The sequence below is a fragment of the Cyprinus carpio genome, chromosome A5 (assembly GCF_018340385.1).
Source record: "Cyprinus carpio isolate SPL01 chromosome A5, ASM1834038v1, whole genome shotgun sequence".
Taxonomy (NCBI): Eukaryota; Metazoa; Chordata; class Actinopteri; order Cypriniformes; family Cyprinidae; genus Cyprinus; species Cyprinus carpio.
In genome coordinates, this window is record NC_056576.1 from 39,912,132 (window position 1) to 39,981,485 (window position 69,354).

Here is a 69,354-nt window from a genome sequence, read left to right on the forward strand (position 1 = left end):
TGAACCGTTGCTCCTCCCCAAGCTCTACAGCCCCTCCCACTCTGTCTGAAACAGGAAATGTCACCCGAGGTGAACAGCTCAAGCCCCTCCCCCAACATCATCGCTAATGCAGCTTTCCTGGAGCTCACCTCGTCATCAGCACCCATCGCTAACAGCTGCAGCAACGCCTCTCATTTATCTCATGGCTTCAGCTCATTTTCCCATCATGCCCCATTGCACGGGCAGCTCGGCAGCCCACCGCTCATCGCAGGTAAAGCTTCACGCATCGCTCATGCATCCCTCATCGCAGTGGCCCGGCCGTCTGGTGTGTTTGGTGCTGTGAGACTAACGGATGGGTGGATTTGTTTCAGGCAGAGATGTGGCGAGCTCAATGCTGCCCGGTTATCCTCCACACATTCCCTCGGCCGCACAGACCGGCTTCACCTCCTCCACCATCACTGGGATGGTAGCAGGTGAGCCAGCTTTATGAATTCCCATGTGCTGTTTGTTAAGGCAAGGGTCACTATTTTTTCTAAACAACACAATTATTCAAGCAACAATTTCTGTTCTGATGCGGATGGGTTACGGCTCAGGCATCAGTCTCTGGTCTGAATGAGGCATAACACGAGGTCCTGTACTTGAAAACAATATTGGCATCTAATGATATAATCCTTACGTTAAATATCTAATTAGGGGAACGAGTTAATTAAAGTGACACTGGCTGTTCAGAGAAAATGTTGCACTTGTAATCTCTTTATTTTTCATATGGTGGATGTGTCTGAACCACCAAACTTGAACCATTTCATTCTTAGACTTCATAATTCACAGTGAATTGTGGTGAAATACAGCAGATGTGTTCAGTTCAGACAATATTCAAATTCAAATCAGCAACCAACCAGAACAGCCTAGCAACTGCATAACAAATCCACAGCCATAAAGGCACTGACTGCTAGTTATTAAAAGAATCATATGTCTTCCTCTCTGCAATGCATCGCTACTCAAGCTTAGACTTCAACTCGCCACTGTACGCTGTGAATCTGGCTCTGATGAAAAATGGCTTGTGATGTTCCTCATTTGGATAAAACATCCACTCAGTAAACTCAAGGTAAAAATCTAGTTTTGTGATTCAGCATTCACATCAGCAGAGTTTCTCTGAAAACAGTCAAATGTGAGGAGCGCACAGAGTGCATGAGAGCGCCAGGAGGCCGGTTAGAGATTAACAGAGGGACGGGTGGGTTAATCAGTAGCTGGTTAGCTGCGGTAGAGCAGGTCTGGGAGTTCTCTCACCCGACCGCTGGGGCCCCACAGAGGGATCATGACCATCGGCCCCACAGAGACGGAGAGAAAGACTAGCCCTGTGAGTGAATACACACTCTATATGGAAAGCATATACAGAGAGCATATCCATTAAGGAGCAAAGGGCAGGAGGAGATGCAGCAGAGCTCCATGGAGCAGCTCAGACCCCGATGTACTTTTCTTTTTTCATATGAAGTCTGCCCTGCCAAGCGCGAAATGAGAGGGTGTGATTTATTATTTTTCTGGTGTGCTCGCTGAGAGGAAGCATTCATACACAATTACTCACTGAAGGGGGATTCAATCTGGCTCCCATAATTACCAATTAGATATTGGAATGTTAAAAAAAGAATGTCAGAGGGAGGCGGCGAGAGCATGAAAGACTAAAGGAGGAAGTGAGGGATGGAGAGACGCTAAAGCAGTCTGACTGTATGCACCAGTGAGTCCACCTGCCCGGCCCGCCGGATTAATGCTTTACAAGCGCCTCTCACTGCGAGTGAACAACGAGCTCGAGCTCGAGCCGCCTCACGCAGGACGACAGTCTGAGTCTGCGGTGTGCTTGTGCTTGCTGCTGTCTTGTTTATGTGTTTGTAACGGATGCATGTTCCTCTGCAGGTCCAGAATACACGGGCCAGACCTACAGCCACGCGCCCTACACGTCCTACAGTGACGCCTGGAGATTCACCAACTCCAGCATATTAGGTAAGTCCAGCAGTGTCTCTCTGAGCACTTTCACTTCTCTCTGTTTGGCTAATGTGGGCATCTGCACGTGGTTATGGCTGTCTAGTAGAGGGTTTTCACTATGCATGTGAGGAAAAAACACCTGCATACACCCAAATAGGAACACCTTGCCCTTCAACTATTGCATAAAGTTTCAGTCACACGTCCTCTGAGGTGGGTTTACCTTCTGCTAGTAACTCTTTGTGTCTTCAGGCTATCGAACATTTCTGTGGAAAGAAATAGTGCCACAGTCACAAGACGGCCGTTAGCCCTCCAGCTCCTGATTTAATTAGAATTACAGTGCAGGCTAACTGAAGCTACAATACAAAATAATATATGATCCTGGAGCACAAAACAGTTTCATAAGGGTCAGTGATGTGAAGATTTGATTTATATAAAGCTGAATAAATAAGCTTTCCATTGATGTATGGTTTGTTAGGAGGACAATATTTGGCTAAGATACAACTATTTGAAAATCTGTAATCTGAGGGTGCAAAAAAATCTAAATATTGAGAAATCGCCTTTAAAGTTGTCCAAATTAAGTCCTTATCATTGCATATTACTAATCACAAATGACGTTTTGGTATATTTACGGTAGGAAATGTACTAAATATCTTCATGGAACATGATCGTTACTTAATATCCTAATGATTTTTTGCATAAAAGAAAAATTTATAATTTTGACCCATACAATGTATTGTTGTCTATTGCTACAAATATTCTCGTGCCTACTTAAGACTGCTTTTGTGCTCCACTGTAATCACTGATGGACTCATTGTCGCCCCTGCAGGTTCCCCGTATTACTACAGTTCCGCCGCCCGCGCGCCGCCGCCCTCCGCAGCCGCTTACGATCATCTCTAGTACCGGAGAACCGGAGAACTTTCTCTTTTTACTGTGGAGCGTCCAGTGAAAGACACAACTAGTGAAGAAAAACGAAAACATATTGACGGACGATACCTTTTATAGCCTGTAAAACTATTTATGTCCTTTGTTCAAGGCCATTTGCAGCCACACGTTTACATCTTTATATTGTCAGAGCATTTCTTGCCCGTGTTTTTATTTCTCTGTAGCCAAAGACATTCCTGGAGACTGTTTTCGTAAATCCATGACCAGAAACACTCGGACGTTGTTTTTAGCAGCTGGAACATCTGAAGTGTAGCTACACGATTCACAAATACAACCAAACTGACAACGATATCCACACAACTGAACAAATAAACTATAGAAATTAAAATGTTATAACGGATTCTATGAGAAACATCGCCCCTTCCTCTGTTTCACTGCTTGTGAAATGGTCATTTTGTTGACGTGGCATTTTATCGAGCTTGCATTCGAGCTGAATGAATTGATCTCGGATGAGTTTCATCGCTATTCATGCAGCAGATATTTAAAAGAAATAGAAATAACGTGTTATCTATAACAAGCGGACATTTCTGTCTTCAATGTGCCACATTTCACCATCGTCCGACAAATCAATAAGGACTATCAAAAACATCATATTCAGAAACAGCATATTCACCAACCATTACAGAAGTTTGATGTTTTGAGGAAATGTGTAAATAATGTAGAGAAGGAAAACCCCGATTAAAATGAAATTCATTTATATTCTACATAATTATTAGGGCTGAACCTTGTGGGGATTCATTCGTTTTAAAATGTTTATATTCTCGCTTCTATTTTTTCCAGCTTATTATCATGTTTATATTTCTTTGATTAAACGAGTTTTGAGTTTCAGAGATTACGTTTTATTGTATTGTTAATTATATTATTCAAATGTAAATTAATAATTTCTACAGAATTATTTTGAATTAAATAAAGCATGACAAACTACAATCATGTGTTTTCCTTTTTTTCCGGTCTTGTACAATAATAATAATAATAATAAGCGTAATCATACTATATCATTCCGTATTGTCAGAATACAAGAGCAAACAGCTCGAATGATTATTCTTAAATGGATCAAAGTTTTATATAGGCCTATTACACAGGGTATCTGGCGGTGATGATTATGGTGTTTCTACTATTTTCCTGTTGAAAACCATAATTTATAATGTCGCATATTTTTCGCCAGTCAGCGGTTTAACTGAACACATGAAAGGGACGAAAGCAATGATCCTGAAAACATGCGCATCTGTTTAATTTCCCTTTTTATTTTCTGCATCACGTACTTTTATTTGCAATTATTTCTCGCCTCTTTGTGGCCTCATTATAATGGCTCTTTAACGAGGCCACGGTTCGCCGGTGCCGCGGCCCACCTGGATCCCGTGATGAATGAGCGCAAACCGAGAATCCCGAGCGCCGCAGACCCGCGATGTTCACTTGCTTTCGAATGAGTTCTGAATGTACGGGCGAGCGGAGTGTTAATAACACCAGTTTAACATCAGGAAACTACAGCTGTAAAATCACACGAGCATCACAGTGCTCTGTCGCTTCTGGTTTATATTTTACTATCAGCCAAAGTTTTCATCTAAAGTTGGAACCACAAAGATAGACCAACACTTTACCACCAGTGGGAGAGTAACACACACATATATCTATATATATATATCTATCTTTATTTTTATATGTATTTTTTTTTATATTTATATATCAAAAACAATATATATATATATATATATATATATATATATATATATATATAATGACAAGTTTGAATTAAAACATTTCCTGTAAGCTATGTTTATCATTTTGCATTAAAGTGTGCTGGGGGTTAGGGGTTTAAATCACAATTACGGCCGTTGAAACAAAATGTTATTGCTTATACTCACAGGTCTCCCCGATGCATATTTTAAAAATTGTTGAGGTAGAGTCCTGTTTTGTTACCTTTTCCAAGCACACAAAATAAAAGAGGACTTTACGATCGCTGAAGTTTTATTAATAAATGATAAATAAGCTGTAACCTATTTTTCTAATTTTGTTTTCGGCCGAATTCACTCTACCTTGTTCATCACATAAATAAATGACCCATAACCCGACGATATGTAAACTAAACGCCGTACTTTAATAACTAAAGTATAAACCGATCGCCACAACTTTTGGCAAATCACTCTGATTCCGCTCTGCACCTTCACCGCTGCTCTGATTGTTCTGTGTATGCCTGTTTTCACGACAAAACCGGAGGTTTGAATTTCAAACGTCACGCAAACGCTTTATCAAGTTTATACAATGAGCTACTTTTTTAGTGTGTTGTATTGATGTGCATTTAAATGCACTCACTGAAAACATTTAAACTTCTGTGTTCAAGCATGCAGATAACAACCAGGAACAAAATTGTACAAGTGTGTGTGTGCGCCTTTCATGGATACAAAAATGACACAAAATCCCATTCTGTCTTCAACCTCAAAAAATGTCTGCCAGCGATGCCAACTGGGATCCTGCCCGCTGCGTAATCACCGCAACTATCAAACCTTGATGCGGCTGAAATCCAAAGAGAGTGAGAAAAACAAGAATGTGTGGCTATAAAGGCAATGATAATACTTCCTCCCTGTCTCTTTTAACAGCCTCTTTCTGTATTTGTGCCTCATTCACACCGTCAGCCCTCCCTTCCCCTCGCCCCGGGCAACTCCAGGCCTATTAGCATGGCGCTCGGCTGTGGGTTTGCCAGTAATGAGTCCGGCAGCACAAATACGGTCAGTGGGCTGGAACCACTGAGAGAGGACAAGGCCTCTGGAAATATCCTCACAGGAGCCGAAGCACAGGCAGGCAGGGGCCCTTCAGGAGCTCCGGCCAAAACGGCAGCTCGCTGTTGGTTTGCTAATACACTTCACGTGTGTTTCAAAGAGAGACTAAACGTTTATGCCTGTAAACCTTTAATCAACAACAAACTCCAAGTCCCCTCCAGAACGGCCAGCCTGCCAAAATGAATCAAGAGCCGTGTCCGCCGACATCATGAGGCCGTTCTTCCTCAAGCGGGTCATTGTAGCTTTGACAGAGCACTTAACCCAGATCGGGTGAATGAACTCACCAGCCTCATTAATTGATTTCAGCAGCAAACACTGTCAGTTTATGACATCAAAATTTGCAGCCTTTTCAATACCAATTAATTAGTGATAATTTCTGTTGAGCTTATTGTGTTGCATAGTGCGTTTGGTTCATGTGGAGCAGACAGCATTCCACAAAAGCACACATCCAACCCTAATAAATGCCATCAGGTTCACCAAGCAAACGTGTAAAAGCAACACAGAGATTTCCTCAGTTTCCACGTCATGCATCTTTCACTGGATTTGGCCACATTTTTTCACTTTCAGACAGAAATCACAGTTAACTAAACAAACATTTCTATAAGTTTAACTAAGGTTGGCCAAAATAGAAAAATCGCTGATCAATCATCTGTAAATTGAAACTTTAAGCAGCCAAAACATTTGCTCCTTTCTAAACTTTATAGAATTACAGGAATAATTTATTATGAAAAATAAATGAACCCCAGTGCTGTTTTCAGCACGCACAGTAACATTTACACACACTGATGGTGAGGCATCAAACTTAGCCTTCGCGGAACAAGACCATTCAAACCACCGCCAGGACACGATCTTATATTGATTCAGATGTCTGATTTGAAGAAAGCTAAGGAATTTCTCCTTTTACATTTTCAGAAAAATAATAAAAAGTAAAAAAATAAGTAAATAAAATAAGACCATGCTTTATTTTTACTCTAAATGCCTCAAAATAAGACAATCAGTCCAAATAATTTAGTATAATTATTATATACAGGCTAAGAGTTATTACAAGATTACAACAAAGTTGATAAAAAATATTGTAGATTTTGTAGTTGTAGTTATTTAAAAAAAATTTAAAAACTGTTTCAAATGTGTTTTTTTTTAAAATTAATATTTATAAAATAGCTGTAATTCAGTATTGCTATTGTTTTATTGTCAGGAGCAGACTGCACAGTTTTAATACCAAATATCCAGCACTGCTTGCAAGTTTAGATGAAAGTTTGAAGTGGGATGACCTGCGTCGCAGCAGCAGACAGTAGAGATCTTTACTGAATTTGCTGTGCAAGTAAACGTTCCTGTGTAATACAGTAAATGTAACTGCAATATGATATGATTTGTTTGATCTCTCAGCTTCACTTTACAGCAGTCAGAGCTGTTGTTGTGTTTTAAGATCTAAAATTAAGAATTATGTCACATTTATCTACTTTGTGTCAGAGGCAGTTATGCTGCATTTGGCACCAATGACAAAAGAAAAAAAAAAGAAAAAAAGAAAAAGAAAAAAAGAAATGGGATTTCCATTGTCCTGGACGCTGGGTCTGAATTCATATATTCTTTTTCAGTTATAATGTTTGGTGTTGAAAGGAGCTATACTACCTGATTTTAATGACCTATTTAATATTTTAAGCAGAGTCATCATTTTAAGAATCTGCCATTTAAAAAGTAATAATAATAAAAATAAACTTTTTATTGAGAAATATAGCAGGTACAGAGCTGGTCCTATGTGGGATGGTGGTTAAACTTTTTATTGAGAAATATAACAGGTACAGAGCTGAAAAAATAAGAAATTTTCAGCCACAAATGGCACCACTACCGGAGAATGACACAGAATTATTTTGATGCATACAGTGCTGAACAGAACAAAGTGTGCATCAGTAGATCAAGATGTACATCATCTGAACACACAGGTCGCGTCTCACAGACATTTAGTGGAGTCAAGTGACGTGTGGCCAAGTGTCCCAAACTCAGAATTTGCTCTGCATTTAACCCATCCAAGTGCGCACACACACACACACACACACACACACACACTGTGAACACACACACACACTGTGAACACACACACACACACAGAGTAAAGAACACACACACACTGTGAACACACACACACACACAGTAAAGAACACACACACACACACACACACACACACACACCCGGAGCAGTGGGCAGCCATTGGGGGTTCGGTTCTTGCTCGGGGGTCTCACCTCAGTCGTGGTACTGAGGCTGGAAGATTTAGCTCACTTAACTCCCCAGTATGAAGAACACAGCCCGTGTCTGTCTTCAGGCCGTTGTGAGCGCGGCCCAGCACTGAGGACAAACTCAGGACACCGGCTGAGACGCCCTGGGCCACTTTAGCAGAAACCAACACAAATAAAAGTCTGCTTGAGTGGGAGAGAATCATCGTTTGCTCAGAGTCTGTGAGTGTAAGAAATACTCACAGACATGCAAGAACTCAAACATGAATCCTCGTATAAACTGGGAACATCTGATCAGTATGGATCATTTCTTAACATGACACAAATGAAACAGCAAACCCACTGTAAAGTGTGAGGAGATGGACGGATGAATGATTCACAGAGGTAAAGTGGCAAAATTACAATGGTCTTTAAAACGGTCTTTGCTTTTACCGTCTCTCACATCTCTCCATCTGGGAAGAGAGCGGACCTCCAACAAACATCAGGAGATGAACACAGGGGAGCGATGAGGAGCGCCGGAGCAGATGGAGAATGAGCGAGAAGAGCAGCCACCAAACCAGAGTTAACTCTTCATCCACCGCGTCGGAGCACAAGCCATGGCACAAAGAGGAAACCAGAGGAATGATGTCAGGAATTTCTGGGACAGATCAAGTGAGAACTCGAGCAACGAGTGCTGCTTAGGACCCTAAATGAAGAAAAGCCTCCGCTTGCCTTTTTAATTACTCAACCAGGCCTGACAAGCAGCCACAAAACCCTTCAGCCAGACAAAAACTCAGAGGAACTTGAGGTCAGTCCAGGAGAAGCACAGACGTCACGCTCCGTGGCTCCGGCTCTGAGTTTGGTCATGACCTCACGCCACCGGCGGAGCAAACACAAGAGCTTCAGACGCAACGGAAAACAGCTCGACTGAGCATGCTTTAAAATAACACACGTTCTCAATTGCTGTAGTACTCTGTGAGGAATGTGTGTCCATGTAGGTTTCTTAAACATAATTCTTTCCTGCGGCCGCAGGATTTCAAACCACTTAAGTATAAAATCAATTGTCTTGCCATGTTAAGAGCACATTTGTACTTACATTGGAGCTCCATAATGTGGTGTGAGAGCAGAAGTCTGGCTATAAGTGGTGTTCAGTCATTTTCTGAATCACTGACAGTTTGATTGTTTTTCCTCACAATCTGTTTACGTGTCAACAGGCGGCATTATCTGATATTGGCTTTTCAGATCTTTATCAAGCAACATCCTGAGCCCGAGGGCACAATCCATCAAACACATCCTCAGCATCTGAGCTTAATGATGGGCTGTTGTTTAAATGAAAGAATATCAGATATTCACAAACACTTCCACAAGATAAGATACACAAGAGCTATTCAGCAGCGGTACTATCAGAGGAAAGTGTTTCTGAATGACAGCACTAATGTGACGCTTTTGCACAGAGAAACACACACATCGTTCCAGTCTTCACTCGGTTTACTAGGGTTCTGCTGACCACACATTCATCCAGAAGCTCTTTTGAGATGTGAGGATAGAACTAATGACTTGGGTCTTGTCCTTCATTTAAAAATCTTGAGCAACATCTCCCTCTTGTGGAGAGTATGAACAGGGTACATCAATAAGAGTATTGTGCAAAAATTCTGTATATAAACAGACTACAGTTGTTGCTGTTTTTATCTTGGACGGGCCTGACCTTAAAAATATATTAAATGATGTAAAACCTTAAAGGATTCAAGTGCTTCGAGCGTGTCTGACAGTTTGTGTAAGAGTCTGATTGTTCAAAGCTCTTTGTTCCGGCGGGGAATCACAATCTTTCGGTAGGTCCGTCTCTCGGAGATGTTACGTCGGACTTTGACGACAGGCTGAGGAGGCGTTTCTAACTCCAGAGATGGACTGGAGTGAGATCTCTTCATCCCGGCGTCAGCCTCGTCCTGCTGCTCGTCCATCGATCCGGTCCACAATCCCTCATCGAGCGCATTCAGTCTATCAGCGACCGATGGATCGGACTTCTCCAGCGCCTGCCAGGCCTCCAGAACCTTCAGATAGACTTCGTAACGAGACTTCTGTGAAAACCAGCAGAAAAAACCCTCTTTACTTACACCATTTACAGTGAAATGAAACCAAGTTACAGCATGAAAATGATACGACATATTAAAGGTTAAAAGCACTCATCTCTAGACATCATTCTGTTGGAAACTCTATGTACACCAGATATGCACATGCACCAGAATAATGGTGAATACAAAAGCTCTATTACCTTTCCAGAAATGATCAGGAAATGCTGTTTTATCATCTGCATATTATATCCAGACAGGTGTTACTTCTGCTTTCAACAGTACTAACAACTAGCAAATCAAGAGATAATACTGACTGTAAATATTAGATTATACTAGATAGTTCACCCAAATAAGAAAACTCGGTTATCATGGAACAACATGAGGGTGAGTAAATGATGACAGAATTCACATTTTTGGGTGAACCATCCCTTTTAACAGAGAGAAATCCACCAGATGCACAATGTTTTAGGATATGAAGACTTTTTTTAGAGTGTCATTGGCAATACTTTTAGCCTACTAGTCGTGTGTGTGTGTCATTTATACATCCGGCCCCTAGAGTCTGTAAGTGACTTGTGTTATGAGAAGGTTTTGACAAACACGCACCTCGTACTGTAAGTACTCCTCTCTCTGCCGGAGCTCCTCCTGCTCCCTGGCTTTGCTCCTCCTGCTCTCTGGCGCCTCCTGCTGGAGAGACGTCAGGTCCTGCTGGAAGCTGTGCAGCATGGCTGCATGCGACTGCAGCTGCTTCTCCTGATGGAAACAAATATCAGATGCAAATACACCCATCCACACCCTAACGAGACCTGGATGCTTGATGAAGCTACTGTCTCGCTACAAGCTGACAGTATTGTCCTTTGGTGTTGACGGACGCTAATATCGTTATATAGCTTTTGTGTATTAAGTGATACTGTCCACCACAAACAAGTTTAAATTGTCATAAATCATGTCCACCCACACCTGCTGACTGTGGACAGAGAAAGCTCTTACCAGCATGAGGCTGGACTGTGTGGCGGGCAGGATTGGCCGACAGAACTTCTTCTGAGATCCGACAGCTGCGGGGAACGGAGGCGAGGAGTACAGCGCAGACACCAGGTTAATCCGGCCGATCCAGGAGTTCATCTGCTCTGTGGAACTGAAGAAGACGTGACAATCACTCAGACACTAAAGGAGTCATGAACTGCTTTGTTTTTATTTTGTACTGTTCTCTGAGGTCCACTTATAATGTTAAGAAGATTTTTACATCAACAAGCATCATAATTTAGAAGTAATAGGCTATTTTCTGTCCTGTTTTAAACCCTCACATCATAACGCTCTGTTTGAATAGACGTGGAGGATTGTAGACCCGGAAGTAAACGCCCACTGCTGTGATTGGCTGTATATTTGACAGTCTACATCCTTCACAGATGGACGCTGCTGTGATTTAGGTTAAAAACGCATAAATATTCAGCACATATCAAACGATCTGTATAAAACAATAGTGATCATGTAATAAAAACAGCTCCTTACACTTATGTTTTGCAACATTACTGTCGGATCCAGTAAAGTCAAACAGCATCGTCTTTTAGTTTCAGTCTTTCTGAAAATCCTGCATTAAATTGTCAACAAATCCACAGTAAAATGGTGAACAAAAGAGAGTTCTTACTGACGTGGTCTGGATCTTCATTAATAATACAGTTCAGTTCATTAAATAAAGTTTATCATTTAGTTCCTGCATTTTCCGCTCTCATAATTTACTTATACGCGAAAATCGGTGGGGGTGGGGCTACACAAACAGACATTAGGTGAATTCGACTTGAAGCACGGCTACAGACGACGGTCAGCGAGAGCAGCCACTTGCAGTCAGGGGCGGAGTTGAAAACAGACACATAAAGTTTAACATAATCATATATTAAATACTAATAAAGTGGGGGTATATATGCTTTTATCAGTGTTGTATGATAAACAGGACTCAACATCATGACTACAGTAAAAAAGCTTTTACCCTTCTAAAAACACAGATTTGTGGCCATTATTGGAATTGAAAAGGTTAGAATAAATCCGAAACACACGTGTTGTCATGCAGTGAATCTGGCCAATCGTGAAGCAGCTGTGTCATCATCAATGCTCCTGCAGTCGCTCTGGAGAAACTGAGAAGGCTGAGTCAGCTGGCTGCTCTCGAAACACTCTTGCGGTACTTTGATGCCACACGTGCAGCCACGTGGCATTGGCACCGTCTCAAGTCAGACAAAATTTCTAACCAGCATGCACTGCTTCAATTCAGCTGCCGATCAGTCTGAAGTCGAACGCACCTAATGATGTAGAATCGGTGGGCGGGGCTAAAAGGCAGTAATGTAGAATTGGTGGGCGGGGCTAGACAGGCAGTAATGTAGATTTGTGGGCGGGGCTAAACAGGCAGTTATGTTGAATTGGTGGGCGGTGCTAGACAGGTGCTTATCCACACTATTACATCAGAGTGGTACATTCCAAATGCTGTTATTTTGGCAGACTGGCTTTAATATAAGCTGTTGTTAGACTAACGAGAAAGTTTTGAGTTCTGAACCTTACAGAATGTGTTTATAGCACAATGACCTCTTATATGTCAAAAGATCAAGGATGTTGATGTCACAGTCTATGACCTCTTTAAATGATTTGGGTTTAAGGAGACTCTGCACACAAACTCACGCAGCCTCGAAGAGGAAGACTCTCCAGTCGGCTGTCTGCAGGCGAAACACGTGCGGCCGTTTGGTGTAATTCAGAGCTCGCTCCGCCAGAGCGTGATGAACGCTAACCACCTCCTCTGAGCTCTGGCAGTCCTTCACGTAATCATCCTGGACAGACAGAGACACGGATCACCAACGACTATTTTTACTGATACTTCTATTGATGCTTTGGCAGGGTTCTCTAAAAAGCAGACATGCTAAAACACTGTAAAACTCTCCAGCTGTCCATATGCTTTTAGTTACATCTCACTAATATCCAGCATCAGTATCTGCCAACAAACCTTCTGCAGGTAAAGCACCATTCCCTTCAGCATGGCATAAAACGTCTTCCAGCTTCGTTTCCCCCATGGAGCTGCAAATCAGTTCAGTTGGTTATCAGTGTGTGTCAAATGTTGCCTGTCCAGCGCTTAAGGGATCAGGATGCTCAACTCATTTACTAGACATGTAAATGATTACTCAATAATGACAAGTTCATTTGGGAGCTCTGCTAGATTTTTGTAAAACAAGGAAAAGTACACTTTTAGATGAACAAGGCAATAACAGATGGCACTCGTGGAGGTGGAAAAACAAAGTTCTTTATGACCCCGCAGGATTGCTTGTAATGAAGATTTAAATGCAAAAGTCATGAGAGTCGACTGTTTCTGTCAGTGGTAAGTTATAATTTAAATGTTTGTGATTGCCTACTACCTTTTAACATAAGAAAAGGAGGCTGCTTCAATGTTTTGCCACTTACTTGAGCAAATATATAAATCTATATAGGAGTAAAATTAATAAGATACTGTTTCTATTTATTGTTTAACTGTGAATATGTCTAAGAAAGATTGAATTACAAAATGCAATGCTGAAGAGGCATTTTCAGTCTTACTGTTTGGATTTGAAATCAAAATAATGGATTAATATTTGTGTCTTATGTGAAAGCCTGTGCTGCTTCTTAGAGTGACTAGACTGTCAGCAGCACAGTGAACACTGTCTCTAAAAGCCTTACCCTCAACTAATATCGTACTTCAAATCGTCTGCTGCAAGCAGCAATGCCTTTAGTATGCAAACTCTCTGCTGTCTATATTTGTTGAGTATCGATCAGTTACGCTACTGAAGGGCCACACACAAAAACGCATCTAAACACTGTCTGGTGAAACTAGCCTCCTAAAGATTTACTGACTACTGAGCATCCCTAACTGTACAGCACACCTATCTTTATCCACACTCACTGCGTTTGCCATCAATGTCTGCATGCGCTTTGCGTTTTAAAAAGCCTTTCTGGAACACGGTGGCCTTGGTGTCGTGAGGGAGATCCTGGAATGGGTTACTCTTTGAGCGCAGATATCCATCCTGGTCCAAATACGACTCTGGCATCATGGATTTAGCCAGAACCCCCTCCTCTCTATGAACAAAGATAAACATGATGAAACACCAGATCACAGTCGGATCAGTGTCGCAGGTCAGTTTACTCACACGGCCCACTGCAGCGGATCGCTCTTGATGGAGATGTAGAGACTCTGAAAGAGGCAGAAGAAACAGAGTTACTACTTAGTTAATAACACGACCCCGTGAACAGCTTGGGACCCAGACGATTTGGCTCTCACACCTTCAGATAGTCCTTGCTGAAGTTCTCGCCTCCATTCATGCCTTCCATGTTTGACACAAATTCAGCCGAGGACATGGGCTTCCCGACATTCTGATGATACAAAAAGGTTACTCTCACAAAGACAGTAGATGATTCAAGACTTTGGGGTCTTAATGACATCTTTTTCTGTGGTTGTAAGAGACTCACTTGTCCATGCAGGTCAGAGTTAAGTAGCATCACGGCACACGTGAGCGTGAGCACGGATCCGGAGGAGGAGGAGACGTCAGGATTACACTGCTGGAAACGAGTGGAGAAGTGCTGCAGGACTCTCTCGCGCTCCTGAGTCTCTCCGATCAAAACCACCTCCTTCAGAAATGACCTAAGAATCAGGAAGAGCACCTGGTTTGAAAAGCAACTCTTGACGGATCTCCTCAGTGTGTGCTTAGAGTTTGGAAATGAGGAGCCTACCGAAGTGCTTGCTCCAGACTTTGGTTGGTGAAGTCAAAGAATTTGAGGTACTCTTCCCCAACAGCACGACTGAACTCGTTGCTGTCAAAAGAAACAGCAAATGGGAAGATTTGGTGGAAAAACAAATAGTTGCATGACATTTAATGAATGCTATGAGACTTACTCTTTGTCCAGATGTCTGACCACATCTGTATGCTGAAAACCGTCCAGTCTATAGAGCTTCTCAGCCAACCGCTGGGCCTTGGCCCTATTTACGAGCTCAGTGCTACCGTTGATGCAGGGACCAGCAGGTTCTGTGTCTATAACCGGCCCTGATGTCTCCTCTCGTACATGCTCCTCCACATCTGCCAGCGCTGTTGGCTGCTTCATGTCGCTGGAAGTGTCTGAACGCTCTGATGGCGGTGTCTGATCGCAGGGTTTCTCCTCATCTGAACTCTGGATCTGACCTGAAGATCGGTTCTCTTCTGGACGTCTGAACTGCTCGCTCTGCTCTGCTTTCTCTGGACATTCATTTTCAGGGTCAAACTTTTGCTCAGAGCTTACAGGTCTTTCTACACGCTCTTGGTCTTGTGCATTGGATTCCTTGGAGAGGTCTACGCCCTGAAACTCTTCTGCATGTTGTAAAGTGCCATAATTCTGGTTCATCTCTGCCACTGTAACAGATTTGCTTATGTTTTCTGGCTCTTGTGTCAGTTCCTCGAGCTGCACCGAATCATCCGTGAGGTCTGGCAGTGGCTTTGGTGGTTCTGTAATGATGGCATCCTGTGACCAATCGGACTGGATCTCTGGGGAACTTGACTCTTCTTTTTCCAGACATTCATCAGGTCCTTGAATCTGATCCTGAAAATCGTCTCTTGCGTCTGATGATTCTCCGTTTGCCTCTGTCTCAGTCCACTCCCTAGTTTGCTCTTCACTGCCTGAATCTGTGCTTTCCTCGTGGGCAAAAGTTTTTTTGGGAAAGTCTAACATGTCGGGTTCCTTCTCTTCCTGCGACTGTGAGTTTTCCAGACCCGGTCGAATCTCTGAGTCTCGTGTGTCCATAAAGATCTGAACGCCATCAGAAGCTTCAAAATGCTCTTCAGTCACATCTGCTCTGGAGTCTGATGGAAAAAGGCACAGATAAATACTTCCACGCCATACTGATTTCTGAGAACAACAAAACAACACCAAGTCCAAACCGCTAGGAATGTAATGGTTGATGGAAAACTGATGTGCTTGAGGCCACATTTTAAATGTTATGCAACAAAAAAGAGGAAGCCAAATCGACGGAGTCAGCAAACAGTTCGACATTCACAGCTTACAAACACATGGCCATTTCACAACTGTCACACAATTACAACCACACCCCAGTATGATTTAAAGCACTTCCATCAGGGGCATAAATTTCATCTAACAATTGGGGGGCGGGGCAATAAACATAAAATTTATCAAGAGCAATTCTTGAAGTTGACAAAAAATACAGCTAACATTGTACTTGTAAGGATATGTATACAAAGAGGAAACCCTTACTACTATTAGTGCAGCAGGGAGACCGAGCCAAACTAGACAATTCAAGCTGTTGTGTTCACGCCGAGACAACGCTCGTGTCCGTTGTAGACATTACTACAGTGTTGCCAAGTATGCTGTTTTTCTGTGGAATTAGGCTACTTTATTACTGTTGCTGCAGGTTGTTTTTGCAAATTTTACCAAGGGACCCCCTCTGAATGCAGTTAGTTTGGGCTAGTTTTGAGTAGCAATTGGACATGTTTTGTTGTGTGAAACCTGGCAACCCTTCCATCAAGCAGGTAACATTATAATTGCTAACATAGCGAACTTGTCGGAAAAAGCATTTGTATCATCTTTATTAAGGAGAAAATAATCACTTCATCCAATGTTTAAGTGAATAAATTAGCCTTTGAGTAACACAGCAATTGACTGTTCTCTCTCACCGGACTTGTGTGTGTGTGTGTGTGTGTGTGTGTGTGTGTGTGTGTGTGTGTGTGTGTGTGTGTGTGTGTGTGTGTGTGTGTGTAGGTGATGTAAAAGAGGAAAGCAGGCATTTGGACCAATGCACTGTGAAGCAAGGGAGAAGGAGACTCAAAATGTTTCTAAACTTAAAACATTTGTGTTGCTTTATTAGTTGCACAATTAAAGTATAAAGCATTGTTATTCGCAATATGGTTTTTAATAATATTTTCAGAGGGGACAAACCTCAGATGGGAGGGGGGTCCTGTCCCCGTGACCCCCCGGGGATTTCCTCCTATGACAATGACCATTATTTAAATCACATCACATTACAAAAAACATGATCGAATAATTAAGAATTAAAATGTTACCGTTGACATCTGCAAATGATTCAGGGGGCTCTTCATGTGAAAGCACCAGCTGTGTTTGCATATCTGACTTCTGAGCATCACATGTCTATCGAAGAAAAACCCATAAGAACACTCAAACAAACATTTGCCATCTTTCTCTTCTGGTCAAAATGATATTCTAATTCATTCAAACAAACTATACTGTATGTTTTGCAAGTTGTTGAACTCTCTGTAAAAATAAAAGTACATTATAAAGCGCACACAGCATTAAAAGAGCAGGCCACCGGTTACTGAAACAAGAACAAGTCTACCAGAAAAACCACAAGGCCCTTCCGCTTTCACTGACATACCTGGGAAGACGCAAGCATGATGTCCGCTTGTGACTCGGCTTCAGGTGAGAAATCCACAGTGGCATCCTGGTCTGCGGACGGAAGATCCAGCGTCCAGTCGAACCTCGGGCCAACCTCAGACAATCCGGGAGGCTCTGCAGGCATTTCTGGGGAGTCCCACTGCACAGTAGCGTGAGAGAGAGGAGTGCAGGGAACGGTGAAGGGGGACAGAGACACCCCGTGATCCATCGGGACGCTCTCGCTCTCAAGGCTTCTTTCCTTCTCCTGCTTCATCCTCTCTATGTACTGCATGGCCTCCAGATAAGGCTCAGACTCCTGATAGTCTACAATATCCTCCATTGTCTTCTCATTCAGACAGTCATCATGAAGAGTTTAGGAAGAAGAGTTCATGTTCAGGCTTGGTCCTCCGTGATGAGCAGGGCATCCATTTTGAGAGTGATGTTCAGAAACGCTGTTTCCTCCCACGCTGACCAACAAGCTCCAAAAGCCTGAGATTTCAGAAAACAAATTACATCTACAACATGAGCATTCAACACAGCATATGATCAAACATTTTGAGTGTGTAAAAGTGCATCGGTAGAGAAAAAACCCTTTCATTAGCCATCACATCTACACCGCTGTGACACCACAAAACCACGAGAGTTTACAGCCATGTGCAAGAGACCACTGAATATTCACTTCTGTAATTTTAATAGACAATCTGTGGAACAGACGCTTGTGTTCTTCAGTATTTACACAAAGGCAATATTAATAAACCATCACGCTGACATGAAACACTGCGTAGAGCATCAGTAGAGTCAGGTTTATTAGCTAGTTATACATTTCTCATGATATATACATCCTAACGACAGTATAAGAATCCATGTTTGCAGCGTTGAAACAGTCTGTCAAAACCACCCACAGAAATGAGCATTGAATCCATCTTTACATGTCATTCATAAGATAATGGAGCCCTCCTTAAGACACATGCCTGGTTTGCATGTTTACTTTCTCCTTACAAGCAGCGCACAATCAATGATGTGATTTATAATATCTAATATGATGGTTTTTCAAACAAATGTAGAGAATGAAGCTCACCTCAGCCGTGTCTTTCAGTGAAGACTTCTGTACTCTTTTAAAGACACACAGGCCGGATGTGCTCTGCAATGACTTTTGCTCAAGCAGCACTGAGGCACATTCACACTTCCTGACCACAAACAACCTCCACTGAGAGAGAGACTGAGAGAGAGAGACCGAGACTTACTAACCTGACTAACTCTACTAACACTAACCAGTCTCAGACCAGCACTGCTTCTCACCCGAACATCAAAATAAATCAAATTATCAAACAATCTAAAAATATATATCTGGAACATTGGGATCAAGAAACTAAAACACAAAGTAAATTACAATTCTATCGAACTATAAAATCTAATTATGAATGTGAAGATTATCTCCAGAGTGTCAGAGACACAAAGCAGAGACGGATCCTGAGCAAGTACAGGCTCAGTGAGCACAGTCTAGCCATCGAGACGGGCAGACACAGAAAGAGCTGGTTACCCAGAGAGCAGAGAGTGTGTGTGTGTGTGTGTGTGAGAGAGAGAGAGAGAGAGAGAGAGTGTGTGCTCACCGTCAGACAGGAGAGATCGAGACAGAGACACACTTCCTCCTTCACTGTCAGAAATACATATCCATAAGAGACCTCTACTTCAACAGATTCACCAACTTAATAAAGAAATTTACAGCCATTAGTGAAACAGAACAAATAAATATACTATTAGAAGAGGGACAGACAGTAGAGTATGTGTGTAATGAGTGTATTATGTCTGACCTCAGTGTGTTTCCTACTGTTCACCACAGTGACCCTCAGCCTGTGTGTGTTTATATGTTAAACACTGTGGTATCAAATGTTCACATGTTCTATTTTATTACAGTTTATTTAAGTTTAAATTGTAATAATGTTTTTTTTTCCTCTCTTCTATTATTTAGATCTTCTCATTGTTATTATTATTATTATTATTATTATGTTCCTCCACATATATGCAAAGGTTTGGCATTGTATTTTTCTACAGTCATGCCAATAAAGCAATCTTGAATTGAATTGAATTGAATTGAATTGAGAGAGAGAGAGAGAGAGATCTGATGTTCACACACTATAATTTGTTACAGTTTAATACTTCTAAGATGTTATAATATTCCATTCTATTACTGTGATGTTCATGTAATTATTATAATTGTTATTATATTATGTTTTATCTTTTTAACATGTATACTAAGCTTTGGCAATGCTGTATCATTTACAGTCATGCCAATAAAGCAATTATGAATTATGAAAACCCAAACCTCAGATTTTAGAAAAAAAAAAAAACATATCAGACATGCACATAATAATATTACAGGAAACATGGTGCAAGACTGATGAAGTCACTCTTTGTCCCCCAGGATACTGTGAAATATTTTTATCCTCTAGAAAATATGTAAAAAAAAAAAAATTAATAAAAAAAATCACACGTGGAAGAGATTCAGGGGGCATCATAATCTGGCACAAACAAGAAATTGACAAATACATCCAAACAATTAAAATAGAAGAATCACATATTTGGCTCGAAATCAACAAGCACCTTACCCAAACCACTAAAGATGTTTTCTTATGCGCTCTTTATATTCCTCCCTCTGAATCTCCATACTATAATGAGAACATCTTTGAATCTCTCCACAGTCAAATAAACCACTTCCAGGCCCAGGGTAGTGTGTTGATCTGTGGAGATCTAAACGCCAGGACAGGGTCTCTTCCTGACTATTGAAACTATTGAACAATCCGTAAATTCTAACAATTTCTGGGACAACTGGAATTACTTGCATAAAAAACATGAAAAAGGAGCCATTCAAAATGGAGACACCTGGAAAAAAAAACACTTTGAACAACTTTATAGTGACATTACAATGAAGCCAGAACAAACCCAAAAATATGAAAAAAATATTCATATGGAACATACAATTGGTAAATATCAAAACCCATTAGACTAACCCATTACAGAAAATGAACTGATTGATAAAATCCAGGCCCTAAAAAACAAAAAAGGAAGTGGACCAGATGGCATCCTCAATGAAATGCTCAAGAACACAGAGCACAAATTAAGATCGGCTCTACTAAAACTGTTTCTGAGTGTTGGTCATTTCCCTGAAGCCTGGAATCAAGGACTCATAACGCTCATATTCAAGAGTGGAGACAAATCAGACCCAAACAACTACAGAGGCATCTGTGTGAGCAGTAATCTGGGGAAGCTGTTCTGTGATATCATCAACACAAGACTCGTATACTTCCTCACCGAGCACAATGTCCTCAGAAAAAGTCAGATTGGATTCTTACCAAATTATAGAACATCAGACCACATCTTCACCCTACACACCCTGATCGACAAATACATCAACCAAAACAAATCCAAAATATCTGCTTGCTTTGTAGATTTCCAGAAGGCCTTTGATTCAGTTTGGCATGAAGGTCTGCTGTCAAAACTTCTAGAATCAGGTATTGGGGCTAAAATATACAATACGGAAATAAAGGAACAGAATTCTTCACTCAAGGGCGGGGTGTGAGGCAGGGCTGTCCACTATCACCGACCCTCTTCAATATCTACATTAATGAATTAGCGACAGTCCTAGAACAATCAGCAGCACCTGGCCTCACACTACATGACTCCAACATAAAGCTCTTGCTGTTTGCAGATGATCTGGTTCTGCTGTCTCCAACAGAAGAGGGTCTACAGCAGAATCTAGACGTCCTGCACACGTTCTGTCAGACCTGGGCCCTGACCACTAAAGTACTAACATTCCAGAAGAGACCCAGAGTTCAGGGAAAGAGACACAACTTCACTCTTGGTATCACCAAAATAGAACATGCCACAAACTACACATACCTCGGGCTGAAGATGAGTGCAACTGGTAAACTAAATTTGGCTGTGAATGAACTGAGAGAGAAAGTGAGAAGGGCCTTTTATGCGATCAAAAAATCTATCCAAATTGAAATACCAATTGGAATCTGGCTCAAAATATTCCAATCAGTCATTGAACCTATTGCATTATATGGCAGTGAAGTGTGGGGTCCTCTCCTGAATCACAAATTTGAAAAATGCATCCACAGAATTCAGCCCAACCAAATTATAAAAGCACAGAAAGAAAATTATCTAAATTATTGGACTGAACCAACAGAAAAACAAAGTAAACTTGAATGATATTTGCCCCTAAACAGAGATTACACAACTGCATAGTATCTGAGTACAGTGAAAGACTGTAAATTAAGAAGACAGATGACGAGGTACAGACTGAGCAGTCATACTCTGACTATAGAGACGGGCAGATATCGACAGCACTGACCGCCCAGAGAGAGCCGTATCTGCCTTTACTGTACCCACAGAGACACACTTCCTCACCATCTGCTCTAACTATCAGCACATTACAAAGACATTTCATCCCAGAATTGAAACACTTTACCCTGACTACAAAACGTTCATTAAGAAAGAAAAAATTAAATATTTATTAGGTGAAGAACAAGATTGTATCTTACTAGCAGCAAGATACACTCATGCCTGTCACAAAAAGAGGGAGGAGTCAACAAATCAGTTACGGCCCACAAACACACACACACACACACACCACAAACACACAAACACACACACACACACACACACACACAGCACATTGAATTATAAATTGTTCGTAGAATTCTAAAATGTTATTTGTTCTACTTTTTAAATGTATATACATGCATGTTTTTGCTGCATATATATCTGTTCTAGATTTAGTGTACACACTATGCTTTGGCAATACATTGTAACAACTGTCATGCCAATAAAGCACATATTGAATTGAATTGAATTGAATTGAATTGAATTGAATTGAACTGAATTGAATCGAGAGACAGAGAGAGAGAGAGAGAGAGAGACAGAGAGAGAGAGAGAGAGAGAGAGAGAGAGAGAGAGAGAGAGAGAGTGTTTGCTGCTCAATATGTGTCTGTCTGTCACCAGAGAAGAGAAAACACTCACTCTGCACTGATCTGATGTGTCTACACATGCCATATTACTCTGTTCCAGGGTGCGATTTGCCGGGGGGGATGGGGGGGATTTCCCCCCTTCTGGTCTATGCATCCCTGCCTCTGCTGAATAACTTTTATCGCCGGTGGGGATAAAAACATCATGCAAACCAGCTCTGACGTCCAGATCTGAATCAAATGATTCGCGATACGCGATCCGATTGAAGCGCATCGAAACAGTGAATCATTTTGCGACGCAATGGTTTAACTGATTCGGAGTTTCAAAAAGCTCCGTTGTGTTCTTTGCTCGCTTTCTCGATGTAATTTGTTGTTTTAATAACCGTGGACATTAAATCATTACAATTAATAGGCCTAATGTAGGCTTACAATGTTTTTATTAAACTGAGATCACACTAAATACAATTTCCGTCGTATTAAAAACATTTCATAAAATTTTTCAAAAGCATCCCCCCCTCTGTTTATTTCACAAATCGCACCCTGCTCTGTTCTATTACTTAGATCTATATTTTGCCTCTTCGAATCTAAAACTTTATCTTATCTTATTTTATTTCTAACTTATACACTTATATACACTAATTCATTTTGCACTGCATGCTTAATAGTTTTTATATATATTTATTATTACTATTATTCTTTTTCTTTCTGTTAATACATCTGTGCACTAATTGTAAGCAGCCCAGCTGCAACTGCTTTAGCAATACTAATGTACAGTTTTTGTCACGCCAATAAAGCTCACCTAAATTGAAACTGAAATTGAGAGTGTGTGTGTGTGTGTGTGTGAGTGAGAGAGTGAGAGAGAGAGAGAGAGAGAGAGAGCTGGGCCAGATGAAGACAAACAGAGAAGCTCACTCAGAATCACTATAGGCTCATCTTCACCGTGAGCAGATAAACACACACAGACACTGAGATGAAACATGAACTGACCTTCTAACAGTAACAGATCAGCACATCACTTCCTGCTGCTCCTCACATCACCTCACACTTCCGGTGCTGAAGAGAACATGAGCACCTACCCTCAGGCGACTTATTGTCTTATGCTATTACAACATTTTAATCTCCATCTGATCATCTGTGTTTAAATTTAAACAATAACAAAAGCGCTTTAAACACTATTCATGTCATTCGTACTGAAGTATGGACAGTATACGAAAAAAATAAATGGTGCATTATTTGAAAAGCGTTTGTTATGAGTCTACACAAAACAACTGAGCGAATGAATAAAAAACAAATACATCACACTAGATCGCCGAGTCTCTGTCAGCTTCATCTTTATATAATGAATTAATTAAATCCGTGCTTGATGTGACGCTCGTTCTCAGAAAATCCTTCGCAAACAAGTCCGACAGCATTTTCCACATTTTGCAGCTACAGCTTCGGTTCAAAGAGCATCAGAACCTTTACAATTCACTCACCGGCTCATTTCTGCCATAAATCTGTCAAATATTACGAATTAAATCCGATGCGTCTACAGGAGAATGATCATAGGATTGGCTGATGGCAAAAGCGGAAACACACCTGACACCTGCGCGCCCCGCCCACCTGACGGACATTCCTCAGGCAGCAGGTAAAACAGGTACCTGTCTATCATCCATCAGTCATCCGTCCACACACACACACACACACACACACACACATACACACACCGCTGTTCTCTGAGCTCATCCGTTTCCATAATCAGCAACACATCGTCCCAAATATCAGCAGCATGTAACTCATTAACATGTTAACCACAGAAATTAATCAGTGTATAAACTGTGTTGTCATGTCACTGATCCAGAGACAATGACTAATAAAGGGAAACATGTTATTATCTGAGGTTATCTTTGGAGAAGCGCAGAGCAGCGGCTGTGGTTCTTCTCCAGGCCGCGGGGGGCAGCGCTGAGTCCGGCGGCTCTCGCGGCTCTTCACTGCGGCTCTGTGTTTGTAGAAATGGCGAAGTTTGGCGATTTAAAAGCCTTTCTCGAATCTTCATTAAATGAAATCTTCCGCGCGACCGTCAGTGACATTCTGGATTCAGTGGAACAAACTGTCGGCGAATATCAGCGTAAAATTCAGCGAACTGAGTCAGAAAACGAAGATTTGAGAAAACGACTTTGTGCAAAAGAAAAAAAGACAAATTATATCAAAACAGGTGCGTGCAATTAGGAAAATGATGTCATAGGAAGTATAAACTACGCTGCTTTTTTGGTTAATATGTGCAAATGATAATGTTGCCCATAAGAGATCTGCATCTGATTTATTCCTGTAATTATCATTTGATAAACGCATGTAATATACAAGAACTTATAAACAACATAACGCGAGATGAGGGGTGAAATATTAGTTTCTTGTAAAGTTGTCAGGAGGCTTCAGATCTGCTGTCCGTTATCATCTGCTTCTGCGATGTATCGGTTATGGATTTATGTAAACTCTGTTCCTCTGCAAGAGCTGAACTCTTTGGAGATTAGTCACATGTCGGCAGTCACCAGATGTTTTTGTGTGTTTTGCAGAAGATGAAGACCGTGTTGTGTCTCAGCTTGACTTCTCAAGAAACACTTTTAGCCAGACTTCATCTGCTCAGACGAGCGAATACAGCGATCAGATGAAATCACACGCCACAGCCGCTGCGCCGCTGCACTTAAACAGGAATTGTGCAACAACACCGTATTTATTTGTGAAGGCTGAGCCAGACACGGAGGACGGGGGGGCTGTTGACCTGTCCAATCCTCAGCCTTCTCCTAAACACACCAGTAAAGAAATCAAATCAGAGGACTGCGCCGTATTTAAACGTCCTTTAGAGCCGGAGGTCAGCTCGAAGGAGTGTGACGTTAAAGTAACGGTAGTGACAGACAAACACCGTTCCTTCTCCGATGAAGAGTCCAGTGCAGACGGTCTGTCTGACCAGGGGTTCTCCGGCTCGTTCCACACGATGCTGTCTCCAGACTCCTGCGGTCAGTGTGACCGGGTCCAGTCTCACGCTGCGGTGAAGACACACGTCTGCGGTCAGTGCGGGAAGGGCTTCGACCGCGCTGATCTGCTGAGGAACCACCGGCGCACACACACCGGAGAGAGGCCCTTCGCCTGCGGTCAGTGCGGGAAGAGCTACGGTCACCAGGGCCAGCTGCGCACACACCTGCGCACACACACCGGAGAGCGGCCCTACAGCTGCAGCGTCTGCGGCAAGCGCTTCAACGAGCACAACCAGCTCAAAGTGCACCTGCGCACGCACACCGGAGAGCGGCCGTACTCCTGCGCCGTCTGCGCAAAAACCTTCACCAACGCCGGCAACCTGCGCAGCCACGGCCGAGTGCACAGCGGAGAGAAGCCGTACGCCTGCGGTCAGTGCGGGAAGAGCTTCAGCGGCGCCGGCGACCTCAAGACGCACCTCCGCGTCCACACCGGAGAGAAGCCCTACCGCTGCCAGCTCTGCTCCAAGAGCTTCAGTCAGGCCGGGCACCTGAGCATCCACCGCCGCATGCACACCGGAGAGCGGCCCTACGGCTGCAGCGTCTGCGGCAAGCGCTTCACGGTGGCCAGCAGCCTGAAGCTGCACCAGCTGACCCACAGCGGAGAGAAGCGGCACACCTGCGGTCAGTGCAGCAGGAGCTTCAGCCGCGCCGGACACCTGAAGAGACACGAGCTGGTGCACAGTAAAGAGAAGCTGCACTGCTGCCCGCTCTGTGACCGCAGGTACAGTGACCAGTCGTCTCTGAAGAAACACCTGAAGCTGCACACCGAGAGCCAAGGCCACCAGTAACACCTCTGCATTCCTCTCTGTGTCCCTCAGCGTCACGTCACACAATAAACATAGCATGGTGTTATCATCAGCACACATACTGAACTGGTGTTTGATGATGTAGATCAGTCTTCATTCCTGTCTGTGACTGTTAGAATACGTTAATTAGAAAATGCTGTCGTCCTGTATGATCTGGTTATGATGTGAGCACATCTTAGATGAAATGCAGTTTAATTTAAGAATCACGTACAGGATCTTCTCTATTGTATTGTGAATTTAATGTTATAATAATAATAATTTCAACTCTTCCTCAACTTTTCTGACAGAATAAAACTTTTAAAGTTGGTGTGTTTGAATCTTATATATTTATTAGTTTGAGCTCCAGTGATCATTACTGAAGACTGTAAGATCTGTCACTGTTCAGTAAGCTCATATTAACCCCATAAAGCTGCTGTATCATGTGAGCATGAATGTCTAAGGAATGATCAAAACTTTCTGTCTCACACAATTTACTCCATCTGTCTCTGATTGATAGTTTAGAGTGTTTTATTCAGTAAAAGCTCTTTTAGTGTATTTGTAGAAGCGTCCAGCTTCAGCTGCTGCTTCTGGTGTCAGATCTTGAGTGATTTTGATCAAGTAAAGGTCAGAATAACTGCAGTTATATCTCCAGATGAACTCTTACTGGACTGAAGCAGCTCAGCTTTACTTGATTCTCCATCAATCATGTTTTAGAGTCTCAAATCTGATCATCAGGATCTTTTGAGGAGCGTTTGTTTCCAGAAGCTTACAAAAGCTGTCACTGGGACAGTGGCTTTACAAAAGGTACACTTTTGTACCTATTATTTGTACCTATTTCTTCATCTCTAAATCATTGCATTATATGTTTGGATCATTTCAAACTCATCTTACTGAGACAGATTACTGGAGATACAGAAAGACAAGTGATGTTTAGATAGTATCTGCTATACATTTATAAAGATCTCATTTTTGTTCAGTTTGAGTCTTGGAATAAAATAGAGCTGTTTTCCTACATATTCTTACTTTATCAGACTATATGTGCCATAAAAACCTTTTTATCTGATGCTCAAAAAAAAAACGTCTAACGTCTAACGACAAAAAAATAAATAAATTACTGAGCAATCAGTAACATCACTTTCAAGTAAGGGATCGTCTTAACTTTATTTTAATTTTGCAACAGAACAACTGACAGTCAGACATTTCGGCAGCAAGCCTTCTTCAGTGAATCATATAGTTTCACAAGAAAAAAAAAGTAAAGTCCATTAATCACCCGGTAGAAATCACAAACTCTGTTGAACAATAGAGCAATTTTAGGACAAAGAACCAAAAAATAATCCCAGAACACTCAATATATTAAAATAACAATACAAGCACCAAAAAAGAAAAGAAAACATACATTACAAATAATCCATCAAAAATTCACTAAAGAATTTGTCAAAACTAATGTGAATGTATGTGGGGAACGCATCAGGCCAAAGGCTGTTCATTAGTCTGTGTCAAATGTGTATGTGTTAAACAACTTTATTATACTTAAAAAAAAATAATAATAATAATAAAAAAAAAAATATATATATAATATATATAAATATATATATCAAAGGCCTCATTTAAACCCAAGGGAGACAAGCTTTTTAATCGATACATCCAATAAGTTTCTTGTTGTGAAAGTTTTTCCTCTATTACAACCTCTTTAAAAAAATGTTACTTTTTCGAAACCTATACAACTTTAATCCTTAATGTCATGATTACAGTCATGAAAATGTCTTGCTATTGGTGAATTCACATCACGTCTCCCGGAAGCAGATCGATGTTCACTAATGTGAATTTTTAGCTGGCGACTGGTCTTTTCGATGTAAATAATTGGACACAGACATTTTAACATATAAATCACATTAGATGTGGAACAGGTCATTCGTGATTTAATTAAAGAACATTATTTCAGAATGTATGACACTGAATTGATTGGTTTTAATTATCAATGAGCAAACGGCACAATTCATGCACGGGAAACAACCTTTTATGAACGTTTTAGTCTCGTCAGTATAAATATCAGATTTTACAAGTCTATTTGATCTTTTGATATTATTTGATCTTCTGTAAATAAACAAAGGAGAGTTTTGTCTAAAGCAGGAGTATCAAACTCAGTTCCTGCTCCAACACACGAACCATGTAGTTTACAAATAAGCCTGAAGGACTTGATTAGCTGGATCAGGTGTGTTTAATCAGTGCTGAATCTAAACTCTGCAGGGGCCAGTGTTCAAAGATAATTTGGTCTGATTTTGGCCATCAGATTGGACCAAATCTTGAAAATGGGTTGTTCAAAAGAAACAAAGGATTCTGAATTCACAAAATCCAATCTTGGTTTTGATCTGGCTTAAATCCTCAGTTTTTGTTGTTCCAAACGTTTTAGTAAGATTTGGATACTTTTGAAAAAAAAAAGGGGGATTATTCTGATCCTAGCAGAAGGATGGATTTCAGGAACAAATGTAAAATATCCCCAAGTAGCTGTCAATATATATATATATATAATTTAAAATGTTTGTTAAATCACTGATTGTAAACTACACTGGCACAATCATCAGGGATGGACCAGTCAGAAGTAGTTATTTGTGTAAATGCAAAACTAGAATGTAAAACATTGGCTTCCCCCACCCATCAGCATGTCCCTTTAGAGCACTAGTAATCCAGATTTGGAAATCTGAAAAAGTGTGTATCTGGATCAGGGTGATCCAATCCAATTGTGCTTTGAAAAACCAGCACAAAAGTAAGATGGGTTACTTGATCCTGGATAACAAAACATGGGATTTCCAAATCCAGATCATTCTGATCCAGATTAAACGGTTTGAACAACTGGCCACTGTGGTCTAAAGTGTCAAACTGTGTCTTTTCTAAAATAGATTTTTCATACTATTATTTCAGATGCTTTACATGAGCCACTGGTCACGCAGCGCTCTCTAGTGTTCACTCGTGTAATAGCAGTGACTCCAGATCCTCCATCAGCTGCACTTCACCAGTCATAAACAGCCACTCTGTTAATCCACTGACAAAGTTAGACTAACCTGTCAGAAGACCAAGACTAGTGTAGGCAGCTGTGAGACGCTGAACATGTGAGTGGATCAGACGAGCTGTAAACAGGTTAAAGACACCGCATAATTAACAGAATAAAGCTGTCTTCATTAAACTTCTTACACACTAATAACGAGACTTCAACTTATAAGCACATTTTATTGTATCACAGAAAAAAAATGTTCAAATGTTCTCTCTCTAGTTTGATGTTCTTTAGTCAACTTGTTTCATACAGTGTATGCGACAGCTGTCTTGAATAAACTGCAGGATAATCCAGAATTCACAAAAACAAATGCACTTAATTAAATGAAAAACTAAAATCCACTACAAGTAAATATGTAATATAGTAATTAACAACATTTTATATGCACAAAATATGCAGTTGTCAGCAGGTTGGTGCTTCTGCTTAAACATAAAACAGCTGCAGATTCTGGTCAGAATGAGTCTAATATAGTTACATTACACATGGTTTAGGAAAAGCATTTATTTATTAATTTATAAAGCGCTGCACATGTGCAGTACATGCTGACCAAAGCGCTGTACTATCAACATACAAAGACACAAAAAGTAAACCAAGATAACCCAAAAATTAATCAATTAAAACACACACAATCTAACCCAGGCTAATGACAAAAGATAGTTCTTAACACCAGCTTTAAACCTGTTTATAGATGTGCACAAACCTACAGTATTGTGTGCATGCAGCGGCTCGGCTCTAATCAAGTGAAATCCTCTGAAAGCCGGTGCTCACCCACTGACGGTGTAAACGGGATCAGCGCTTGGTTCAGTGTTTTTGGAGCAGCAGAGCAGGACTTTGGGCAGCTTCTCCCGTGACAGATACAGAACCGGCTGGATACTGCTGCTGATGTCCATGAAGCCAAAGGCGATGTAGTGGATATAACAGCGGAAGACATCCGGAGAGAAACACTCACGGAAGGGAAAGAGAGCCACCGGCGGGAAGTAGTTAAACACAATGATGGCCAAGATGATGAGGACCATCTTGAAGGCCTTCTTCTTGACCGGGTGTCTCTTGTCTCGACCTGGAGCCGACTGTCTCAGAGCCCAGAGAATGGAGACGTTACAGAAGAGCATGAACGCAAACGCCGCCAGGATCATGACGGTGAACACCTTGTCGAAGTTGGGGATGTTTCCCACACACTTGGCTGCGGCGTAGACCAAAGTGAGGAACCAGACGCCGGCGGCGCAGACGGAGCGATGCCGCTTGTCCTTGAGCTCAGTGAAGGTGATGGGATGCAGCACGGCCATATATCTGTCCAGACAGATGCAGGACAAGAAGAGCGGCGACGAGTCTTTGATGCCGTAGAAGAAGCGCAGGACGTACCAGGTGCTGCTGGTGCTCAGGTAGACGATGTTGGCCAGCTCCAGCGGAGGAATGAGGCAGAAGAACACGTCCAGCACGGCCAGTTGGACGATGAAGATGTCGGAGGTGGACGAGTCGCCCTTGTTCTTAAGAATGAGCCACAGAACCATGATGTTGGCCGGGATGCCCAGGAACATGTTGATGAGCTGCAGCACCAGGTAGAAGATGAGCGCGGCGGGCATGTCTGCGCAGCTGCTGTACACCGTCTGCTCGGCCGAGACGTTCAGAGGCCGCTGGCTGAGGAGCAGAGACGAATTGATGAGTCTGTAGAGCTGCAGGATTGCCATCGTCCTCTCAACGGCTGAAACATACAAACATGTATCAAATACAACCCAACTCTTTCTTTGTGCTTCCTTCAGAATCACATCACCTGCTCCAGCCTTCACCTCAGTCCTGAAGATAACAATCATGAGGGGACTGATCGAAGTCTGTACAGTACGGCTGGGATTTAACAGCTGAAGCTCAAATTCATCTACATGGACATTCATAATGCAATAACAGGCTTTCTGAATTTCTTGTGTTGAAGGATAAGGCCCATACACTCATTTCAAAAATGTATATTCCTCAGTCAAACCTTAAAGTCTTGACTTGGAAAAACATAATTGTTGCGGTTCATTCATTACAGCAGGGCATGATGCAGAAATTCACCGGTGTTTTTCATGACACTGATTTCAGTTTAAAAAATGTGAAACAGTATTTTAAAGACAAACATCTATTTGGTGAGTGTTGTACAGTATTATAATTATTTTTAATGGAAGAATTATTTTATAAAAATTATTATTTTGTTATTATTTATTTATTGTGTATTTGTTTATTGTATTTTTTTTTTGTGAACCTGGAGCACAAAACCAGTCAAAAGGGTAAATTAAAAATTGAGATGTATACATCATCTGAAAGCTGAATAAATAATCTCTCCATTGATGTATGGTTTGTTAGGAGGACAATATTCGAAAATCTGGAATCTGAGGGTGCAAAAAAAAAAATCTAAATACTGAGAAAATCTCCTTTAAAGTTGTCCAAATGAAGTTCTTAGCAATGCATATTATTAATTAAAAATTACGTTTTGGTATATTTATAGCAGGAAAATTACAAAATATCTTCATGGAACATGATCTTTACATAATCCTAATGATTTGTGGCATAAAGAAAAATCAATAATTTTGATATACAATGTATTTTTGGCTGTTGCTATAAATATTCCGGTAACACTTTATAATAACATTCTGTTATAAGTCATTTATAAATTATTAGTTAATGATGAACTAATCATTTACAAAACATGACTATACATTCATAAATGATTAATAAGTAATAAGGTTAACATTTTAGTATGTTTATGTTTTATTAATTCAGTTATAAGTAACTTATAAGTTATTAGTTAATGATGAACAAATCATTTACAAAACATGATTATATGTTCATAAATGATTAATGAGTGGTATGCTAACGATGTTCCCTCCTGGTGGAATGACCTGCCCAACTCAACCCGAGCAGCTGAGTCTGTAGCCATGTTCAAGAATCCGCTTAAAACACATCTCTTCCATCTTTATTTGACCCTCTAACTTAAGCGCTCATTATTCTCATTCTGTTATTAAAAAAAAAAAAAAAAAAAAAAAAAACTAACTAGCTTTCTAATCTTTTAGTATTCTATCTGTTTTCTTTTCATTTATTATACAATTAACAAAAGCAACAAAAAAGAAAGGCCTCTAACACTAGCTTGCTTTATTCTTTTTTCTATTCTCTCTGTTTTCTTTTTAGTTAATTATAGTATTGTTAAAGCCCTTGCTACGTATACTGTGTTTAGGCTAACTGAGACTTGTTATAGCACTTATATATCATTGCTCTTTTGTTGATTTTGATTGCTTCCATTGTCCTCATTTGTAAGTTGCTTTGGATAAAAGCGTCTGCTAAACGACTAAATGTAAATGTAAATGTAATGTAGCACATGCGTCGTTTTATCTGTTCTTTATACTGCTTTTTGTAATGTTTTAAATAAATTATTGTGACTAACGTACATTTATCTGCCTGTTTCACTTTGTATATTGTCAAATGGTTATGTTTAAGATTATAGGGTGGAGTAGGGACCTTAAAATCATCTTTTTTTATACAATAGTATATTGACTAAGATAATAGTCACTGTCAATATATCTATATTGCGTTTTTATTTTTGTGAAGTGGCTAAAACGTCATGTATAAGGAGTGAGTTAGAGGCTCAAAGATATCTATATAATAGTAACATATATTTGCATAAAAAAATATATAATTTAAATATCATATAAGGGATTTGTAGATTTGTTTATCCTGTAAATGAAAGGTATACCAGAACCTTTGCATAAGGCGAATACATGGTAAATTTACAAACTGCGGTTTGTACATAATTTTTAAAGATCTGCAAATGATATGTAACACATTTAAAAGTGATGAATAGTTTACATTAGATTAGGGGATGCAGAAAGCTTTGTAAATGATTTATTCATGTGTTTACACATCATCTATAACAGGTGTTGAACACTTTGTAGTGTGTACTAAGTACTGACTGGTGAGGGTATAGACAGCTGTCTTCTCTGACACACATGGAGTCTTTAACTCTGTGCACCTGATGTGAGCTTCAGTGGAAGGGGTTCACTTCATCACTAGATCCACACACTCCACACAGAACACACGTCTGTGCTGATGAGAGAAAGGATTTAACACAACTCACTGGAATCACCTGACTAAGGCATTTATAAATGTTTATCCACTTCAAAACAAATGAATTACTCTTCTTAAAAATAGTGCTTTAGCATACCTTCATGTTTGTGCTTTTGAACACAGGCCAGCTAACAACTTCATCAATAAATCATATTCTGATCATTTACTAATGGTTTATTCATCATTTGTGCATGAGATAATTATACAAAACAATTTTGACAGAAATACTTCAGTGATTTATAAGTGATAAATAATGTATCAACTTATAACTTATAAACCATCTACTAATGATCCGTTTGATTTATTTCATTATTTGAACTTTTTTTTAAGATACCTTACAACACATTTGTAAATCATTAGCATACCACTCATTAATCATTTATCAACATATAATCATGTTTTGTAAATGATTTGTTCATCATTAACTAATAACTTATAAGTTACTTATAACTGAATTAATAAAACATTACTAAAATGTTAACTTATTACTTATTGTAATATTATGTAATTACTTATTACATTTATGAATGTATAGTCATGTTTTGTAAATGATTAGTTCATCATTAACTAATAATTTATAAATGACTTATAACAGAACGTTATTATAAAGTGTTACCATACAGGACAGATTGTCTCAAAGCAGCTGCACAGAAATAAACCGCATCAGTGTCACAAATTTTCAGGGGTCTGTCATTTTAAATAGCATTACAACTTTAAAATAAACTGTAAAGCAGCTCTACAGAACAATACGGTTGCATTAATTTAAGCTTGTCAGCAGCTGAACTCTTAATGTGTCTGTTGTGTCCTTCATTCCGTCATTAAAGCTAAACACAGACAGACCTGTCAGCAGTTATTATAAGCAGCATCTCTTACCTTTTATGAGTTCTTGTGGTCTCAAAGATGCTTTCCAGCGCGGAAGAGCTCGTATGAAGTTTGTGGTGGGACCCACAGCTCACTTTAAACTGAAGACACAGACGAACTTTCACTCCCAAGATTCAGAGCTCCAGGAGCCAATCAGAGCCAAGCGTTCTGGAGTCTAAAGTCCAATTTGGAAATGTGTGGTCTGAACGGATCTCTTAGAGAAGAAACATTTGCATTTTATTGAGATTATAAAACGCATAACATGCTAACATCTTCACATATTTACTGGCTTTGTGAAGAACGAGTCTTGGTGGTGGGATTCATTCAGAAAACATGTAGTGGCAAGTCTTCATCATTAACAGCGATTGGCAATGATGCAACTCGCCATTGGCTCCTGACGGAAATTTGGTGGTAAACAACTGATGCAACCGTCCATTAGGATACTTCTGAAATTCAGTGTAACAAAGTGTCATTTGTTACGTGAAGATGACATGGAGCTCTTCATCTCTCTGGAAGAAAAAGACAACACCTCTTTACCTCAAAACAGACACACCTTTGTCTTTATCTTTAGCTTCTCAGTTTTCTTCATCAGCATGAAACCTGCTGAATAAACACAAGAACTTACAAACTGACTTCTTAAAGTACTTACATCATTCTATTAAGCACAGCCTCATATGAAAGAAATGATCTCCACATTATTCATTGCAGATCATATCACAATATTCAGATATGTGACAATCTCTGCTCAGCTTACTTGATAATTGATTGTAAAGTTAAGGGAAATGCCAAATCAGATATAAGAGATAAAAGATAAAACACTACATTAACTAATAAAAAAGAAGAGACACAGAGAAACTGGTGATTCAGAAAGTGATTCATTCATGAACATGCCAGTGAGCTCTTCTGACTGCGTTTGTACGAGGAAAAAGAAGATCACATTATTACACTATTATATTGGCGATTATCCATCCCACAATCAAATGTGGAATATATACAATATTACATAAGTCTTAGCCATGTTTTGAGACATCTTTTGCATCTGTGCACCAGTAGGATATGAATATTAATATAGTTTACCAAACATTCAAATTAGATTTCATTATAACAATCGAGTGATATTTGTGTAGGGTCCACACAGAGATCTGAGCATCATTCAGTGCGTCTGGATTCACATGAAGAGACGGAAAAAACTACCTACTAAACCACTGAACCGTGAAAAGTTACAGTTTTCAATTAACAAATTAAAGATTTGGTGTCTTTAAAATCATTGCCTTTAAAACAGCTTTTGTCCAAAGTAGACGGGCAGTTAAATTATTTCAGAAAATGTAACTTAAAACCAAAAAGTATGCAATACACTAACCTACAAATCAACAAAAGAGAAAAGAAACAACTTGGCATTTATAGAAGCCAGATGTTAATTGATTCCAAAGAAAATGTCACAAAAACAGAATGTCAAGAATAAACACGACTTGTTTTAATAATGGAAGAGTTTGTTGTGGATTACATGTGCAAAAGAAAGGGAGTGTTGAGAGTTAAATCAACAGTTTGATTAGATTCATATGTAAAACACACAGCTGTGGCAAATATAAAGCCTCTAATGACATTAGTGTTCTTCAGCTTCATTGATTGTTCTCCTGTAGAGTCTCTTAACGATCATTTAAGGATCATTTTTCCGAAGCACCATCGCTCCCTGCAGATTGAGGACAAACACTGCGTTCTTTCCACTGATTGTTTCGTCTGATGATATTATTATTATGAACATGGACACACGTTCAGCTCCTGTAAACTCGATAGCTTATTTATTCCATGTAATAACTGAAAGCACGAGCCACAGTGCAGATCATCTGGGCCTTACAGAGGCGAGGTTATTAGCAAATCTCATACAGCACACAGGGATAAACTCAGAACTAGGAAGGACAGAAAACAAGTGGACAGACTGAGGCTTCACTGGATTGAACTGAATCATGTATTTTAGTGCATCTTGTGGAAACATACGTTTCTCCACATTCACTGCGATCTGATGATGATCGTAATAACACGTCCACAAACATCCTTCCTTTCTCAGTTTGACCTTCTTGCCATCAGGTTCTTGTTCTTTCTGAAATCCACCTTCATGCCATGTTGTGTTTATATATGGCTGTATAACATAGTAAATATATTCTGGAAACATTTCCAGAAATTATTCCTAAGAAGTCACGGTAGTCTCCAGCAGAGATTCATCTTGAAAATCGTGTTTTATCGGTCAGGTGAGATATAAAGCAGAAAGCCAATGAAAGAAACCATCGCTCACCGTATGAAACACTGACAACGAATCAAACCACAAACCCTTCACAGCTCCATCCAGCAACCAGAGAACTGAGAGACAAATGTGCATAAAAGATGCAGAGCCAGTGTTACAGGAATATTTCAGGTGATTTTCAACATAATATCTATCGAGGGCGTCTGTGAGCAGCTGTCAATCATTATGAGCCATCACCAGCTCAATTATCAATCGCTTTACTAAAGAATGAATCCAAGAGTTTCAACAAAAACAAGCTTCACATTTCTGCTTTTAAATGATTTCCATTATTAAAAACACGTCCTTCTTTATAAACTGGTGTAAGAGTCAGTTTTCTGTGGTATCTGAGAGCATGCACATATGCAATGACATTATTATTATTATTATTATTATTATTATTATTCTGAGAAGCTTGATATGGTTTCTTAATCAAAGATTCAAAGCCAGTCGGAGCGCACCTGACTGGAACAGAATCAAATGCTCTTGAGGTGCATTTACAATATCTTAACGTCTTCTCTCTAGTGGCCTATGCAGGATTTCTTTGATCATTTTCTTCTACTGTAAATTCAGATTCAGATCCACCTCCATCCAATCAACAAGAGATGGACTGAACCAATGCCGGCCTACATTTAGTCTTTTTCGATCACAATACAGACGATCTATCGCTGCTTGTGTTACATCACGTCTTCAAGAAGCCTTTTTACATTGCATGTCACCTTTAACTGAGAGGAATTTAAAAACACTACCCTTTCAGAGAAAACAGCACACTAGTTAAAGCACCGCAGCCAAAACAAACCAAATGAAACCAAACCAAACGGAAAAGTCTACGTAAGTACCTGCCCTCGCTAATCAACTGTTCAGATAAACATTCGGTTCATGTCGACGACACAGAAGAAATGAACCGCAGCCTCCGTTCAGACGTGTTTCTCTGCTCCGCACTGGAATCCAGTTTATTCTTCTGCTCGTCTCATGTACAGGTGAAATCATGAGAGCTCCTCGTGAGTCATGTTTTGATGCCGTAGCTTGGCTCTGGTCCTCTCGGTCTCAGATGATTGAGTGTGGTGTGTGATTGGTGATGTCTGATGCTGTCAGATGAAGGTGGAGTCGAGAGCGCTGCTATCATGAGCGCTGCGAGCTCGAGCTTCAAACAGCTGCTTGATCAGAGCCGATTTCTCCTGCTCCAGCTGAGTGATGCGCTCACTTTTCTCCGTCACCTCCTGCAAGGACAAACACCACGTCAGAACACACATTTGAACCTACCAGGAGTTAACAGCATTCAATTTCATCTCAAGAGACCTGACCACATTTAAGATAATAAGAGCTCAAATATTACCAAGCTAAATGGACATCTGTGTAATGATGCTCAGATAGAACAGAACGAGCTGCTGTAGAGAATATGACTAAACATTATGCTCCTGTTAATCAGAAGATTGTTTCTATCACTTAATTATACATGGGAGAAAGAGACATCAAATGTGTGTGAAGTGAGGATCTACTGATAGCGTGCGGTACACGTTAAAAACAGTGGCACAGTTACAGTCATCATATGTGCTTGAATTTATAAAAAAGAGGCCCGGTGCAAATGACTGATGCAACTTTTCCACAAAGTAGTGAAACACTTCCTGTGCAGTTCACTAACGGATCACACACAGCCATTTAAAAGAATATGACTGGCATATTTTTCAGAATATAAGTTGCATTTTTTCATCTGAAATGTGCTGTGACCTAAATAATGCATTTAATGTCAAGCATGCACACAATTTCCTGAACATGAAAGTTCAAAATATATTTTATGAAAAAAAAAAAAGAAATAAATATTCCAGATTCTGTACGTATGATAAAGTTTGTGATTAATCAAGTTATGCTGGGGTAGCATGGATCATCAGGATTCAACTATGAAATCTGTCATTTTTAAAACTGTACTTATATAGAGGAATGCAGTCATTAACTAGTCATCAACACAAAACCATATTCATTACTACCGGCAGAAATCCCGGAGGGTGGTGTTGGGGGGGGGTTGGGTATAAAAAACATGCTGTGTATTGTAAATAACAATGCTTTATACTTTAAATAATTGTGTAGGTAGTAAAACAACACAAATGGGGCAAAAATGCATTTTAAATTTAGAATTTTGAGTCTCCCCTCCCTTTCCTCTTCTACATCACCTACACACAGGGCTGGACTGGGACAAACATTGGCCTTGGCATTTTTTGGTACAGGCAGCCCACCACCACTTCGACTTTTCTGTAACATTATAAATGTCTTTATCCTAACTTTTGATCAGTTTAAAGCAGTTGTGGAACTCCAGTAAGAAAGGCTGTCAAGGCTAATTTATTCCATTAAACATCGGATGAAGTGATTATTTTCTCTTTTATTTAGTTGAGGTGATTGCTTTTTTTTTTTAGTCGCTATGTTAGCAGTAATAACACTGACGAAAGGGTTGCCAGGTTTTCACAACAAAACTTAAACTAGCCCAAACTAACTGAGGAGGAGGGTCCTTGGTAAAAATCGTTCCGTTTTCGCTTGAACCCGCAGACATGAAAAACAAGCCGCAGCAACAGTGATAAAGTAGCCTAATTCCACAGGAATACAGCAGACTTGGCAACACTGTAGTAATGTCTAAAACTGACATGTTGGGTACGGTCCCCTTCAAAAATTGCCCTTGAGAATTTTTTTTTTATTCCCCCCCAATCCCCCCCGCCAACTGTTAGACGAAACAATAGGCTTTATACCCTTTTTAAATCTTGTATATTTGCATGTGTAAGTGGTTTTTGAGTTCATAAGTTTCTGTTCTGATGAGCTGATGACGATCTGAATGAGTAAGTGAATGCCCAGGACCAGACTGAAAACCACCGGTCATATCTGATATTTATGGTGTGTGTGTGTGTGTGTGTGTGTGTGTGTGTGTGTGTGTGAGAGACCTGTGTGAGGAGCCGGTTCTGCTCCTTCAGTATGTGGATGGCCTGAGGAGGCGCAGGAGGCACAGGAGCAGGAGGAGCGCTGGAGGAGCCGGTGGATGGGAAGGTCTGGAGAACGGCACATTTTTCAATCAGCTCAGCAACAACAATAATATATCAGAGCGAAAGAAAGTTTTATACCAACCTTCCCAGAGATTGAGAGCAAATCGCGGAGGCAGCGCGTGACGTCCTGTAGTTTAGGCAGAACAACATCCAGCTGACTTTGACCAGATTCAGCCAAAAACTCCTGAAGAAATGAAACACATTCTCAGATATTTGATTAAAGGTGAAGATTTGATTACTGGAACAGGGGGGTATTTATTTTAACCATTAAAACACAGTGCTGTTGATTTATGTCTAATACTGCAATAGAATAGGAAGTTTTAATTTTTGTGATCAAGTGTTTTATTATTATCAAGCTCCTGCAGAACACAGCCCTGTAGCTGAAGGAACTGGATCAGGTGTGTTTGAGTCAAAGCTAAACTCAGGACTGATCTAAATCCAATGCTCGGTTTGGTGCCGCTTCTCTTTGAAGCTCCTTTAAGTGTTTGATGACATGAATCACCAGTCTACTAGGGCTGTGCGATATGACAATATATATTGGATGGACAAAATAAAAAGTATATCATTTCATATTCATATTCATTTCATATTATGTGCTATCCATTATTTTGTCATGTCGCAAATTACATTGTTTATGGTAACACGTTTTCTTCATTTGGATGACTGCGATCTTTACACGTCATCACGGGGCGTGAAGGGGAGACAGCAGCAGGAGAAAGAGCAGCCAGGACAATACGAGGAGCTCGTTCCTAAACCAGGGACTACATCTGTAGCATGGACACGAGTTTTTAAGCACTGCGGTTTTAAAACAACTGATTTTTAAGCCTTTGAAGCAAATAACAGAGCTATATGCGTGCGCTGTCTCTGTTTGTGTGTGAGAGGAGCGCACATTTCTATTGCTTTAAATTAGTTTCTTATCCTTATTTCATCACTGACTGTTTATTTATCTTCAGTGAGCTTGAGGTTTTTTTTTGTATTAGTTTGATATTGACATTGGTGATAAGGATTATGAAAATTCTATGGTATCAAATATTTTAAAATCATAAAAACCTTTTAAAAGAAAAAAAAAATATATAATATATAATATATCGTTATTGTGATTAGGGCTCGATATTTTCGATATTTTTACATTTCTGTTCCTGCGTTCTGTAATTTATTTTGATAATGAACAGGCTTCAATACGGCAAAATGATGTTGTGTGTGCGTAAGGCGTCGGTGTGATGGTCATACCAACGCTGGCTGGTTATACAGAAGCAAGACATTATTCAAAGCTGTCAAACTTAAGAAAACTACTCTCTGCTGTTTCGTTTTCCTTTCCGAAACCTTTGGAATGTGTCACAATGAACCGTAATTTAGAACATTTTTTCTTTCATTTCGTTAATCTGTCAATATGATTTAAGTGAAATATATTTAGTGTATATGCCTATATTTCTTTTTATGTAAGCCTATAGTTTTTCTGTTTTCTCCATCCACAGAAGCGCTGCAGGTGCGTGCGATCTGTTGAACTCATCTCACACTATCCTCAGATAAACTCTGAGCTACCTCTGATGAGTTCACAGCGGAGTGATATTTCACTCGCTGGCTTCAGCGTCACATCTGCACAGTACTACTGGTATTCCTGATCGGTTGACAGCAAATTTCAAATATTAAATGGAACGATAAAATAACGTTATTAACTGGTTAATGGCCATTTAAAATTTTCGATTCTGTTCAGAACTATAAAATTTAATTTCATTTCTGTTTCTGGTTCTGTTCCTGTCAAAATTTCATTCGTTTCTGGTTTTCGTTCCTTGAACTGGTTCAGAGCCCTGATTTTGATATAAAATTTGTCATATCATGATATAAGATTTGGTCATATCACCCACCCCTACTGTCTACTGACTACTAGTTGAGTTGTTGGTTTTTGGGAAAAGTTTGAAATCCAAAACTAGAATATTATGACAACAACATGGCATTTTTGCCCAGAGCCTGGACTGCAGTTCAGAATGAGATGGCTTGATCTCTGACAGACTGGTGATCATGAGGAGGACGTACAGTGGAGTGGCGTCTCTGGCCGATGTTTCTCTGCGTCTCAGTGATGTTGTGGATCTGTGTCTGGTACCATTCTCTGGCTCGCTCCAACACATCCAGGCCAGCCAGCAGAGAGTCTTTCTCCTGCTCCAGCTCCTTCATCTGCTTCAGCTGACAACACACACACACACACACACACACACACACACACACTTATTATACATGTGAAAGATATGACCAACAAGCTGTCTAATACAGAGACAAAATCTGATCTATGTGTGAATGTTATTGAAGACTATTATATTTTACATTTATTCATTTAGCAGATGTTTTTATCCAAAGTGAGGACTAGAAAATATTTGTTAGGCTACTAATATTAGAACTATTGTTAAAGCTGCAGTATGTAACTTTTTTGGTTGCCTTTTGTTTGTTTTTTTTGCTTACAATAATGATTTATAGTGGTCGAGTGATATATTGGCCGATATTTGGCATTTTGCAATGTGTTCGAGGTGAGACTTTTATTTTGACGGCGCTGAGAGCGGCAGCGCCTGAGCACACAGCTCACATTCTCTCTTGTTTACTGTCTCGTTAACAGTTCTGTCTAATACAGACTGAAGTCTGTCTAATAATCAGAACGATTAAACAAATTAATGTATACAAAAAGTACTATAACAATTGCTTTTATATTATAAGTAATAGGCAAACATTATAATACTCTCTCGTTTGCCATCAGCATTAAGCAATTACCCATTTATATCATTTAAACAAATCTTTGAATGGCTAATGAACATTTAATAACACAAACCTTGCAAACTTAGTTGAATCCAGCTGTGAGATCTTGTGAAGTGTGTATTTTTATCCTCGGTGTGACGGTCGGTGCGTGTGAATTGAATGCTTTAAACTTTAAACTCGTGATTTCAAATTATGCAGCGCTTTATGCATTTGCCCACAGTCATATTCATGTCACTTTCTCTGTGTGCTGTGTTACCCTGGCTTTATTTGAAAAAAAATTTATTCCCAATGCACACAAACTTCCCAGAATACTGAGTGCCCTGTTGGTTACAGTGTTTACTTCCTTTTTAATTATATTTTTATTAAATATTTATTTATTTGTGAAAAATACTTTATCACCTAAAGTAAAAGTATGTTTATTTTACACATTTATTTTTTAATCAATTGTCAAATGATTAAATATTAATTAAAACATTTTTTTAATTATATTGGCTTTATATCGGCCCCCTGCTTTCCAAGATATTGGCATCGGCTGTCAAAAAAACAAAAAAAATATCGGTCGACCACTAATGATGTACAATGTGAGCGGTCTTGTAGAAGCGTCAGTTTGACGTCACTCGTCTTTTGACACAAAGGAGACTCCGAGGAGTGTTTATAGCGTGTTCATACAACACTGGCTTAGATTTTAAAGTGGAAGTGAAGCAGTCAGTTTACATTTTTAGTAAACTTGATTTCCACTTTCCCCAAGAAAGTTTAGCAATCTCACGTGTTTTAAGTCTTGTCAGTTCAAACATTAAAGTGTTTTAAGCCATTCGAGCACAAGCTAAAGAGATCTCAATGTGGTACGCATGCAAAAAGCAGGAGCTCGGACAGCGTTCTCTTTTGTGTCTTCTTGAGCAGTTGCACACAAAATTATGTCAGAATGGCTGTTTTAACGAGTATCCACATAAACCCCTAATCAGCAGGTTCACGACTTCTTCCACTCGTATCACTGCTCGGTCCCCTCGCTCGATCGGCTCAAATACATAACCAACTGGACTTACTATGGGCTCAACAGTCCTTTCAAGTTCACCTTCCTCCATTTCAAAACAAGAGTGTGTTCAAAAAGTAAAGAAATTTGTTTCTTCACTACTTGATTAATCTCGCAAGGGTCAGGTAGTTGCAGTAGGGCTTCACAAATATATATATAACACCGCATATCAAAAAAATAATCACAAAAAGAAACAATAATACAAACACCTCCACAAAGTTGCAAATTGTAACAATGCAACACGCACCAATAAAATACACCAATACAATACAACATGCTTCTGTAAATTCAGTCATTTTTAAAAAATCTGTATATAGCACAACACATTAAAGGAGCAGTATGTACGATTGATAGCTAGCGGCTGAAATGGGTACCGCAATACCGACCCAGAATCTGCCCGAAACGGACATTTCAGAGTGGAATTACTGGCTATAGCATTATTTTTCAGAGAAACAGCTATGTAAACATAAGATGTTTCCTAAATATCTACAAACAGATTTTGGCTTATGAAGAGTCAAAAACTTACATACAGCACCTTTAACCCTTGTGCGCTCCTCATTTGAGAGTCACACTCATGGTCTTTACGGTCAAACGTGACCAGACACCTGAAATGTTACTTTTTTTTTCTTCAGTAAAATCAATCTTATATATTTTTGTTCCATAATATTTTTTTCTTTTGTATTTTGAGAGAATTTCATTTTACTAATTAATATTTATGCAATAATTATGATACATTTTTCCAATTGAAAATAGTACAAACTTTTTTTTCTTCTAATTTTTCACAATTATTTTTCAATTAATGCAGTATTTCAGATTAAAATAGAGACTATGCCTTTAAAATCAAATTTTTCGGTGTGTGTGTGTGCTGTGTGTGTGTGTGTGTGTGTGTTCACTGCTCTGTGTGTGTGTGTGTGTGTGTGTTCACTCCTCCAGGTGTGTGTTCACGGTGTGTGTGTGTGCACTTTGGATGTGTTAAAAGCAGAGCACCAATTCTGAGTATGGGTCACCGTACATATCACGTCATGTCACTTATTTTATAAAATAACAATATTTAATAATGATATTTGTAAGCTGTGTGTGCCTAAACGATCCCAAACGTTTCTCAAATCAAACCACTGTAAACTGCCCAAATCTAAAATAGCAATATCAGTAATTGGTTCTTGTGTGTCTCGTGACCAAATTTAGTGATTATATTAAGCATCAACTGAATGAGTTTTCATAATGTTGATGTGTCACTATATTGAATTTGAGTGAATTTTCCATATATATTTCATATGTTTATATTTGAAAATAACTTTTCAAATATACTCTAATTATATACCTTATACAATAAGGTTTGGTGAGAAACAAACTGAAATTTTACATATTATTTAACAAATATCCTGACTTGATCGTTGGTATCTGTGATGAGTGTGTGTTCATGAGACACTATTAGTGCGGTTCACTCTGAATTCGCACAAGTTTGCACAAAAAACAAGATTAATAAAAATGTGACATTAAAAAACAATGCATAGAAGTTCTTTGATTCTTTGCATAGTTGATTCTTCTTCACTGATTTGGACCAGAGCTTCGGTTGTCATGAGTCAAAATGACAGATGAATGTAATAACTTCCTGTTGCAACTAGCACAGCAGATATATTTACCTCAGAGAAAAAAGCACATAGATTGTTACTCGTCATTTTCTCAGTGACATTTTTATGATTTTTTTTAAAGGTATGTGACAGTGCAATACATGCAACAAACATCATTTCTAAACCTGCTGTTGTCAATAAAAGAAGCACTGAGGTCTTCCCAAGGGTTTCTGACAAAATAAATAAATAAAAAAATAATACCTGGGAGTGGTCTTCGATTCAGAGCTTAATTTGATAAGCAAGTGAACTCTGTAGTAAAGGTGGGATATTTTCATTTAAGAAAAAACAGGTCAGTGTTTTTCCAGCGCTAGCGTCGCTGCATTGGCTGCCGGTTAATATTAGAGTTCAATTTAAGCACCTGGATATATTTTGGACATGATCCAGTTTTATTCTCCAACACAGCCATTGAGGTCATCTCAAAATTGTTTATTAAAAGTCCCTAAATCCCGCTTAAAGTACAAAGGAGTTTGTGCCTTTTCGATTGCGGCACCTCAGCTCTGGAATGACCTGCCTCTGGAAATTAGATGTTGTACACCATTAGGTCACATTTAAGAGGGCACCAGTGTTAATTTCGTTAACGAAGACGACGACGAAAAATATTCGTTAACGAACATTTTTTCTGTGATGAAGACGAGACGTTGACGAGCTAAAAATAATATCTGATGACGAAATTATGACGAAATTTATGCCGCGTTTTCGTTAACTAGACGAGACTGGACTATAATGTTATTTGAGGACTACCAGACATTCAAAATGCATCCTATAGACTTTTGTCTTTCAAAATGTGCGTCCCTGTCATTGGATTGCGATCGGATAAGGGGCGTTTGCATATCAGTATAGCAGCCGCAGTGGATGAATAGACTACAAAAACGCGAACTAGCGATCTGAAACAATGGCCTCAGCACACGAAGGGGTTAGGGATAATGTGACCAGACGTCCTGTTTTTCCTGGGACTTACAATTCGTTGTTGATTAACTTAAAGTTAGTGAAGGCGGGATAGGCAGAATCGCGCTGATAGAAGTGTTCTCTCTGTCGCGCGCGCGCACGCCCCACTTCCTCAGTTCTCAAATACAGCGCGCGATCAGTTCTCAGCGCTCAAATACACACACAGCAGTCCAAATGTTTATCGTGTAGAGTATCTCACGTAAATACAGTAGGTTATGGATTAAGTGAACGTGAACAGGTGGGTGAAAACTGAACGTGTGTCAGTATTTCATGCATGCCTTTCGTCTTAAAAGGACAGCATTCCAAATTAAATACCTATCTGTCATTAATGTTAACCAACAAAAGATGTTAAATAAATGTATACATGTTAAGTAAAACCTACAGTATCTGAAAAATGAGTTTAATTTGTATCTCTATTGTATTTGTCTTATTGTGCTTCTTTAAATATATATAATATATATATATATATATATATATATATATATATTATATATATATATATTTATACTAAGTTAAGTTGCTCTTTTTTCACTTAAAGAGAAAGTTCACCCAAAAATGAAAATTGTCATAATTTATTCAAGATTTTCCAAATTCAGTCCTTGATTCAAATTTCTCATAAGCTTAATTGATTTGGACTAAAGAGAGAAGAATTAATGATTATTTTAATTTGAAGAAAAATATAATATTATATATATATATATATATATATATATATATATATATATATATATATATATATATATATATATATATATATATATATATATATATATATATATTATATATATTATATATATATATAAAATCGCTACCAAAATAAATTCTGGTAACTACAGTTTGGCTAAAACTATTGGCTAAAAGTAGTGACTAAAAGTTGACTAAAATGCAATGACTTTTCGTCGACTAAAACTAGACTAAAACTACGAAAGACTCAAATGACTAAAATGTGACTAAAACTATTAAGCATTTTCGTCTCAAGACTAAGACTAAGACTAAATCAAAAACGCCTGCCAAAATTAACACTGGAGGGCACTTACTTGCCCGGGCATTTGATGTCAGATAGCTAGTGTATATCTGATGGTTTTGTTTGTTTATGTCATGTTGTTTTATCTTCTTGCAGTTTTAGTATTGGTTATATGTTGTTTTATTGGAAAGCACTTTGGCCAACATGAGTTGCTTTTAAATGTGCTGTACAAATAATAAACAAACAAACAAACAAACATTGTTCTTAGTAGAATTTGTATATTATTATTATTATCATCTTATCAGTATTTTTGTTTGTTTATTCCTTTTTTTTTTTTTTTTCCCCAATTTTTAGTTTTTTTTCTCCCGAATGACCAAAAAAATCCCACCACCAGCAGGTCCTAAGTTCAGTTAAAATGACTAATTTGCATTCATACTTAGTTACCAAGTTTTAATTTTAATAACTAAACTTCTATTATTAAATACTACTTGATTATCATATTATAATGCTTGACTGCTTTACTGATTGATGTTAAGAGTGTACTTTCAGATATTAAAGCTATGCCATTTTACAAACATACATATACTCACACATATACACACACACACATATATAGTATTTCAGTCTGGCGAGTTAACAAAAAATTTACTATCCAGTGGTGATTCAATTGGTAAAGTGTCTGTAGAAGGTTGTGTACACACAAACACACTTCAACCACACTACTGTAGACCATTTAAAAATGTTATGTACACAAATGAAATGTATAGGTAACACCTGCATCTGTCTCTGAAAAAGATTTATTTGATGTTTTATTTTCAAAGCTTATTAGCACAATGTTCACACATATGGTTTATGCTCAAACCAAAATAAAACACAACTGGCGATCTGAACTCTGCGATTCTGTATCTTTAGTACACCAAATTAGCAAGCAACATAATGAAGTCTTGATGCATATCATGCAGGCTACACTTGAACCTAACAGCATGAGAGTTGCTGTGAACAACAGTTTTAATAATCCATGGTGACCTACAGCAGGGGGAAGATTTTCTTTAAATAGACACTTTCAGTCTATTACGTACTTTAACTAAGATATTTTACTTTAATACATTAAAAAAAGCTACGTTTGTACAAGTAGAACATTCAATAGGGTGAAAACTTTAAGAAACTCACAAACACATCTAATACAGAGCATGTCAATGACTGAAATATTGCTCAATAAAGCAGCCAGCAGATCCTCTGCAGGCCGATGAACTGCCGTCTCAACTCTTTTTAAAGCGGGTGAGTGAAAGAGAAATAAAGGGAGGGGAGAGGCTTTGTGCCGTGTGTTTGTGCGGTGGGCCATCGAAAGGGAAAATCCTCTTTGTATAGAGAGACGGGGAGCAGACAGAGAATAACATCAACACTGCTTTCACAAGAGAAATCCTGCAGACGCCACACGAGGGACACGAGCTACAGTCCCACACAGAGCATCTCACATAACCCAAACTACTCAAACACTACATAAAAACTGTGGAAAGTTTACAGACAGACAGTTCATGGCAACGTGACTGATGAGTGAAACAGAGAAAACAGCAAATACCATCACAAACATGTCTGTGTCTCGCTCACCCAGAGGTAGAAGTGCAGGGCTCTGCTGGAGAACAGGCTGCTGCTCAGAGGTATGAAGACGGTGGTGTAAGTGGCCCACACGGCAGTGTTCAGGCCCCGGGGCCCGAGCCGGCTGACCACCATGAGCGGGGGACAGAGAACCGCACAAAGAGAGAGAGACAGAGCGAATGTACACGCGAGGAGGAACGAGAGAAAGACAGCTGAGAGGAGGAGCTGATGACGACTGTTCAGACCGTTCAAACAGAAAACCACTTCACTTCTCCACTCAACTAAACCCACAGACACTAGGATTACAAAACATCCATTCACATCGAATTAGGGCTGTGCAAAAAATCTAATGCGATTTTTATGAGCATCTCATCAGTAAAACCAGTTCTGTGATCAGTAGTCAATCTCCAGAACCGGCTTTACTGACGAGATGCGTCCTTCAACATCAAGCCCCGCCCCCAGTCCCCCCAGACAAAAATGTTCCCACAGCTGTGTGTACATTTGGTTATATTATATTAATATGTTTCAGCATGTTACAATCATTATATAGCTTGAGTTAAGATAGTCTATTCCCTAATGAATTAAACAGTTTGTTAACAAACAGATTGAAAGCGTGAATGGTCTCTCTCTCTGTTTATAGGTGTGGAGTAGCTGTATTACTGTAGACTATGCGTGCGGGGGAGGGGTGCGATTTTAGAATAATAATCAAGTCACCTTTATTTATATAGTGCTTTTAACAATACAGATTGTGTCAAAGCAACTGTACAGCATTAATTAGGAAAATAGTGTGTCAATAATGTAGAATACCAGGCGATCTTTGAATATTATTTTTGCCTGAAATGCCCATCCCTAATATATATATATTATATATATATATATATATATATATATATATATATATATATATATATATATATATATATATATATAAATATATATATATATATTAGTTTCATATTCCTGTGTTCTACTAAAATAAATAACAAATAAAATAATTTTTAAAAAAGTGATGTCGGAACAGAAGGCGGCAGTAAAGTCGTGGCGGGGAAGTCGTGGCCTAGTGGTTAGAGAGTTTGACTCCTAAGCCTAAGGTTGTGGGTTTGAGTCTTGGGCCGGCAATACCACGACTGAGGTGTCCTTGAGCAAGGCACTGAACCCCCAACTGCTCCCCGGGCGCCGCAGCATAAATGATACACACTGCTCCGGGTGTGTGTTCACTTCTGTGTGTGTGTTCACTTCTGTGTGTGTGTGTGTGTGTGTGTGTGTGTTCACTGCTCCGGGTGTGTGTTCACGGTGTGTGTGTGTGCACTTTGGATGGGTTAAATGCAGACCACGAATTTATCACTGTAAATGCAGGGAATCCATGATAAATCCTAAGCAGTTATAACTAAATGCACTGGGTGGCGCTGTGGAGCGTGTTAACAAGTTGACAGTATTTGATCAGGGAATGTCGTCATCTGCCTCGCGAAGTTTGGATTTACTTTGATCTAAATGATCTGACAAAATGTAATTACTTCTGATCAAATGAATTAGTGAAACTGATTTATCATAATATCACGACCACAATGAGAAATCGCATGAAATCAGAACACAGTCAACTGAGGAAAGACAGCTGTCTATCACTGCATTCACAAGCCGAGAAGAGAGAGCATCTGATCTTGAGACAAATATAAAGGTTCCTCGAGGGAGAGTGGTTTAACACAAAGAGCTAAGAAACTTGTGAGTAGTGAGTATCGCAATATTTTGTTTGGCGATACTGTATCGGTTGTCAAAAACGACATCAATATTTTAAAAAATAAATAATACATGATTCATGGCAGTTGTTTCAGTTTGAGTTTATATCCCGACCGCTATAGCGGTCTTCATCTCTGAACTCTGTCAATGCAAGCAAGTGTTATTTGGTTAGTACTGGTCTTTTGAATATCTAGGGATTGTGCTGAAAGGTGCTCCACGCATTCTGTTTATCATTATTTACAGGCCTCCAAAATACTCTCCAGCCTTTGTTGAAGAGGTCACAGAAATGCTATCAATGATTTCCTCAGAGTTTGACTTTTTTGTTATTGCAGGGGATTTTAATATTCACATAGATAATGCAGAAAACAAAACTACAAAAGAAATGATAATTGTTTTAAACACTTTTGACCTGATTCAGCATGTGCATGGACCCACACACAAAGGTGGACACACTCTAGATTTAATCATCAGTAGGGGTCTAAACATTTCATCCATTGTTACTAAGGACATATCTCTATCTGATCACTTCTGTATTTTCTGTGATATATTGATCTCTGCTACCACTGAATCTAGATCTATCTCTGTCAGAAGGAGATGCATTAACGAGAACACTAGTGTGCGGTTTATGGAGGGTATATCTCTAACAGACTCTGTTGATCTTCTCCTTGATTCCTTTAACTCAAATGTTAAGAATGTTATTGATGATATTGCTCCTGTGAAAGTCAGCAAGAAGACAGGCAGACAGAAATCAGTTTGGAGAAAATCAACAGAAGTACAGAGTATGAAAAGACAATGCAGAAAAGCCGAGCGGATGTGACAGAAGACGAAACTTGAAATTCACTATAGCATCTATAAAGACAGCCTTCATGCTTTCAATGTGGAACTAGCCACAGCTGGACAGAGTATCTTCTTAAACCTTATAAACAGTAACTTAACACTCACACTCTTCTTGCCACTGTTGAGAGACTGACAAACCCCCCCCCCAAGTCAGATTCCCAGTGAAATGCTTTCAGACAGCAAATGCAATGAGTTTGCTTCCTTCTTTTCTAAGAAGATCATTAATATACTGTATACTGCATAGTAATTATGTAGCATTACATTAATAACATTAATATCACTGCATACACTGCATAGTAATTATGTCCTCACTGGATGCAACAAATGCCGTGTTTTTTGTGGTGTTTTTTTTTTTTTTTGTCTTATCGCGGGGGGACACAGAGTATCAGTGTGTTTTGGGGGGTGTTATTTTTATTTTCAAGATCTTGAGGTATTTGGCCAATCACAACACACTGGATAGCTGGCCAATCAGCATACACCTCGCTTTTCAGAACAATGAGCTTTGTAAAAATCGACATGTTTCAGAAAGGCGGGGCATAGAGGAGCCACATAACCACATAAACACATTGCAATACACCAAATACACCAAATAATGTTCTTTTTAGTAACGTCATATGACCCCTTTAACAAATGTGCGTGTTTATTTTAGCACTTCCGTCAGTGAATACACAGCCTGCAAAAGGCTCATTATAATCAGTGATGCTACACTGGATGCGGCATGACACGACAAATCTGCATGACAATAAACTGCCTCGTTCTATTTATGAGGTACTGACACAAAGATTAAAATGTCTTGTGTAGCATATAAGATAAATGAAAACATGTTTTATTTATCTCATATGTCTCGTTTGTGTTTGGCCAGTTTGGAGAAAGCCTCACCAAACCTGACCAGTCAGGCGTTTGTGATCACGGGAACTTGAAAACACTTGTACAAACGCGGATGGGTGACGAATGGAGATGGCTCAAGATCTGCAATTTAGTATTTGGTTTCCCAAGAAAGTCCATCACCCAACACAACTTTAATTTGCTGAGTACATAAACTGCAGCCACAACAGCACTTATGTTTTATTTATTTTTTATTTTTTACTTTTTACTCGAAACATTCCCAAACAAATTAACTGAATTATCATGAAATATCTTGATTCTCACCTTTATAGATTATGTTGATCTATAGTGGGCGATGGTCAAAGTAACCTTATAATGTAATCTATTAAATATGCATAAAAAACCGGTCTGTTTACTTAATTAACATGGGTGTTACGCCATAACATATTTTTAATAATAAAGATACTTGGCGTCTGTCTCAGCGCCAGCCAGCGAACGCATATTTGAATTTAGCAGCTGATGATATGATGTGCTGAAAGTTATAATCACACCATTGTGATTGTATTAAATATGAAAAAATATAGATTGACTTTTTTTTATTTTATTTTTATTGTCTTTTGGAAGCTGCATCCAAAAACAACTTGGTTCAAAAATCTGCGGGGGCACGTGCCCCTCACTCTGAATGGGCATGACGCCTCTGAGAAGAGATGCACCAGTCAACTGGCCATAAATTGGAACCGGACAGTTTTTTGTTCCAAACACACAATCGGAAACCAGCCAGTTTTTAAATTTATTTTGGCTGATCTGATTTCTGGAATTGCACACAAACTGCATTGCAATCATTTCCCAAATGTGTAGAAATATGACGAGGTCTGTAAAAACTGGGGGTGCTCCAATCAGGATTTTTGAGGCTGATCGCCGATCACAGAGAGCAGTATCTGCCGATCCGATCACCGATACCAATCTTTTTAAAGCCTTCTTTTTATCATGTAGAATTATTTATAGCGATGATCCAATCAAGATTTTTTGACATTTATTCAGGGCTTGAAATTCATTTTTGAAAATGATTCCTCTCTTAGGTGACTTTAATTTTTTATTTGAGGGGTGGAGGGGGCCATTTTTTCAAAAATATATATTTATCTAACCTAAATGTTTGATCATGCATTGTATTTTTGTTTTAACAATCGTGTAATTGTTGCACAATAGCTTACACAGCGCAAGCCTGATTTTGTGAGCTGTATGTGAGGCTCACACATACTCTTTTTGCAGTGCGTATGTAGTCCATGTGTGGTACAGAAGCAGCAATCCTCCTGATTCATCATTGTTTACCACAAACACAACATTTATCCATTAATTTATTTTTAAATCCAAACATTGTTACTTAAAATGCTTTTTCAACATTGTGATTCTTTTTTTGTTTTGTTTTTTACACAGTACAATAATACAATCTTTCATCAATTATTCAATGCTTTTTACTTTTGCATTTACTTTTAGATTTATATATTAAGTTGCTAAAGCAAAACATTTAAACTACTTTTCTAATGTTATCACAAACATTCTAAATTAAAACTTACCTTTGACAGAAACAGTCAGCTCTACTGCCTTTTCTTTTGCATTTAAATCTTTATTACAAGCAATCCTGCGGTTCATAAAAAACTTTAATTAAGAACTTTACAATTATTGCCTTGTTTATCTTAAAGTGCTCTTTTCCTTTAAACCTAGCCAAAAAACTATAGCCTATGTGTTGGCTGTAAAACACAGTAGACTTTAATTATATGCATTTATGGTGTAATTACTACATTTTTGTGTCAATGCATGTTCATATTTACCGCAAACAATGTGCTGTTACTTTAATTCAGCGCGTGCAGCGCAGCAAAAAATAGACTCGGTGCGGAAACAATCTCTGCACTGCTGCAGACACAGCGCTCCTAAACGTACTGCCAGACCGCAAGCGTGTTTGTAGTGTGAACGCTTTAATCCATTAACATGAGCGCTGGAAAAATAAGCACCACATACGCACTGCAAACGGAGTAATGTAAACCTGGCATTATTATGTGTGTGTGCTGCAAGTGTGCATGAGTGCACGGTCTTCAGGAAAGCGTGCAAGCGTTGAATGGTTTAAACACTGGCAGGAATTAAAAAGAAAAAATTATAAAAATCCCTATTAAAGTAAGAGTGGGGAGTTTTATGAATCTCTGCATCTCTGAAATGAACAGTCTTTTCTTCTTCATTTTCCTTTCCTCTTCTCGCCATATAAAGTAGTATTTATAAGTGCAGAGCTGCTTTGTTTACAGCGGTAACCAATGAAACGTTTCGTCTGCTGTCAGAGAATGAATATGCGTCTCATTCAGAACATCTGCTGTTTTCGTTTCATTCAGTTTGTATGATAATTGTGATTTCCATTTAATTTTAATTAGATACAATTTTGATGACAAAATTAAATTAAACTAGAGATCACCGATCGAACAGCCAGGGACTGGTATCAGACAATTTTCTGCATGCTTGGCCAAGACCGGTGACCGGTGGTCAGTCTCACGTCTTTCCGATTCCTAGCCGGTCCGTTTTGTTGCCAGGGGCGTGGACAATACCCCCTTTCACACAAACAGACTTTACTAGTAAATTACTGGTAAATTACCGTTAAGAGATTATGCGTGAACAGGACCTTTTCAAAAATACAGATAAATTCGTTATAACAATAGAACATCGGTTGTAACATCAGCATTAAATTACTGGTAAGTGTGAACGCAGAGCGAGATTACTGGTATGAGCACGTACAAGTTCAGAACACGGTGACGTAAGACGTCTACTCTGAGCCAATCCAGAGCCATTAAAATTCTAAATTCAACAGCTCTGGGACAATCATAACATTCTGACACAGATAATGCATTTACTACATGCTGTTTAGTTCAGTTTGAAGTTGCCTAATACAGTGTCTTTAGGCTAAAAGCAGCTGCATGAATGTGAATGTTTGACACAAAAATAAATCATCAACAGAAACACTGATCTCGTTTACCCCTTCATGTTTACAGACACAACACCAGGAGCCGCAGCCGTTAAGAGGTCAGTCCTGGTAAATGATGTCATAGAATTTACAGGTAATTTGAAACTGATCTGTGAATGGTGCTTTACCGGTAAAAAGACGGAACGCCTTTGCTTGTGTGAACAGAGCATTTTTGTGTTCACTGGTAAAGTCGTTTTGGTAATTTTATGACAATTTACTGGCATTACTGTGGGAAAATGGCTAATGACATCACGCTCACATCGGCATGTAAACGCGTTGCCAGCATGCAAGTTCTTCACTGTGAGTTACTTTTTTTTTTCTTATGATAATGTAATGTAGTCGGTGCATCTCTAAATTAAACTCTAAAAAATATGTAACTTCATTTGGAAAGAAAATAAAGCATATCTTCTTTACCATCTCATAATCCACTCCGTTTGTGATGGTGTGGCGTCTCTCGTCGCGACTCCTCGTGTGGCGTCGGGATCGTGTGAATCCTGTCATAGTTTCACTCTTTGACCGAGGCAGACCACCACTCTCTGCTACAGAATAAGAGAGAAGAACAATTAGAAGCAGTTATAAAACACACACACACACACACAGCACTAAACAACTAAATGAAGAAAATTCCATCTTCCAATGATTGCATTGTATTTTATGTCTCCTCATTTTAAAATGTTTATTCTCTGCTTTTATTGTTGTGATTATTTTTATGATTATTTTAATTCATTTTTATGTAAAGCACTTTGAATTATCATTGTGTATGAAATGTGCCATATAAATAAACATGCCTTGCCTAATCTGAACAGGGTAAGAAATCATGCTTCTCATTGGTCAGGCTCTAGTAGAGAAAATGACTAAGCAATTGATGGCAAAATTACTCTTACCATGAGACTTCTGATGATTTTGATTAATTAATTAATGCATTAAAACTAGTGTTTTAATAGTTGTATTCAAAATTTGTTCAAATATGATGCTGTGACTAGTAATTCGGCTTGTCACCATTTTGTAGAAATCTGTTTGCCCGTTTCATTATGTTCCTGGTTCACTGTGAATGACGAATTACTGTCGACTGCGATCTCAGTTAACGTTGTGAGTTACAGTGAATATGACTCAAACTGTAAATCAAGTCTGAAACTGTTTTGTAATTTGTTTTTATTGAATGGGTTTGTTGACGCAAGCAGGAAAAACAGGTTTTGCTGACTGTCGAAGAATACACCAAATATTGTAAATGTAAATGTTATTATTTTGTCACATTTGTAACTATTTTAGTTGCAGTCTGTATCCTGCCTAAGGGTTAAAGTTAATCTGGTTGGCATGACCCTGTTAGCCACCGAAAACATTTTTGCAAGCAATATACACATATAGATAATATTTCATTAATTAACAGTAAATGTTGTATCTGAGGTTTTTTTTTTTTACCTGGAGATTCTTAAAAGTGTGAAATAGACTTAAAATTTGATGTTTTTTTCTGTCTGGTGTTTTTGAATGGGAATGTTAACTGTTAGTGATATCCAGGTTACAGATCTTTTAAGCTTCAGATGACAGAAGGCATGGAGTACATTGAGTGGGAAACAGGTTTAACAGCAAAGTTAAACATATGATACAGTAGGCTTTACAGGATTTAGTTTCTGTAACTTTAATACTGTGATAATACTTTATACTGTGTTAAAAGCCTTAGCAATTATTGTGATGTGAAAGTCTGATACTGATACTTGATATACTATGATACTATCACATGCCTAACCCTAAACCTAACCCTGTTTAACAAACCTGCTTCACTGCTTATTAATACTTGAAGAAACTTTTGTCAACCAAGTCATGCGGTGCAGCCAACCTTATGGAAGCTCAACAGCACTATAAGAATAATAATAATAATAATAACTATAACCTAATAATATTAATAAAGTACAGTGTTTTCTACTCAAAAAAGAAAAAAGAAAAAAAAGAAAAACAGGAAGAGATCTGGTATCTTAAAGGGATACTCCACCCCAAAATAAAAATTTTGTCATTAATCACTTACCTCCAGGGAGTGCACAGACATTTTGAGGGGCAGTAGTGATGTCCGATTCACGAACGAATCGTTCGATTTAACCGGTTCTTCATAGTGAACCGATTGAACCAGTTCACCAAATCGAACTGAATCGTTTGAAACGGTTCGCGTCTCCAATAAGCATTAATCCACAAATGACTTAAGCTGTTAACTTTTTTAACGTGGCTGACACTCCCTCTGAGTCAAAATAAACCAATATCCCGAAGTAATTCATTTACTCAAACAGTACACTGACTGAACTGCTGTGAAGAGAGAACTGAAGATGAACACCGAGCCGAGCCAAATAACGAACGTACACGCCCACTGCTGGAGCGGTTCTCGAGTCAAGAACCGGTTGCATCGGTTTTCGGAACACCAGTACACTGAACCGAGAACCGTTTCTTTCGGACGTGTTCGATTTGAGAACCGATGAACTGATGATACTGCGCATGCGTCTAATTTTTCAAGTATTTTGTTAAACATCAGAAAGTGTGATAAAATAGCTTTATTTTATTTAGCTTTTTTTTTTTTAAAGATGAATGTATCTAATCTGTATATTTTGTTAAATTGTAGATTATGTGAGATTATAGGCCAAAAGGGTTTTCAGGGAAGTTGGACAATAATTAAGAGTCTAAAGACTCTAGGTTTAATAGGAATAAGGTATGATTTATGAAATACCTGTACTGTATAGTTAACGATGACACATTCACAAATTGAGTTTGTAGTAAATAGAAGATGAACACGAGTAGAGCAGCTGATGAAACTGAACTGCAGCGAGTCGGTTAGAGCGGTTCTCGTTCTTGAGTCAAGAACCGGTTGCATCGGTTTTCGGATCACCAGTACACTGAACCGAGAACCGTTTCTGTCGGACGCGTCTGATTGGAGAACCGAGGAGCTGATGATACTGCACATGCGTGATTCAGCGTGATGCAGACTGACACACAGCGCGTCTGAACCGAACTGATTCTTTTGGTGATTGATTCTGAACTGATTCTGTGCTAATGTTATGAGCGCGGGTAAACCGAGGGCTTGAATGAAGGGCAATCTGGCGAAACGTTTATTACGAAATTTATTTACTTATATCTTCAAGACTTAAATCCTTGTATGCACATTATTGCTGTTACTGTATTTGGATGCGTTGTTGCAAAACTTAATTGTAAACTTTTCATGATTATGAGGTTTTTAACTGACTAAAGTTATGATTACTGACTTTATATATTTGAATGTTTGATAGACTTGACGCCATTACGTCATCGCCAATGATGTCATTACGTCGAGCGAAAAAGAACCGGTGAACAGTTTTTTTCAACCGGTTTATTGAATCGAACTGTCCGAAAGAACCGGTTTACGAAAAAGAACGGAACTTCCCATCACTAAGGGGCAGGGGCTCAAGTGGAAAGAAGGGCACTTGTCATATTTATTTAAAAAACTAAATAAAATTACACAAAACATTAAATATATTAGGTGTGTGCAATATCGACAAATAATAAATCTCAATATTTTCTGGGATTTTATTGATGACGATAATTAGACAATATTTTGCTGAGTGTGTTATTGTGCTGGTATCTTATGGACTACTGTGGGCAGCTGACTCCTGATGTTTCTGATATTCTTCATAATCTGTGTGGTGGTCAGTTCACTGAAGTTATAGTAATTCATTAGTTTCCAATAAGTTTAAATGGATTTTTACCTTTTATGAGCATTTTTTAAGCCATTTTTCTAAAAGTGTGCATCATCTTTTCAGTTAAATTCTTAAATTGAATCAATTAGAGTAAGTCATTTGGGCTTTTACCAAGCAAATTAAATCAGTATTGACAGTATTATCTTTGCAATGCAGAGGAAACACAGAAGCTGCATTAGAAGGGGCATTTAGATGCATTTACACACTGTTTAATGCAGGACATTAATGTTTTAACCTGCAGTAACAAATGCATTAATACTGTTTTGATATTTTAAACATAAAATGTTGAATACTGATATTTGAAATTATAAAAAAAGAAACAATTCTTTAAATGTGACAGTAGGAGGCAGCAAGTCACTGTAAATAAGTGAGTCACTGCGATTGAACCAAATCATTTAAACGGTTGATTCATTCAGGAAGGAAACACCGTCATGTTGCTCAGATACGCAAATTGGAATTATATTTGTTACCAAAATATAGCAAGAGCAGTCAATATTGTGTTAAAAAGGTAAGTGTCTTAATATTAAATTCTTGTTTATTGAACTGCTGTATAATATATTCTAGGCTGCCGATGAAAGCTTTTTTCTCCGGTGTACATATAACAGCCAATAGTTAATATATTTAATATAGCAGTATCTACAGCATAAATATCTAGACTTTTTCCCCTTGCAATATAACCCAAACTGCCACGGAAAAAATGCCCACACAGGATATCTGCCAGCCCACCCTAAGTTAAACTGTAATACCACAGAATTTGAATTAAATCTGGTTATTTTCAATTATAAATACATACACTCACACAGTTGGGTGTGTGAGGATGACTGTGTTTGTCAGTAACCACCGAAGACCATTTTAGCTGAATGTGTAAATGACTACTTCTAAGACTAAAACCATAGGTTTATGGCTTCATCATGTGCAATATGTATACATAAAAGTACATTTGTTTTAAAAACTGTGTGATATGCTGTCGATTTACTGTCTCTGTATTTTGGCTTTTTCTGCTGTGTGTGAAGGGTTTGGCACTGGGATGTTCAAACTGTCTCATGCCAAACATTCCTATCATTATGAAGCACTGAGAGCTGTTTCACACTCAGGCTGATAGAGGACAGCTGACAGCTCTCACAATCATTAAATATCAAACAGATCAGAACAGCTTTTCTAATAGAAAGCCGGCTGTTCTCCAGTATTTCAACATTACAAGATTTAACAGTAATTATTCACGATAAATCTCATCTGAAACGTGTTCTCTTTCTTTCCCCTTTATTCCATCTGAGACTGACGGAGTCAACTACACAAACTATAACTATACTATTTAACTAATCCTAACTAAACTCAGATGAAGTGAAAGGACGCTCTTACCTGTGTTTTGGGCATCAGGAGGTTCCAGAGCGAGCGATTCAATGGATCGGATCTGATGCGCGTTTTTCCCGATGTGTATCGGATCGGATCGATGTGAACAGTCCGTTCTCTCGAGTCCTCCGCAGCCCCGCGATGCGACCGAGAACCCCGGGTACAGCGCAGAATAGACAGAGCTGTCCTGCGGTCCATTCCGTACGTTCTGGCGGCTGTGGAGTGTGTTTGTTCCGTTACTCGGTCCGAGCGGACGCACGGCTCTCTGCGGGGGATTCAGTTGCTGTTGGTGGTTTGAAGCGATCGATCTGCTGCCATTTTCGGGATTGAACATCGCGTTTCTGAGCCCCGCGACGAACCGCTCGAAGCTCAGGCAGCCGTGACGCGGCGCAACGCGCCTCAGACTCTCCAGGACCCCCGCGGGTAAATCGCGAGCCTCCGCGCCGCGCCACCGACTCTCAATCTCAGATATATGGACGTAACCTCGTCTTCCGTCGTCAAGAATATCGAATAAAGTCCGTAAACTGTGAAGGAAAGCTTTTGGGAGACCTTGTGTGCTGAACTCTGTGTCCTTTGGCTGCATGTTCGCTGTTTTAGAACTTGGACAGAGTTTTCTGACGCCACTTTGTAGAGTACTGACTAGTCCGTTCCCTTTGTCATTGGTGTCCGTTTGTATCAAAGCCATTTCGTTGTTTTATTTACAGCACACGCTTGCCCTTCGGCTGTTTTGTCTCATTTTCTCTTCTGTCTCCGCGCAAACTCCAGCACACATTCTGAACCCAAACCTCTGTTGCTCCGCCCTGCGAACGCTCGCGCAGCCAAAGAGATGCTCACGCTCATTGGTTAAAGAGTGAGTTGCTTCACCTTGATTGGCTGAAACTATAGCAACAATAGGTTTGAGATTTGTTGCACACGTTTTTGAATACCAGTAAGCCAGTCACATTTCCCGCATATTTTTGAAAAGCAAAGCAAAGAAAAAAAAAAAAAAAAAAAAAAAAAAAAAAAAAAAAAAAAAGTGTAGGCATTTCGTTTCCTTATAATATCAATGACGTTTCTCTATGGAGTCAATATAATGACATATATATATATGCAAAAGAATAAAGTTTTGCAAAAGAAAATAACATTTTGCAAACGAAAACGTAAGTATTGAGAAAAAATAATTGTGCTTTTTGCAAACAAAAATAAAGAATAGTGTCTGCGCCGATAGCCTTTACTGACACCCGCCCCCCCAACTTCGTTTCCTGTCTAACTGCTGTTGTACTTAATAAAAGGCAAAAATGCCAAATAAAAGTAAATAATTGCAAAATATAAATGGAACAGCGCAAAAGCAATGATTTTGCAATACATATTTTCCATGCCCATATCTACTAATTTATTTGCAGCGCTGCTTTTATTTTGCGTTTCAGTCAAGTTTGAGCTTGCGGTACTGTTTTTCCCTTTGCGTTTCACGTTTCTGTGCATCTTAATTTTTGATTTGATTGAGTATGGTCATTTAATTGAAGAAGATGGGTTTATTTTATTTTTGGATTGCTATAAACCTCTATAAAGACATTAACAACTCTGTAGATCTTTTTTTTTTTAAAGGTTGTTCACCTTTACTTTTTATCATGGTTGCAGAAATGTTGTCTATTTTAATCAAAATGGGCAACATATCGGCATCAACTTAGAAGGAAATCATTTTATTATCAGTCAGTTTGCTGATGATATAACTCTTTTTCTAAGAAATGAACAGATTAGACTGGACTATTGTAATGCACTGCTAGGTGGTTGTCCTGCATCTTCAATAAACAAGCTACAGGTAGCCTAGTCCAAAATGCAGCAGCTAGAGTCCTTACCAGGGGTGCATTTCCCAAAACCATAGTTGCTAACCTGTTAGCAACTTAGTTGGTTGGCAATGGGAAATTGCATTGCAACCAACAAAGTTAGCAACTATGGTTTTGGGAAACGCACCACAGGTCAAGAAAATATGATCAAATTACCCAGCACTATTTCCAGTAAGTTACTGTAACTAGCCCTTTACAGTAATTTATCGCAAGTTAATTTTACAGTATAATACCTTTACCGCAATTTAGTTTTACAGTATGATGGCCTTACCACAATTTCATTTTACAGTGAAATACCCTTACTGCAACTTAATTTTACAGTACTATATACTTATATACTTACTGTAACTTAGTTTTACAGTATAATAATATTACAATGATTTTACTGCAATTTATTTTATACTATTTATTTTATAAAACCTTTGAATATTTTACATGAATGCCATTGAATTAAATAAATTCCAATAAGTGACCTGAGTCAATGTACAACAGTATATTTTTTATTCACTGTCACTATTAAATTCATCAATTATTTACTTGTTTATTGTGCTTTATTCTGGAACATTACAAAAAATAATAATAATAGAGAACTGAATTCCTAACAAATCAAAGCAGAGATCATGACAATATTGCAAGCATCAAGCAACAAGCATCCTAGTTGGTCTTGGCTGCATGGCCTCCATAACCACTGACAGCTGATCTGAAAAAAAAGGGGGAAATGTGTGAGAAATGGTCATAAGTTTATCTCATCTAAATTTGTTCATGGACAGACAAGGTAACAACTTGTGCAACAGCAGTTATTCCCTGTATAGTACTGTTTTAACAGTATTGCTTTTTTGTACATCCTTGTCAGGGAACTCCATTAATTGACTGAATGTACAACCACATTAAAGAGGTACTGTCATGGAGACGAACCCCGTGATTCCCTCTGCTGGCCAGCAGAGGGCACCCTCACCTGAATACTGATACACACGCATCCATCCATTCATTTACACTGACTACACTACATTTCCCACAAGCTCCGTCCTTGGACTCTAATCACCGTCACAGGTGCTCTTCATCAGGACTTGTGTATAAAAGCTGGACTATCACAGGAGTTCAATGCGAAGTCTTGATTGGCTGTGTCTGTCATTTCGGAGTGTTACTACCTGTGTTTGTTTTCCTGTTACCGACCCTGTTTGATCTCCTTTATGTACCTTTGCTGCCTACCTACCCCTTGTTTACTGGATTTTGATTCTCTGTTCTCCCTACGTTGCTGATATTGCTGGTATTGACCATTGCCTGTACAACTACGAGTTTCTGCAATAAAGCCTGCATATGGATCCCATGTCGAGTTCTGGATCATTACAGGTACACTGAGTAATTTTTTATTTTTATTGTTTAGCAGTGTTTTAAAATATCTTTTTAGTTATGACAGCTCTTGATACAAGGAATATCAGTGTATATCAGCTACTGTAACATTTGTATTGTTTGTAAATATTAGAATCAATGCAGAGTTACTATTTAAGAATACAGGATTATAACCGAAATGAATACTAAATCAAGGTACATAAATGGCTGTCATAAAGTTCTCAAAAATATTTAAATCCAATCAAATCGTATGGAAACTGGGATTATGTGGAATAATTCAAACTGTGAAGTGACAAATTTAATTGATTCAAGATCAGAACTGAATTAAGAGCTTGTGAATCAAGTGGAATTATGAAATCTGTATCAATCCCCAGCCCAGCATCTGAGTGATCGTGTATATATATATATATATGTATGTGTATGTGTATATGTATGTGTATGTGTATATGTATATGTGTATATGTATATGTGTATGTGTATATGTATAAAAACTTACAAAGCCAAAGGTGCTGTGATTCTAGGTGGCCCTTAAATGAGTCTTTGGGGTGTAGTTGGCTCCTGCTGACACAAGAAAAAGGGAGGAAAAGAGGAAACATCAGAGAGTTATTGTATCTCAGGTGTGGGATGCTTGATCATATATACCCACACACACACACAGGTGGAAAGTAACGAATTGCATTTACTCGCGTTACTGTAATTGAGTAGCTTTTTTTGTGTACTTCTACTTTTTCAAGTAATTTTTAAAATCTGTAATTTTACTTAAGTATATTTTGTTTGAAGTATTGTACTTCGCTACATTTTAAAACACATTAATTACTGAGTAAAAAAAAAAAAATCCCTCCCTGGAAACTAATGCAGTAAATAATGGGCAGGAGCGCAAACTGGCGCTAAAATCACAAGAAAGATGCAGACGGACAGACAGGTGTAAGCCCTTTATTTTAGACAAGGGGAGGGGTGACAGTGGTAGTGCCCGTTGTATGTGCCTTGCATCTCATTAAGGGAAAAAGAAAAACACCTGTGCTGTATTTCGAAGGGGATCAATAAAAGTATGAGGTCTGCTGTTGTTAGGCAGGGAATTTTGTATGCAAGGTCTGCTGAGCTTCTTGCTGAGGCTACCGTGCCGGGATGTGGGTTGGATGTCTTTTCTGCGACGTGTGTGAAGCGATTGGGAGGGCTAGTTTGTAGTCTTGAGTTTCCATAATTAAAGTTCGGCGGCCGCCGGTTGTTTTCCCGAATGCTGTACCCCATGTCCGACAGCAGGTAAGAAGACCAGCAGACCATTATCTGCCCTTATGGTTATTAAATTATGTGTATATGAAGTGTCGTATTCGCTGGGGAGTCCTGGGTTAATGTGATTGACTAATTGTTACTGGTCCTGTGTGTGTTAGGTATATAGATAAAAACGAGTTTCACCCTCATCAATTCCACCCTCATTAGCATATGCGATCTGATTGGCCAAAGCTTACCTGGCCGTATTGTTTGAAGCGGAGGTATGATGTGCACATAACTGGTATCGTTGGATTCAGGAAGCTGTCGTCTTTCAGGTAGTGTGGATGTATGGAAGAAAGGGTGTTGCTTTCAAATCCAATGTGTCTAAAGTGTGGCAAAAAGGAAGTCAGTCATCGGTAAAGGCAAAAAATACAACCAAATGAAATAACCTGTGAAATCAATTGTGTGTTTTTTTTTTTTTTTTTTTTTTTTTTTTTTTTTTTTTTTAGCAAGAAGGTATTACAAGCCTGTATAAAAACAGTTTTCCAGCCTGAGTGTGTGAGTGCACGAGAGAGCGAATTTTAACACCCCTTTATTACAACTAACCTAAACTAATACATTCCGTTCCTACCTACAGGAGTACAAAAAGCCATACACATTCCATATATTAAATATACAAATAAATATCCATAAAAAAACTCATTTCAATATATATGTAAACTCTCATTTCACACAGAACCCCCTTATAACGCCAAATCAATTAAAAAGACATAAGATCTCCCATAGCCTTATAATAGAAAATCAATTAAAATTCTGGATTTTACTAGGTTAAGAAACACAATTTGCAAATTGATTTGCGTTTAATTCTTATTTTTCTAGTGTCATATATCGCCTTCTTCGCTTGACCCAATAAAAAGTTCAGTAATTGGCAACAAAATCAACATCTAAAGACTCATCTTTTTCGCCTGCACTTAACCAACTAATACTAGTACTTACCTTTTTTCTTTTCTATCATATTCCCAAAAAAAAAAAAAAAAAAAAAAAAAAACCCCTGGCTACGTGTTTTTTTTTTAAGTAACTTAGAATTGTAATTGTGTTTGTTTAACGTTGTTGTTCTCGTTGATCTGATTGTTTCTACTGTTCTCATTTGTAAGTCGCTTTGGATAAAAGCGTCTGCTAAATGATTAAATGTAAAATGTAATCTCCAGATGTGTTTAAATCCACAAATAAAAATTTCAAAAGAAAAAATCTCATCAAAACAACCAAATAAATTCTTTAAAACCTGAAACAATGGTACAAGTATGATACAATACACAAAAGCATGAAAAATGTTCTCCTTCTGAAAACAAAAAGGGCATTCATCGGTAATATCATGGTTTATGACTTAAACAAATTCGTTCACAGCAATAGCTCCATGATGGATCCTCCATTTGTAAGTCACCCACTTTTTTTGACACCGGTGACTCGTATAATGCTCGCCATTCTGGCTTGACATCCTCCCCAAGATGGAGGGCAGAACGCCAAGGCGTATCAACTCTTTTATGCAAAAACTTCTTATTCAGAGTTTTGACCAATTTTTGTACGAAATTTTTCCACACACTAGATTAAGACCCATTAAAATCAACAAATTGGCTTGTAAGAAAACACTTTCACATTCTTCAAAATCAGTCAACAGATACAAATCAGGAAAAGGGTCATTTCAATCGGGAGTAATTGACCCTTCAGTATAATCTTCCAGCAGTTTAACTTCTTCTGACGTAAGTGCTGACTTCCATTTTTCAAGTAATTTGGCTGTTATGTGTTTCGATTTTAACCCCAAATGGCTGACGACTGCATCAACATTCTCAAAGTCCAGTTCAGCCAGTTTAAATAATTGTCCAAGCGTTAAAACTCCAGCATTAAGAAGATGATCACAAATTGCAGGGAGTATTTTTTCATTTGATATGTCCAAGCGCGATCCATAAACCAGCCGTTCTTGTAGCAACCAATGCAGAGAGGTCATAGAGCTGGGTCTCTGCACCTTGAACAAAGACCAAACTTTAAATAGGTTCTGATTAAAAAATTGGCAACTTAGACAAGTCCATCTTTTGTGGATTTAACCAGAACAAATATCTCTAAGTTTAGACCTCTGAAATCTCACAAAATAACACAAGCAGCGTATTTCCAGTTTGAGTCCACTGGTCCAGTCAACAACCTTTGAGCAAACTGAAGACTAAAGGCTGCTATTCTGCTCTGTATGTATATTAAACCATGTCCTCCTTCTTTGGGTAAATATAGAACAGCTTTTGGCACCCAATGCATCCTGTCTCAAAAAAAAAATCAACTAAAATAGATTGTAATCTTGGCAGTAAATCTCGTGGAGGATCCACACAATTAAATCGATGCCATAGAGCAGATGCAATTAAATTGTTTATGATCAATACATGGGTGTGAGATATCTTGTCAGACCTACACTACGAAATAAAAGAATCAACTCAACTCCACTCCCCTAAATAAAACAACTCGGGGGGGGGGGAGGGGGGGGGGTGGGGGGGCTACTTCCCAAATCTTTGATGTATGTGTCCTTGTCTTGTTCTCTGGATAAACCCTCGTGGTCGAATTGATTGGTTCCCTATATGTTGGATCTCGATTGGTCTGAGCTCTTTCCCCTCCACCAATATTGCAACAGCGTATAACAACGTTTTTTGGAACCAGTTTACTTGTTGGGGGCAGAAAGTTTATTACATATGTCAAGGATCTCCCTTCCTACAAGCACATTTACAACCCTCCCCCTCATGCTCTGTAGCCATTAAACGTTAAAAATCATAACATCATCAGCATACTGCCCCAATAACTTAAAAACAGTTTTTTACAACCACATGGGCACGTGTACTTCCAGAGACTGGCTCGGCTTCTTGTAATTTAAGAGTGAGGGCCCCCCCTCTATAGTATACCACAGTCAATTCCACAGTCCATTCAAAGCAACAAAGCACACGCCCCTTGTCGGAGTACCTCCTCAACGACCCGTCAACAGGGTCTATAAAACCAACGATCACAAATTTGTCCCATTCCAGTTTGCGTTGCGCTGACTGCCTCCGGGTTTTGTTAAAATACCATTTATCAAACAACAAAAGTGCATTGTACAAACACTTTTTATCAAGGGAGAAGATAATAATCTATTGCTAAAACAAAAGCTCGTTAACGTAGCATTCCATAAGTACAAGTGTTACCATCTCCACTCCGCTGTGCGTCACACCGTCTTTTCCTTTCCTCTTGGTTTAGGGGAGCAACCGAGGCGCCCACCGAAAGGTCCAGTTTTAGGTTCTCTTATAACCTATGTCCTAAATATCGCCTAATCGATAAGAGAATATTAAGTGAAAAAATTGTCTTTGTCTCCTCTGGAACAACAGACGTGTTGATTGGGATGAATAATTTGACTTATTCACCTTCACTTTTAATCACGGCTCGAATCTACGCCGCACCAGACACTTTGGAAGGTGACTATTATTATTAAAGGTGATTGTGTACACACAAGCTTACAGGTCGCGCAGCTTTGGTTTCTCTAGTAAATAATTTTAAATCACACCTTTCTTTTTGGCATAAATGTGAGAATTATACTTTCTTCTACATTTACATTTTACATTTAAAGTTAAAAAGTCATTTACAGACGGCTTGGTCGCCAGACCGCACTTTTATTCCAAAGCGACTTACAAATAACAGATACTTGAAGTCCCAGTCCCGCCCCGTAAATGTTGGCAGATTTGGGGGGTCCAAAAGTAAAAAAAAAAGAAACTGGTCAGCCATGCATTTCATCATCAGTTGTTAAATGATTCACGAACGTTCTCATACAATTTTCCCATAAACCACTAAAATACCTAACTGCCGCTGCCTGTGGGAAACCTGATGCCCCCTGTTTTCTGATTTCAATAAGGGTTTAGGTATTAAATAAAAACGCGAGATTGCACCCTCAATTAATTCCACCGAAATTCACCGCTCATGAGCATTGCATCTGAAACTGATTGGCCACAGCTTCCTAGGCCTAGATCTTTGAAGTGGGAGGTCCGTTGCACATAAACCGGTGATCCTAAGTCTGGAATTCAGGAAGCTGTCGTCTTTTAGTTTCCCACGGTAGCGTTGATTATGGAAGAAAGGAGGTTGCTTTCCAAATCCAATGTTACCGTAACATAACAAAGTCTCAAATCCACGATGTTACAAAAAGTGAAGTCCAGTTGAGTCATTCCGGTAAAGGCGAAAATTGGCAAAAAATCTGTGACGTGGAGAAGGAGTGTTTAGGGATTTTTGGGTGGTTTTGGTCGGGGGTTGGGCTTGTTTGAAGGTGTGTTTCTTCTTTCTGGTATCTCAGGTGTGCCGTGCTTCTTCTCTGGCCCATTTTTTTTTTTTTGAGTGGATTGTGTTAGTGTGTTGGGTGGGTTTTGGTAGGGGGTCTGGTCTTGGTTTTGTCTGGGGAAATGGGGGTTTTTTAAATTTTGAAGGTTTGTTCGTTGTGTGAGGGATGTTTTTGCATTGGACTTTGGAGGGTTTCATCTCTTACTGTAGGTTTTCACTGATAATTGTCCGAGAGAGTGCTGCCCTCCCCTCGAGCCCTTATTCTCGGGGGTACCATCTACAATTCCTTATATCCTAGGAGTGCCTGAAACTTGGTGGGGGTCGTGTAAGACGTATTAGGGGATGTGGGCGTTCGCGAAATGATTGCAGTGCTTCCTCTCTAATAAGCGCCACCATGCTCCGAGATATGACTCCCATTAACGGTTGAGGTGTGTGGTGGGGTGTGCTAGGAGCTTAATGGTTGAAGGTTCTCGTTCTCCTCTTCCCGTTAGCCCATAGTCGAGTTTTCTTCGTCCATCGAGGATGTGGCGCTGGTTTGTGATTGATCTTAGTCAAAATGGGTTGGACTTAGTGTTTTTGAGTGGTTTGGGCTGTTGGTCTTTTTTTTTACGGTCATTGAGTTGGTTTTTTTTTTTGTGAGTGGGTTCTTGAAGTTGTTTCTTTTATTGAGTGGTTTGTTAGGTAGACTGTTTTTTCTTTGGGTGTTTTGGCTCGGGTTGGGTGGAGTCCTTGGTTTTTGAGTGTTTTCCTTTTCCTCTGGATGTTTTTTTTTTTTTTTTTTTTTGTAGTGTTTGAATTGGTTTTTGGGGGGGTGATCGTTTTGAGGCGTCTGTGTTCTGGGTGGTTTGTTATCTGGTGTGTGGTTAGAGATAATTTTCTTGCCCCTCGTTAGAGAAAT

General features: G+C 39.0%; 5 protein-coding genes across 16 annotated transcripts in view; 2 read left to right on the forward strand and 3 right to left on the reverse strand.

Annotated features, from left to right (window-relative positions):
- The window catches only part of LOC109093793 (paired box protein Pax-8-like), a 10,220-nt gene extending 6,322 nt beyond the window's left edge, over positions 1 to 3,898 (forward strand). Inside the window, exons 8-11 of one of the 5 annotated variants that reach the window (XM_042757201.1) lie at positions 20 to 250; positions 351 to 452; positions 1,888 to 1,974; positions 2,783 to 3,898. In XM_042757201.1, coding sequence (XP_042613135.1) covers positions 20 to 250; positions 351 to 452; positions 1,888 to 1,974; positions 2,783 to 2,853 — 491 coding nt within the window. In that variant the 3' untranslated portion in view covers positions 2,854 to 3,898. The remainder of the gene's footprint in view (positions 1 to 19; positions 251 to 350; positions 453 to 1,887; positions 1,975 to 2,782) is intronic. The other 4 variants (XM_042757200.1, XM_042757204.1, XM_042757202.1 and 1 more) reach the window with 4 other exon arrangements.
- A 5,452-nt stretch (positions 3,899 to 9,350) lies between these two features.
- On the reverse strand, positions 9,351 to 24,130 carry LOC109093794 (PH and SEC7 domain-containing protein 1-like). 4 transcript variants are annotated; one of them, XM_042757209.1, is made up of 14 exons: positions 23,997 to 24,130; positions 17,325 to 17,812; positions 16,996 to 17,080; positions 14,844 to 15,780; positions 14,681 to 14,761; positions 14,420 to 14,591; positions 14,234 to 14,323; positions 14,101 to 14,144; positions 13,857 to 14,029; positions 12,930 to 13,000; positions 12,611 to 12,756; positions 10,937 to 11,081; positions 10,553 to 10,699; positions 9,351 to 9,955 (listed from the first exon to the last, which is right to left on the reverse strand). In XM_042757209.1, the coding sequence occupies exons 2-14, from the start codon at positions 17,661 to 17,663 to the stop codon at positions 9,671 to 9,673; spliced, it is 2,715 nt and encodes a 904-aa protein (XP_042613143.1). In that variant the 5' UTR covers positions 17,664 to 17,812; positions 23,997 to 24,130; the 3' UTR covers positions 9,351 to 9,670. The 4 variants fall into 4 exon arrangements, with proteins under 4 accessions (XP_042613143.1, XP_042613142.1, XP_042613141.1 ...); XM_042757208.1 differs by lacking the exon at positions 23,997 to 24,130 and adding an exon at positions 23,766 to 23,917; XM_042757207.1 differs by lacking the exon at positions 23,997 to 24,130 and adding an exon at positions 23,278 to 23,512.
- A 67-nt stretch (positions 24,131 to 24,197) lies between these two features.
- Positions 24,198 to 26,414, forward strand: LOC109094195 (zinc finger protein 664). 4 transcript variants are annotated; one of them, XM_042757211.1, is made up of 3 exons: positions 24,201 to 24,484; positions 24,846 to 24,940; positions 24,998 to 26,414. In XM_042757211.1, exons 1-3 carry the CDS (start codon positions 24,283 to 24,285, stop codon positions 26,087 to 26,089), a joined length of 1,389 nt encoding a protein of 462 aa, XP_042613145.1. In that variant the 5' UTR covers positions 24,201 to 24,282; the 3' UTR covers positions 26,090 to 26,414. The 4 variants fall into 4 exon arrangements, with proteins under 4 accessions (XP_018963429.2, XP_042613145.1, XP_042613144.1 ...); XM_042757210.1 differs by having other exon boundaries at positions 24,203 to 24,484; positions 24,843 to 24,941; positions 24,999 to 26,414; XM_019107884.2 differs by having other exon boundaries at positions 24,198 to 24,484; positions 24,846 to 26,414.
- Positions 26,415 to 29,291: 2,877 nt separating this feature from the next.
- On the reverse strand, positions 29,292 to 35,390 carry LOC109094196 (C-X-C chemokine receptor type 2-like). Its single transcript, XM_042757214.1, has 2 exons — positions 34,098 to 35,390; positions 29,292 to 30,834 (listed from the first exon to the last, which is right to left on the reverse strand). Exon 2 carries the CDS (start codon positions 30,818 to 30,820, stop codon positions 29,900 to 29,902), a length of 921 nt encoding a protein of 306 aa, XP_042613148.1. The 5' UTR covers positions 30,821 to 30,834; positions 34,098 to 35,390; the 3' UTR covers positions 29,292 to 29,899.
- Positions 35,391 to 35,535: 145 nt separating this feature from the next.
- Positions 35,536 to 60,568, reverse strand: sapcd2 (suppressor APC domain containing 2). 2 transcript variants are annotated; one of them, XM_042757213.1, is made up of 6 exons: positions 59,758 to 60,568; positions 55,103 to 55,224; positions 41,418 to 41,564; positions 39,466 to 39,567; positions 39,285 to 39,389; positions 35,536 to 37,580 (listed from the first exon to the last, which is right to left on the reverse strand). In XM_042757213.1, the coding sequence occupies exons 1-6, from the start codon at positions 60,431 to 60,433 to the stop codon at positions 37,452 to 37,454; spliced, it is 1,281 nt and encodes a 426-aa protein (XP_042613147.1). In that variant the 5' UTR covers positions 60,434 to 60,568; the 3' UTR covers positions 35,536 to 37,451. The 2 variants fall into 2 exon arrangements, with proteins under 2 accessions (XP_042613147.1, XP_042613146.1); XM_042757212.1 differs by having other exon boundaries at positions 55,103 to 55,227.
- Between the last annotated feature and the right edge of the window lie 8,786 nt (positions 60,569 to 69,354).

Excerpts from the sequence above, each read along its gene's own strand:
- LOC109094195 (XM_019107883.2), top strand. The coding sequence starts at position 24,283 with ATGGCGAAGTTTGGCGATTTAAAAGCCTTTCTCGAATCTTCATTAAAT. Across the intron at positions 24,485-24,842 it reads GACAAATTATATCAAAACAG|AAGATGAAGACCGTGTTGTG; the intron begins GTGCGTGCAATT and ends TGTGTTTTGCAG.
- sapcd2 (XM_042757212.1), bottom strand. The coding sequence starts at position 60,433 with ATGGCTTTGATACAAACGGACACCAATGACAAAGGGAACGGACTAGTC. Across the intron at positions 55,228-59,757 it reads TCCTGATGCCCAAAACACAG|CAGAGAGTGGTGGTCTGCCT; the intron begins GTAAGAGCGTCC and ends CTTATTCTGTAG. Across the intron at positions 39,568-41,417 it reads GCCAGAGACGCCACTCCACT|GAGTTTTTGGCTGAATCTGG; the intron begins GTACGTCCTCCT and ends TCATTTCTTCAG.
- LOC109093794 (XM_042757209.1), bottom strand. The coding sequence starts at position 17,663 with ATGGAGGATATTGTAGACTATCAGGAGTCTGAGCCTTATCTGGAGGCC. Across the intron at positions 15,781-16,995 it reads ATCATTTGCAGATGTCAACG|ACTCCAGAGCAGATGTGACT; the intron begins GTAACATTTTAA and ends TTTTTCCATCAG. Across the intron at positions 10,700-10,936 it reads CACAGTCCAGCCTCATGCTG|GAGAAGCAGCTGCAGTCGCA; the intron begins GTAAGAGCTTTC and ends TGTTTCCATCAG.
- LOC109094196 (XM_042757214.1), bottom strand. The coding sequence starts at position 30,820 with ATGGCAATCCTGCAGCTCTACAGACTCATCAATTCGTCTCTGCTCCTC.